The following is a 72,089-nucleotide window of genomic DNA, read 5'->3' as shown; positions in this document are numbered from 1 at the left end:
TGTGTGTGTGTGTGTGTGTGTGTGAAAAGTGGCAAGATGTTTCCATATTTTACAATGTAACCTTTAAACAGATCAGGCTCTCCTTATTACCTTTGAAAAATACATTTAAATGCCTATTCCAGTGTAAAGAGTAACACAGAATTGTTTATATAACTTATTGACAACAGATTACTTTATCCAGCAATAAAACATCAAATGACACGAATAAATACCAACCAAATTTGTTATTTCTATATAAATCTGAAGGAGACTATTGCTACATAGAATTTTAGTTTGTAGAACACCAACTTGGTAAAGTACTCTCCTCTATGCTTTACGTTTAACTCAGCTTAACTTTTAAAGTGCAATTTAGAATCCATATGTATGGTGACAATAATCAAAGGTCTGCATGGGTTAGTAGTACTAGCAAAAATCAAAGGAGAGCCTTAAATCTCTTACACATTTAGGAGACAGTGTTAATGATCAGAAATAGACTTAGTCAAAGCAAAAGATATAAGTCACATCTTCAAATGACAGTGTGGCCCTTCTATGTCAGATACAAAAATAAAAGGGAGAGCATTTATTGGTTACCTTGTCAGTAAACCTAAATAAACTTTCATAAACTTTTACTTAATACTTAGACAAGGCTTTTATTTAACACTTACACAAGGCTCAGATACATATAGTTCTCAGACGTATACATATATCTAGTCACATATATTTAGGGTGTCAAATATATTGTCATAACCTAAAATAATATTTGTTTACTTAATCAGTTACAAAGTAATCACTTAAGACTTTAAAATAGGTACAAACCCTAATTCCTTTAAGACTTAGTTTCCCCAAGTAATAAAACCTAACAAATACAAGAAAATTATCTTGATAGATAAGAGCATATCATGTTTCAGGCTTTGCTTCATGTCAGTGCATTAAAGTTCAAATAAATTTGAATGACTGATAATTACAGCCAATTTAATCAGAAACACACACTTTTTGAGATTTTCCTTTAGCAAATCTTCTGCAGCTTACTTAGACATTCACAATTTGTTTACATCCTTAATTTTGTCCTCTTTTATCTTGGACTTTAGCACGAGAATATTTCTTAATCAGACAAAACTCTCATCCAGAAACATTTCTTTCACCTTCTAATTTTCTGTACTAAAATATATTTCCATACCTATAATTTTCTTTTATCTTTTCTAGTTTGGTACCCTTTCTTAAATTCACATTCTGAAACAATATTTATGAATGTTATCTGTGCATTTAATTTACCCAACAAATTTCATCTCAGAAGACAGACAATCCAGCCTACACAAAAACTGTGCTTTAATCTTTTTTCTCCCAGGTTGCATTTAAGGGGTTGGAGCACAGGATATTTTTGAGCCTGAACTGTCTCCCTTATTATTATCACAATGCCATCAACTTTAAGTGACTACCCCACTGTCAATTGTACACAGAGGCTCCTTTTGGGCCTTTTTCTTATGCTAGACATATTGATATGCAGTGGAGGAGGCCCTTTCCATCCTTTTCTTTAGGTTTCCTTGAAGATCCCTTTGCAGAGGCTGCCAACACACACACAAGTTGGCCTTAGTTGCTGTCTTTTTCTTTTCTAGGTGCAGTTATTTACCCTGCCAGTCTCCCCTTGCATTCAGTTTGATGGGATACTCTTTGAGCAAGAATTGTTTTTCCTCAGTGATAAATATCCTTTGGCCAAATGGGGTGTCCTATCAGATGTTAAAAGGGGAGACTATTCCTGTCCCCAGGTGATAAACTGATAGTGATGGAACCTACTGCCACATCCATTGTGGTCAGCAGCTTACATCCAGTGGGGGCAAAAGGAGCTGGAAGGCAGGGAGGCAGGGTAGTGGCCAGGTTCTCCTTGGCCAATTTTTTCTACAGCCCAGGCTCTTTTTAGGGCTGGTGTCATTGACCCACAGTGAGATGATCTTTAGCTGCCTGGGGTCAGGCTGATACAGTGCGGGCAGTGCCAGCAGTGGGTTTAAAAATTTAAATCTTTTCTAGCCCTCTTTTCTGGCATCCTGTTATCCTTGCACACAAGAGGCTGTGCCTTTTGGCAACTTCAAATTAGTTCCTGACTGTTCAGGCCCCATATCATGCAACTGCATAAATGCCTGTACATACAGAATCTTTTTCATATACTTTACCCCTGATAGACAAACTTCAACTTCAGAATTGCATAATAATCCAGAATAACCATTCAAAGACCAGATCGTGTTACAGTAAACCATCTTTCTTTTAGACAGGCTTATGCCTATCGGTGGCTCATTCAGCCAAGATCTATGTGCTCAAGAGACTACTGGTAAGATTAACCCAGCCTGGCACATATCTTAAAGAGCCAGTAACATACAAAAACAGACAAGAGAGCCTCACCCAAATCGGAGCTGAGAGATGGGAAAATTTAAAACAGGAAGACCTGCATATACAAATTTCTTCTACTTTCTTTACCTTTGAGAGATCAACTCCAACTGTAAGATTGTATAATAATCCAGAAAGCTACTCAAAAGCCATATCGTTACAATAAAACATTCTTAGACAGGTTTATACCTATACATGGCCCTTTCTTTAACTTACTTTACCTCTGACAGACAAACTCCACATGCAAGATTGTACAAACAACAATAACAACAACAACATCAGAGAGAGGCAACCAGAGAGGAGCTCAAAACCATGGCTGACAAATGGGAACCTTTAAATTGACCAGCCAAGATCTTTCCCAAATCAGAGTTCCACTTAACCATGACTCCTACACCAGTGGTGCCACAGATGTCCCCACAAAGAGGGACCAGATGTTCCCACAGAGAGGAACCAGATGTGTAGAATCAAGGGTCTTGGTGTGCACACCAGGGGACTTACCAGATGGCCAAAGGTGTCGTGACTTTACTGAGTTCAATTTCCTTTTTCTCAAAGGGGGCCTCAATGAGGAATCTCTACCATTCAGGAAGAGATGGCAGGAGTTCCCTGAAGCAAACGGAGCTTGGGCAGCTGCTGGTCCCTCAGTCCCTCCCTTTCCTCACAGGAATAGCTCCTCTGGTTTGATTGGGGGCAAACTCACCTGTCTCTCCTAACTCCTGTATTCAGCTCTCCACATGTTTTCCATCCTCATGAATCCCCAGAATGAAAACAGGGTTCCTTAGAGAGCCAGGCTTGCCCAAGAAAGCTGGAGTGAGGGCTGCTCTTGGGTCCCATCTGGGGTGCCAAATTTGTTACTGAAAGCTCGGTCCTTGTCCTCAATGCCAATTCAGTAACAAGAACATGGTTTTGAGAAAAAGGAAAAAGATCGTTTATTGCTTTGCTAGAAAAGGAGAAACACAGGGGCCTCCTGTCCCAGAGGCTGTGGTTCTTAATTCCAGATATATTTGACTTGTAATCTGGGATCTCATCATTAAACTGAAACCCTCTTATTAAATTGCAAACATTTGTTTCATCCATATAATGTCTTCATGCTCCGTTCCACGGTTAAGTAGAAAAGCATTAATGAGGTCTGATATAATTTGTTGTTAGTAGAGTTTCCCCTTATTCTCATCCTGTAACACACTTCTCTCAATGGTAAACCACCTTAGAAACTTCCAAAAATATGACCTAAAAATAAATTCAATCATTTTAAAATATTAAGTAGATTTAGTTTATATGTTTCTTTTCAGTTTTCCTCTGAGAAAGCTGATGAAACTTCTTTACTATGAAAAGATAAATACATAATTTGACTGCTTTTACCAGTAGCTTATTAGCAGGTCACAAAGTAGTAATTTAATCATACAGCACATCATTAAAGAGTTAGCTTACCCTTTCATACACTAATCTTTTAAATGTGGTCAATAGGATTCCAGAGTCTATAAGCTATCTTTTAGGGTTCTCAGAAAGCATTGTGTTAATAGAAATGTGTTGTTCAGTTTTATCTGGGCACAGGGTGGGGATCTAATTTATGAAAAAAAAAAAAGACATTAGAATTCACAAGCTCAAACCCTGAAAATTACTCAATTGAGGAATCAAAATTATAGCTTCCAGGCACAATATATCTACCATGACCTAAATTTCTTAAATAGGCTTTTATTTCACTGACTTGTAAAATCCATCTGACATACTATGGTTCTCAATTAGCTAAGGTAACTATATATTTGTAAGAATGATTTTCATTAGTTCTTTCTTTGGAGTTTACCAACTCACTCAATTCTACCCTTACCCTAAGAGTAAATTCTTTTAACCTTGTTCCTACTTCAAGATATAAATTCATCTTTTAACCTCCCTCCCTTCCTGCCATACTCCTTAGTAACATGGTCTGTGTTTATTGTCTTCACCTCGAAATCACTATCTGCCTCACTATAACTTAGGTCCTACCACCAGTGCTCTTCTGTTGTTGATCTGACAGAAGCATATGAACGCTCAAAATAAAGGCCATTTCTGTCCTGCATTCTGTTAGTGTTTTCCATGGTAATGGAATTGGAGGAATATGTCTTCGACAATGAACTCAGAAAGAAATGTGTTTGTATCATGGATCCTCTAGCATTCACTGGCCTAGGGAAAGACTTGTGATTCTTAAGAGTATCTGGTTTCTTATCTGTAAAATGAGAAAACTATTGTCAACACCGAAGGATAATAAACTTTGGCATGTGAGTGATTCTAAACCATGCAGGACACTTCCCATAAGACTTGGACTCCCTCCAGCAACACTTTCAACAACAGGATCTTCTTGAGGGTGAAATCTTTGCTCTCATTTCTTCTTCCACAGGCAAATTCTATGGCCAACCTCTATAAGTACCCCTTACATAGAATTCCATTTCTCCTTTGCTTCACTGTACTTGTGTGATACAGCTACAATCCCGAATAAATTCAAATCTTTGCTTTTCCTCTGCCTGCGCCTGCACAGCAGAACAAAACTGTAGCACATACCACAAGTATGCACTAAGCTCAGGTGGGCTCAGAGGGCAACCTAGACTTCACTGTGGGTGTCACTACCATATCTCTTTCACTCTGCTAGTATCAAATCCCTAACATTTCCCCTATTTTCAGTCTCATTGACTCCTAATCCTTGAGAAACTAGAAGATAAAAGAGAATTCCTACAAGTTCCCAGGACCATATGTCCTCACTCCCCAGTGTCAGTACTCAGGATCCTCTATTTGCTTGTCTGACACTGGCATGGAACTATGTAGTCCATGCTCATTGTTGAGGCTGCCACTGGAACACTACACTCTCTGACCCTGCAATTCTCTGTGTTCTCTCTCTCTCTCTCTCTCTCTCTCTCTCTCTCTCTCTCTCTCTCTCTCTCTCTCTTTCATTTGTGTGCATCAGCAGTTTTTAATTCTAGATCTTCCTCATTAACACACAAATATGCTGGGCTTTTATGTATCCTCTTATGCAAGAAAACAAACTGCTCTTTACCTAAATTCTCTCTTGCAGGGCTGCTCCTGTTCTCTCTTCTGTCACAGTAGAATGCCTTGAAAAGATTATTCATGCTTTCTGTATCTCATCTCTTTCTTGCATTCTCTCCAACCCATCGTATTCAAGTTTTTGCACCCATGACTCCATCAAAAATACTGTCATGATCACCAATGATCTCTACATTAATAAATCAATTGATAAACTCTCAGTCCTCATCTTTCTTGTCCCATAAGCAGATTTGACGTAGTCAGCTATTCCCTTCTTCTCGACACATTTCTTTTTTTTTTTTTTTAACTTGGCTTCCAAGAACACTATCTGTGGTTCCTTCTCAATAAACTTAGATGAATGTGCTTTATCTCCCAGGCCTCTTATTGGTAGTGAGCCCCGCTCTCTCTGCTTGCTCCTTAGGTTAACTAATTTGGTCCAAAGACCATTTTTATGCTAATAAGTCCTGAGTTTGTAAATTCATCCCCAATTCACATATTTGACTGCCAACTTGTCATTTCCATTTAAATATCACTAAGAATTCATGTGTCTGTCTGAAACTAAGCTGACATTCTCTACTATAAACTTGGTCCTGCCACAGTGTTCTCATTTGAGATTAGACATCTGAGATTAATTCCATCATTCTCACACAAACCCTTGTGGTCATCCATGATTCCACATTTTCTGTTGTACTCCACATCCCCATCTTCACATATCCAGTTCACTCTAAATTCAAAATATGTAAGCCATATAATTCTCAGTACCTTCACAGCCATACCCCCAATGAAAAGACTATCATATCTTGCTCAGATAATAAAAATGGTTACATAATCAGTCTCTTTTTCTAACTTTGCCTTTTTCACTCCATTATCCACAGACCAGACGTAACATAAACCTGGTAAGGGACAGTGTGATGGCTTAGTGACAGAGTGAATGCTTAGCATGCATGAGGACCTGAGATCAATTCTCAGCCTTGAAATAAATCAATCAATAAATCTATTAATATGTCTCTCCTCCGACTGAAACCCTTCAAGGTCTATGCTTGTTCCACAGAGACAATGCCAGATGCTGATCACTTAAGGTCTCAGCATCTGACACCTGTTATTACCTGTCTGGATTCACCTCCTACCTCTTTCTGCCTTAGCCACTGCTTTCATGCTACTGCAACACCACCTGTAAACCTGTGGTTTGTCCACTCCATGTGGAACGCTTGCCCCCATATACTATGTTGCTGGATCCATAATAAAATGAGTAAATTGTCTCTGGCCATTCTATCTAAAGTTTTAGTCCCTATACCTGATAATGCTATACCCATTTCTTTGCTTTACTTTAATTTTTGGCCTTTGTCACTATGAAACATACCATACAGCATTTATTTGATTTATTATCTCCCTTTCATTATGAGATCCACGACAGCAGCAGCAACTTTTACTTATTTCATCATTATATTTATGCGAGTGGAACATTCATGCTTTACATAAAAAGTAGGTGATACATGTTTGTTAAATAATCTTAGATTATTTAATACATTTTAAAACTCTTTTATACCTTATTTTCTATTACCTTTCGGAAACTTTTTTTCAGACTTTAATTCCATTTCATCTGTGTATCTTCTGCCCATTTGGTTCTCCTAGTATTTATTCTACAAACTCATAACCTCTCAGACTTAAGACTCTAAAAAGTTAATGATTCCCATCTCTTCACATTTATTTTTGCTCTTCTGAACTTCATGCTATTTCTAACAGTCTATTAACATTTTCTTTGTTTTATAATAAATCCCTCAAACTGTATAAAATAAATTATATCATCTTCTCTCTGTAAACCTACTATGTTCTCTATCTTGGTGAGCGATACTACCATCCAATTAATCACAAAAACTATAATTTTGGTATCTTTTTTCATTTTTTCCCTTGCAGTTGCCTCCCTGGTTAGGATGATACTATGATTTCTTGTTCTAACCTTCCCCACAACCAAGACAAACATGCATGTCTATATGTATGTATGTATGGCTTAGTATGAGGCATAGCCACACTAAAAGATAAGATGGACATATCCATGGATAGGACTTTAGCAACACAACACAACAATAACAACACACACACACACACACACACACACACACACACATACTCTCTATCTCTCTCTCTCTCTCTCTCTCTCACACACACACACACACACACACACACACACACACACAGAGTAAACAGCAGTAACAGAGGCTAAAGTTAGGGTTCTATCGACCTCTAAGTAAGAAAAGCGACAGCGAGATCTAGAAGTTGGCCAAGAGTTCCTCAGTGTTGCAGGAAATAAAGCCTGACTCATTCAAGAGACTGAATAGTAGAGGAGGGTTCTCCACCCACAGCAAGCAATGGAAAAAAGCAGTGACCACTGATCAAGGCTAGGGCAAATGCCAGTCTGTGCACCTGCAGTGCTTGAAGGAGAAAGGTTGGACTTGAACCAAGCTGGCTGCCAGTTCTGTGACTAAATGTGATAGGTGCCCAAATCATGACCATATTCCAATATAAAGCCTAGCTCTGGCGCAGCATTCCAATGGTAGCCCAAGATAGTCATTAAATCACTAAAACTCGAGAGGTAACTTAAAAGCAGAGGAAAGAAGAACAGTCTACCTGCAAACAAAAATTCCAAAGCACATAACCAAAACCAACAGTAAGAGAGACAATCAACAAGACTGACAAGTGGGAGACAGTGTCAATCTGGGAAAAATAAAAATAATGAAATTATCTTCATGTGATTTCAAAATTATTTTAAATTTCTTAGAGACACACAAAAAAATCACACCTCAAAAGTTTGTGGAACACAAGCTGGAAGATACAATTCAAGAAGAAATGGCTAAAAACCGAAACACCCAGAGTTCTTACATATATAAAAATATAGCCCTTGAATTTAAAAGCAAAGACCTTCTAGAATGTTGTTAAAGAAAGAGGATTCACCTACTCCTGGCATTCACTTAGAAAGAACACAGGAGAATAAATGAAAAATGTGAAAGCTTATTTGAAGAGCCAAAACACATCTTAAAATGGTATGTGAATTCAAAAGCAAATAGACAGGCATGTAATTTTCTAAAAAAAAAAAAAAAACAAGCTGAGAATTTTGTAGGATCAAAGACATGGATTTTCAGATTAGATGTCCATCCTGAGTGTCATATGTAAAATAAAAATAAACCCATACCTTGATGTCAGAGTGAAGCTAGAAAGCATCATAGATAATGTGGACACTCTTATTAAAAAATTACCAGATAGAAAAGATGGACCACAGCAAAGAATGACAACTAGGGAGCAGATTTCAACCAAAGATTCTGGAAGACAGTGAAGAAATGCCTTTGAAATGCTAAGAAAAACTACCTAAACTTAATACTTTTTATCATGCTAAACCATAACTCAAGAGTGAGGATAAGATGATGGTAACTCTAAATCCACAAAAGCCATGCGAATGTAGTTTCCAATAGTTTAAAAGAAATACTGAGAAATATAGTCCATCAAGAAGAAAAATAAACCCAAAGTAATGAAACCGAATATTAAAACAAAAGTGATTGATGAATGGTAAAATATGTTGGTCAATCTAATAAACAATGTAGAAAAAAAATTAGAGACATCAGTGAAGATGGCAAGAGGTGGGAATTCGACATACAGAAAAAAATGTGTTAAGTATTATTTTGTTTTGGAGGACAGAAGAGCATTACTTTTTATTAGAAAAAGATAAGGGAGGGAGAGTGGGGCTGGGAGGAAGGAAGAGAGAGAGAGAAAGTGTGTTAAAATTTTATTGGCAACTTCCCAAATAATAAAAATACAACCTATAGGCTCCAAATTAGCAAAGAAAAAGAAAAGTGACCATAGAAAATTCTAACAGTATAACAGAAGTCAGGAAAGGGGGAAAATGAAGAAAGCAAAGGATGTGAGAAATGGGACAGATTGGCAGAAATAATTCCAATGTTAGTGATCCTCACAGGATAGTAGCATAAATTTACTGTGACAGCTAATTTTATGCATCAATTGGACTAGGTCAAGGGATACCCGATAGCTGACACATTATTTCTCACCATACTTGTAAGGCTGCTTCAGAAGAGATGAAGATTTGAATCAGCGGTCTGAGTAAAGAACACCCACCGTCATCAATGTGGGCAGGCATCATCCAATTCATTGTGGGTCCAGATAAAAGAAAATGGTGGAGGAAGTGAATTCTGTCTCTTGTGGAGCTGGGATATACATCTCTTCCTCCTCTTGGACATCAGAGCTGCGGGTTCCAAAGCCTTCAGCTTTGGACTCTTATGCCACCATGTCTTGTTTGTCAGGTCTTACACGTCAGACTGTAGACTGTATCTTGCCACCATCTTCCTTGGTTCTCCAGCTTACAGGTAGTATATTATGGGACTTTCTAACTTCCATAATCATGTTAGCCTATATCCAATAAATCCCTCCCCACCTACATCTCTATTGGTTTTATTTCTCTGGAGTCTGACAAAACTGAAAACTTCCATGTTAGGAAAAAGTTTAGGTATATTCTGATTATAACAGACACTTTTTTATTGTGGTAAAAATTAACAAAAAAAATTACCATCTTAATTTTTTTCCCTAGTTAATTACTGTTAAGTATATGCACCCTGTTGTAGAACACAACCCCTGAATTTTTGTATTTTGTAACTTTGACACTCTATACCCATTAAGCAACAACTGTTTTTCTCACCCCCAGTACCAGTAAACACTATTCTAATTTCTATTCCTATGAATTTGACTATTTTAGATACCTCATAAAAATGGAATCATATTCCAAAATTGGTAAAGATTGAAAGTGATTAGATCAGAAATAACATACTGACCAAATAAAAAACTTGGTAAAGGATTGACATCAGACTCCAAGAAAATTAAATTCTGAGCAACATTGCTTTTGAAGTGGTTCATGGAAGAATTATCAATAAAAGAGACCAAGAAACAATGATCAGTGGAACTTAAGTAGGATTAGAAGAATGTGGAGATTCATAATGGAGTATGCACAACATATTAGTCTAGTAAATAAAGATTATAAACATGTTTACTGAGTTTGGAAGTCAGGAGTTTAGTGATTTTGACAAAGAAGTTTCAATTAATTCAAGCAATTTCTTATCTCTCTAGGTGAAAAAGGAGCCATGCTTTTAAGAAGTACAAATGAAGCTGGGCACAGTGGCATATGCCTGTAATCCCAGTGGTTTGGGAGGCCAAGGCAGGAGGATGATGAGTTCAAAGCCAGCCTCAGCAAAATCGAGGTGCTAAGCAACTCAGTGAGACCCTGTATCTAAATAAAGTACAAAATAGGGCTGGGGATGTGGCTCAGTGGTCAAGTGCCCCTGAGTTCAATCTTCAGTACCAATACAAAACAAAACAACAACAACAAAAAAACCAAGTACAAATGGGAGAATGGATAATTCAGAGGTGAGGTTAAGGAATGAGATATATTGCTTTATAGGACTCTGATAACTATAGTTATGGATTGAGGACATTAGAAATCAAAGAGAGGGGCATCAACCTCTCTCTCCAATGACATCTCACGTTCCCACAGAGTCTATACTTTTTCATGTGGAATCACTTGCTTTTCCTACAGAAAAAAAGATGTCTTGACACACCTGACTACCATTTTACCTTTAGAACACTGCACATGAATTTGTTTTTCTGCTAAGTATTAAACCACATCATATACTGATTTTGTTTCAAAAAAACCACAGAACCCTTGACTTCTGTATTAGTCTGTTTTCAATTTCTGTCATGAAATAACTGAAGCTGGGTACTTATAAAGTTTATTTTACTCAGTGTTGGAGATTCAAGGGCCTTGAGCCAGCTCTGTTGAGGACCACATAGTGACAGGATCACAATCACAGGAATATTTGTGGGAGATATCACACCAGAGAACATGGAGGGGCCAGGCTTGCTCTTCTATAACAACTCTCTCTGGAGGAACTAACCAGTGTCCTGCAAGGATTACTTACCCTTTCCTGAGGATGATGACCCCAATGACCCAATCACCTTGTCCTGGGCCCCATCTCTTATAGGTACTACCACTTAATATCACCACACTGGGAACCAAGCTTCCAACACATGAAATCTTGGGAACAAACTCCTTCCAAACCATTGCGCTCTCTTACTTCCTTCTAGAAAATTTCCTATTGACATACAGATTAACTGTTTCTATTATTTGCCATACGACATCATAGCTGGCTTTGTAACCAACCACTTCCCTTATTTTCGAATGATACTTCTATAGTGTCCTATGGGCAGGGGGGCGGCGGGGGGGGGGAGTTTGCTGTGCTTGGGGTTAAAGTAAATGCAGGGGCAATGATTTTGTCATCTAGGAGTTTCCTAAGGGAAGAATATTTATTTTAATAGTTATCACATCCATAGCATATGACAGCCCCAAGTACAGTAGTCATTCAATAAATGTTTACTGAACCAAAGATGAGATATTTAGCTTGTGCAAGGACATTGTGCATAGGGCTGATAAGGAGGACTGGATGGCTGAGACATTGGGAGTGGTGTGGGGGTAGATGAGGGCAGCAGGGCTTCAAGAGTGGGCTGGGTGGGATCAGAGTGTGAAAGGTCTTCTGTGCCTTAACTAGAACTTGAAATTAGCCACTGCACATTTTAAACAGGGAGGTGACCTGTTTGGGGATCTCTTTAAAAAAATATCTCTGTTAACAGTGAAGACAATGAGTGGAATAAGACAAGGGGTGAGAAGAGGCCTAATGACTCGGCTGTAAGAGGCAGATAAGGGTGTGAACTTCAGCTGCCACAATGGGATAAGAGGAAGCCACCAACAGCCTGGAGAAAATTCAGGTGCAACATCAACAGGAATGGTGATTACTGATAATTAAACAAGGAAGTACCAGAACTGGAATTGTTTGGGATGCAGGTGGAGAAAACAGATAATCAGCTTAGTGTCAGACATGCTGGGTGAGGTGAAGTAAGGCTTCTAGGTAACTCAGTTAGGAAGCAAACATTTTAAATACGAAATCAGTGCCAGTTCCAGTGGTCTACTAAGCTATGACATTATCAGTTATTTAATTATGAAGCTGCATCCTGTGCCACTGATAATTAGGACAAGGATCATTTTACTAATTTTTACATCACCCAGGCAAAAAACATGACCAAGCCTGTAAGAAACTGTTTGATAATTGTTACCAAATTTTAACCCTGAATTGTAGATATGTCAAAAAAGCCACATGCAAAAGTTTGAAAATAACCACTGGGGATATTGGGGCTGGAGATGTTACTCAGCAGTAAGGTACTTGCCTAGTATGCTTAAGGCCCTCAGTCTGACCTCCACCAAAACCATGACAACAATCTTGTGAAGGTATTAGGTGTTGTATTCAAAACTGATTTTAAAAATACTTGTTAAAGTCAAACTTAACCATAAAACCCAAGAAAAAATATATGAAAAGGAGAGAAAATACAGAAATCCAAAAATTTAAATTTTAATAATTATGAATTACTTTATTCTTTAAAAAGTATTCTTACAAATTCTTTAATTTAAAAAAAATGTGATTCATTAAAAAAACAAAAAGCTGCACAAGAGCATTAGTTAAATTTTTTGTATGCTCATGGGTATCTAACCTATAGAAGGATAAGGAATCCGGCTTTGGAATTCAGATACTAAATATAATTGGTATGGATAATGAACTAGAAATCTTGCAGTAAGAACAGACTAGCCAGGCACATGCCTATAATCTCAGCCACTAGGGAGGTTGAGGCCAGAGGATTACAAAGTCTGGGAAAAAATGAAATAAGGGCTAAGGATGTAGCTCAGTGGTGCAGCACTTGATAGCCTGTGCAAGGCCATGGGATCAATCTCTAGTCTCTCTCTCTCTCTCTCTCTCTCTCTCACACACACACACACACACACACACACACACACACTAAACTGTGTTAAATCAAACATTTTATCAAAAGATATCTCACCCAGAACCAGGTGTGGTGGCACATGCCTGTAACCCCAGCAGTTCCGGAGGCTGAGGCAGGAGGATCACAAGTTCAAAGCCAGCCTCAGCAAAAGTAAGGTGCTAAGCAACTCAGTGAGACCCTGTCTCTAAATAAAATACAAAATAGGACTGGGGATGTGGCTCAGTGATTTAGTGAACCTGAGATTAATCCCCAGTCCCACCCCCCTCAAAAAAAGGATATCTCACCCAGAATCAATTTCTTTAAACAAAAAAGAGGGATACCTAAAATATTGAAATTGTTCCATGGATATACATGGACAAACCCTCTATACACCATTAAAATAAAATACCAACTAAAATGCCTCTGTGTCATTTTAGGTCAAATCTGAATTTCTCCAGACTGTAGAATACTCTCTTATTATACATAAAAAAAATACTGCCTCATGGAAAAGATAAGTTTTGGTAACTAGATATTCTAGAGTATTGAAATGATTCAATTCAAAAGAAATTGTACTCTTCTTTGAAGACTAATAGTTTTTTTTGGCAAGACATTGTATAATCCAATGTGTCAATAGAATGCTGTCTTAAAAAACAGCAAGTTCTAAATTATCCTCTTACACAAGGTCAATCGCTGCCGTTTCCCAGAGTGGGAAGGACGGAGCAGGCATTTTGCAATGACTTTGGTTCTTATTCTCTTTGAAATATATTAAAGTAGCCCATCTATTGTAATATTGGTTATGAATTACTTCTATCACATCATCATCAGGACTAAAACCCCTCAAGGATGTACAAATACCAAATCACTTTCCTGTTTTATATCAATATTTTAAAAGTAGTGATTGGCTCTATTCTGAGAAATAATTTTGGCTTCCTTCTATGGAATGGCTATGAAAATTAATTCTACATGTTCCAAAGATATTAACTTTTTTTTTCTAAAATGTTGCCACTATTAAGTAAGGTTTCTTCTCTAGTATTTTAAGTGGGTGGGATTATACGTAACTACCTTATTAGGGACAATGATAGAATTCAGAAAAAAAATCACAAATGGTGTGAATATCTATTAAGATATGCTCTATGTTGAATGGTCTTCTATTAAGAAACATAGGAAAATTAAACTGAAAATTTAAAGCATCTTTTCTAACAAATAAACCAAGTGATTACAAAGTTGGGGACGTAGCTCAGTGGCAGAGTGCTTGCTTTGTATGTGCAAGAGCCTGGGTTTGATTCCCAGCATCACAAAAATAAAATAAATACATAAACTACTGATCTAACATTTATCTATATTTGGTTGTTTCTCTTAAGTTCATACTATTTTAGGATGTCTTAATACCTACTAGTTCATTTTGTTAATTCAACATGGAGTCTCATATTAAAGACTCACATATTATTTTCCTATAAACATCAAAGAAAAATCAAGCTCCTTTTCTTTCCAATTAAGATTATATTTAATTCTAAGTTTCAATACATAGGCAGAGTAAAAGGGTAAAACCATTTTGATGAATTTTTGAATTTCAGGCATTGATTGAACTTTTGTGCTTATGTCTGGAAAAACGAAATCCTTTAAAAGCAGCTCATAATCATTGTAAAACCCCAATCGATGTTTGCCTCACATCTGGCAATAATGAAAACAAATTAACAATAAGATTTTGAAAATCTGGCAGTATGATAAAGCCAAGCATACAAAATTATTTCTCTGTTCTTAGTCACTGGTGGTCCAAGAAAGGATCAACTTCCTGTCTTGGACTCTGGCTTCTAAATTAAAGGAGGAAAATCTTACGGCATTTGGGTTCAGACTTCTGGCTCACAAACAACTAAGGCCTAAACTCACTGAGCAGGAAACCTTTACCTCCAATGTATCCTCAGAGAAAAATCTGCTTTTCCAATAGCTGCTTTCAGTTTAGTTCAAAGAACTGCAAATGGCATAGATTCACCCCTTCAAGTTTAGGAGATTTTAAAGCTTAATATGCTATATTAAGTTCTTTCATGCCAATTTAATTTATCCTGGGAAAGAGGGCTTTCTTCAAACTACACATATGAACAAGGATTTACTTAAAGAAAAAAGTCCAGTTTTGTCACCCAAATTACTGAACTTAATAAGTTTATCTCATTTAATTACTTTAAACTAGGTCACCTAGTTTTGAAAATATGACTATGCTCATTTTTCTGTGTGTATAGATAGGTCTGTCATACTGTAAAACAAATTTCTGTGTGTTTAAGTAACAAATTTGACGCCTAGCTTTTAACCAATGGAGTAGCAATGACCAAATTAGGAAAATATTTTTAATTCTTAAAGAATGTTGCAGAGTAGCTTGGAAGTGCCATTTATATACAAACTGCTCATATAGCAGAAAAATTAATAAGAACAGGAAAGAATTCTATCAGTATCCTATTATGACCTAGAATAGAGGATGGAATTTCATCTCTATTATAGCCCTTCAAGCGACTGAGAGGTGCCATAAACTACTCTTGTTACAATCCAAGGATAGTGGATATGAACTATTTGGATAGCAGAAGGCATCAGAACACAGAAGGCATTATTGTAATTAAGGAGACATGGGTTGAAAAGTGATTTAAGTAATGGTGGTTGTTCTGTTTTACACCAGACGACAACAGCAGTTCTTTATTTGTTTGTAGAGCTAAAAATAAATGGATTTTTCTCAAAGCTTTGTAGGTCTGTGTTGTTTACAGTGTGCTTTCAGGGGTACCGATGTGATTTGAACCTGTATTACAACAATCCTGAGAAGCAGGCAGAATGGTCATTTTTGTCTTGTCTTTAATGGGCTGGATATAATTTTCATCAATTTGTGATGCAATAATATGGACTAATTAAGTTTTAAGTGTGTTGAAAACCAGAAAAATTACTATGGTATAAATGGGGCGTGGCATCAAAATGACATGTTTTATTAAATGTAATGTGCAAAATAAAATGAAGTGACCTCTATTTAAAAAAAGGTACAAGACAGGAATTATTTAAAAGGCTTTAGTACTCATTTTCAATAAAAAGAATTCTGGCATTATAAAAATACATAAAATAGTTGTGGATTTATACCATTAATTTACATAAGGTTTTTTTGCATAAAACAAAGTTATAAAATACTTTAAAAGGTATTTTTATATGAAAGTTACTCCCAGTATAAAATTTTTATAACTTTTTGTAATTTTGGTTCATCTGTATAAATAAGGCATTCTGTCCTTTTAAAATTCATAACTCCATTTAAAAACATAGGATTCTTTCTCTTTTAAATAAAAGTCCACTTGAGGTAGTATGTTAAAGCTTTTCTTTGGTCCCATTCAGTCTATGTGTCCAAGTCATAAGACTGAAAATTTGGAGTCCTGTAGTTTTCTAAGGTCTGTTTATAAGTACAAGTGTGATTTTCTTCCTGAAAATCTGTCCTTTCTTTCTCTTCCTCTGACTCACAATCCAAGTCAGGGGAAGAAGGAGCTTTCAAGCAAAAGGTTCTGGGCTGAAAATCCGATGGCTGTCCAAAGCTTGAAAAGGCATCTAGGTGAGGTCTCCTCAAAGGCTTTCCAAATGTACCTGAAAGAAAAACATCCCTTGAGCTCGCAGGTACTTTACTAGCATGTAAATCAACATGATACACAGCAAATAAAGAAGCATCTTGCTGCATCAACACGAATAAGCTCTGTATACATTCCACATTTTGCTACTTAGGAGTTTGTACATCTGTGTTATGGACAGATATAAGAATACATTAACATATAATGCAGAAGATGACATCAAAATTCCTTCTTATTTATATCCACTGAACAAGTGCATCTACTCTTTACCATTTTTCATGGCCTGTAGTAATATTAATTATTGCACAACAAAGTGCCCGAAGTATGCCAACACGCATTCCCCCAGATCCTCCCTTCAGTACTGAAGAGCCCGCAATCTCTACACAAGTCACACGGATAGTAACGCACAAGCTAACTGTGCCTGAATATAGAAAGTTTCTTTTAAAATAACCCTGTGCCTTACCCTTTCTTCATTTTCATTTTTCCAAGAGGGAGAATAAACAATCACACCATGACAAAACACATAAATTTCTTAAAAGCTGTGTAAAATAAAATTCTACGTTTTTCAACAACAAAACAAAAAACACCAAGGCGAGTTGTGGCTCATTTTCCCACAGTGCTCCTTTCAGTGAAAAGAGGATCTCAGTTCTTTCGTACCATTGTTCCCATGCACTGGACCAAAAAATCCACAAGCTTCTCTTGGTGCCAGCCAATGTCTACCACCACCAGCTTGGGCATTCAGGCTGGATGGCCTCCTTTGCCAAAGGTAGTTCAGCTTGTCTGACTAAGCAGCTGTTGCTAGGTAGGATGCTGTTTTCCACCCCTCTTCCGTGGGTTCAGTTAGGAGCCACCAGACATACCAAACCGCAATCATGCAGAGCACACAGCTCCACCCCAAAAGCTGCCAGAGCCCAAAACCACTTTTTCCACATGGCTGACAAGCTCAGCTCCTAAGTCATTCCCTAAACTCTTGTCTTCTAGATGCCACACACAGAGTTACCCAGAAAGCTCCCAAGTCTTAGTTATAGATTAAATACAGAATCAAGTACCATCCCCACCTCTGACTCTACATTTAGAAACATTTATACTAGCTCTTTGGATATCATGGTAACATCATTAAGGAAAAAAAAAAAAACCACGCTGACATCCAAGCTCTTGCTACATGCAACTTGGAGCCTGGGTTGGAAACTAGGCATCTAATAATTTAATAAACTTACCCATGAAAGAATTACTTGAAGTCACTGACGCTGGCTCTGGATTTGTACTAAAATCTAAAGAGGACTTGTTCAGACACACGTTTTTCATCGCAGGCCCTTCATTCTGAGAGTAGCCGGAGTGAATGACCTTCCTCATGTGAGAAGGCCACCCTAGGTTACTGAAGCTCCGCTCACAGGGTTCTTCTGAGGAATGCGAACACGGGTAGCACTCCTTTTTCTTTATGTAACCAGGCTCATAGTGGTCCATTAAAGCTGTTCTTGGGTCTGGACTGCAACCTTTTTAATTGGGCACGCATATCAGAAGGAGATATAGTTAGTGCTTCTAGAAATCTTTCTAGGAAACAGAAGAAATAAGGATGAATGCCACACACCTGCATGATAGGCTTCAAAGGGATCTGGGCCATACACGTTCCCCTTCAAATATACAGGGCCTGAAGATCCCAAAAAGGGACAGAGGAACGGATCTGTGGCAGCTTCCACGTCAGCTTCACTGCTGTTGTCAATGTGGCAGGTCCCTTTAAAACACAAATCCAAGTCACTGAGTCAATTTTACTCCACAGTGTCATTCAAGGTTTTCTCCAATTTTAGTATTTTACATACTTTAAGATAGAAATTTGGAGAGAACATGATATAAAAGAAAACCTGCATAAATGTATAGATCCCCCCTCATTTTCCCCAATTTATTGAAGCCTATGGATTATACTCAAGTAATTTTGGGGCAGCTCACTGAAAGAGGGTCCAATTGGCACTGAATAGGGCATCTGGTTTCTAAGGGGAACTGATCTGTGTTTGGATCCTGCAGCCAAAGCACTAAAGGTTTAAACCACATCCTACAAAATATCACAGATGACCAGAACCAGGGATTGGCATTTGATTCATGACCTCTTAGCGCCCAGCTCAAAGATGAGGCCTGGCAAAAAAAAAAAAAAAAAAAAAAAAAAAAAATCACTTATAGGCAGTTGAACTAACAGCACAAAAAATGATATGTCAGTTAGTTAAAGATACAGAAGTCCAAGGATAAACAACAATGTCAAGGCTTAGGTTGTCATGATAGGTCACATGCCTGGGAGGCAGAAAGTGAGGGCTTAGAAGGTGGGTGAGGGTCTGAGAGAGAAGCAGACACGCAGAGTGACCCAGCAATGTTGGGCTTCTAGACCGCCCTTGGAACAGACCCATCTCCTGGCTGCATCTGGGCAGCTTGACATTGTGCTCCAATTCTGTCCTTCAGGTTTTCATACATGTCTCTTTAATTAACCTCATTATATTTGATGAGTTTGGGGCTCTGCTTTTTGCTACCAAATGGGTCTAGCCAGAATATTCATGCCCAGATATTCTTTTATCTCTACAGCGCTAGTACCAACTTGCCAAGCGCCCTGTTATGCTTTATGTAATTGTTTGTCTCACCACTGACTAAACTGAAAAATTGAAAACAAATACTCTTCCCTCCTGACTAGGAAGTCTGGCATAGAGCAAATACTCAATAAATGCTTGTGGTTAAAAAAAATGGTAAAATGTTTGAAATAACATCAATGATTCCACTTGCTGAGTCCTTGGTCTGTGCCAAGCACTGTGTAGTTTTCCATTTTCACAACCACCTCGCCAGTGAGGACTGTCACTGCCCAACCTACATATGGAACAGGTATGTGCCAAGACTGCTCCTGTACCATCCTGCCTCCACCACTACCCTCAAAAACACGGAGCACCTAAAACAAGGGTCAGAATAGATATCTCTAACAGAAGGAATTTAAATCATTTGACTTTGGAGACTATGTATGAAACTATTTAAGAAAAAGAACATTCAGGGCCAAATATAAAGAAATATTATACTGCATGGAGGAATTAAATTTTGCTTAACCTGCCTGTCTCCTTATATTGCCAGAAACAATAATTATTTTCTAGTATTTAAGAGAAGAATATAAAACCATATAATTTCAGTTTTGCTAGTGATCTTAGACCACGTCCTAAATATCAGTGTTTCAATTTCTTATAAAAGTTAACATTACAGATGAGCCTCCTACCATATGATTTCAAACAACTACAGTCATGGTTATTTTACACACTCACCAGAACTGTCATGTTGTGGTAGGAAAAACCCACCTCCTGACGAAGTGACAAACTGGTGGTGGCTTCCACTTTCTGAAGAGATGTACCCGTCCTGTCTGTCGGCTAACGTTCCCTGAGATGACAAATAACTAGGGATATCTGCTGGCAAGTTGGTCTCATCTGTAAAAAAAAAAAACAAAAAACAGCATTCTGTCAACCAAAAATGAATGTCATTGTCCCCCAGGCTTTCCAGATGAACAGGAGATACTACTGCTTTAGTCACTCCACAAATGAAGTAAGGGAAGATCAACTCTGGTAAAACTATCCAGATGTGTGGTATTCAGGAGACGCAAAGGAGGGCTTTTGGGCTCTGGGAAACATAAGCTGATGTTCTAGTTTATCACCTACTGGACGCAACTCCAAATTTCAAAACAAATATATAAAAAGATAAAAGGCTCAAGAATTTTCATAGGACAGTAACTAAATCTTTGAATGATACTTGATTTGATATCTCAGTTTGCACAAATTAGTCAAGATGGCCCCTTCCTGACTCACAATTACAATCCCAGTGAATTCCCTTTACAGTCCCCTTGACAAAAATGCTGTAAAGGGGAATCCTGGGAAGTCTAGGGTCACTCGTGGCTCTCCACCACCGTCCTGTGAGACTATTTCACTCTGATTTAGATTTTATCTCACAGCCACCAGGATAGTCTAATGAGGTTTTAATAAAAAGTATTAATCTTTAAATGTTAGCTTTATTCCAGGCTGAGTGTTATTTTTAATTAACAATATTTCTGCAGCTTGAAACGAATGAGTCACCCTTCTGAAATGGGCTCAGACTATAAGACACACAATCTAGAAAAAAATGACTGCAGAACCACAAACACGTGACCACGGCATCCCGCGCCACACTTCTGCTGACGCACCTGTGTTGGTAATGCTGCAGTCCTCGTTCCTCCGCCGGGTGTGGTATATGATGACCACCCACACCAGCGACGTGCCCACCACACAGCAAACCACAGCTATGATCACCACGCCCACGGTGGCCCAGCCGTCCTCATCCAAAGACGGGGCGGTCATCTGAGGAGAGTCGCAGGTGGGAGTGGGGATCACACTCAGGCGCACGTTGCCCCTCTCAGTGCCAAGGGTATTGGACATTTCACACGTGTATTTTCCAGCATCGCTGACATCAGAGTCCACGATAATCAGCAGCTGATTGCCTGCTGCAAAAAAGTGTCTTTCGGTCACCACCAAAGGGCTGTCATCTTTGGTCCAGTTCAGTCTGGGCGGAGGGCTACCGCCAGCGATGCACTGCAGCACGGCCGTCTCGCCCTTGGTTACCGTTCGGTCTAACAGAGGCCGCAAGAAGGATGGCGTTTCTGAAAGGGCAAGTTACGGTTTTAATTTCCTAAATGAAATCTGGTTCCCATATCACGACAACTAGCATTTTTATTCAAATTGCAGCCTAAAATCTTGAGCTCCCCAAAGAGGCTGGACATATCTCTTAAAGAGCCTAAAAACAATGCAACCTTTGGATATTTGTTACTCTGTTTTCATTTACTCCTAACACCAGGTAAGGAAGATAATTACTACTTTCAGCTCAACCTCCTTCCTTCTTGCCAAGGTTAGAAAACGGGTAGTGGCGGGGAGTTGATAAAATAGTTTTTAAAAATAGAAAAAAATATATGAAAATAATTTGAAGAACTAGAGTGTGTTGGCAGATTTATAAAAAACAAAAAACAAAACAACTCCAGAATGCTTATATTCTTAAGGTGAAACTTTGTATTGTCAAATGCGCTTAGGTCTAAATTAAAATTCTAAAAATGATTTACTTTTATTATTTGATATCTTAATAGGTTACTTTAACTTTTTCAAAGATATGTTATTACTATAAATGTAATCACAATTGTAAGAAGCATTTGTTTAGGTAAAAGATTAAACAAGAACCTTGGTTTCTAGAGTGGTATGGGAGGATGAGAAGGGAGAACAGGTCCTTCCCAATATGTTCATACATTTATCTTTTGTTCTTTATAGTGTTAAAAGACTGTGGAGAATATGCAACATGCCCAGTAGAAGGCAGCAATCCTGACAAAAATGAAATATGTCAAAGCTTTTACTTGTTCCCTCTCCTAGAGATAGAAAAATTCACCTCCTGGGCCATTGATGTAGAGGTGCAAAGCTCTGCTGGTTTCACAGCTTCGGGGAAGCCCTTTTTTCTTTCTAGCAACAGACAGTGCCCTATGATTTTCTTCCCACCAAGGCTCTGGTGTGAGCCCATAATATTTGCAGGACTGACACAAACTGCAGAGTGGCCAGGAATCCTCTTACCCAGCACAGTCAGAGTTGCATTTGCAGAAATGCTTCCTGCACTGTTCTGAGCTGTGCAGCTGTACACCCCAATGTCCTCTATCTTCACGTCTACGATGAAGAACACGTCGTCCTCGGGCATCACGTGCATGCGTCTCTCCCTGGCGGCAGGAAAGTCAGTACCTCCGTCCTTCTGCCAGGCTATCTGAGGAGTGGGGTGTCCCACGGCTGCGCACTCCAAGCGTGCCATGGCCCCGGCTCGGATGGTGAGGTCCATGGGGGTTTTGGTGAATGAGGGAAGCACTGAAATCAAAAGGCAGCGCAGGCATGAGTGTCAGGGCCTTGGGAAGGTCTGCCTGCATCCACCCCGATTCCTTCGTATTCCAAATGCCCCTGACAAAGGTAGGAAAGGCTTAGTGCTGACTTCAGGACAGGGAAACTGAGACAGATGCAGTAACCTGCTCAGGATGACACAGGGATAGAAGTGAGGGAGTCAGGATGAAAGACAGGTCATGTGATCCTCAAAGTGAAGGGCTCCCTGCTGTAATTCTGGCCACTTTTAGTTTAATCAATAACTAAGATCTTCAGCAAGTCAACTGATCTCTTTCTACTATGACTATTCATTTCATCTAGTTTTTAAAATTTTTTCTTAAGTCCATCTTAGAGGCCCTAACATTTTAAGACTTTAGATATGTTCTATACTATGATTTTAATTCAAAATATTCTATGTGCCAGGCCTCAATAATTATTTGTTGAATGAACGTGTTAATGAATCACACAAAAAGCTTCTGTCATGCAGATACTAAAAGTTAAATGATAAAGTGGTAAGGGTCCTCTTATAAAACTATGCCTGGGGTTGGGGTTGTGGCTCAGCGGTAGAGAACTTGCCTAGCATATGTGAGGCACTGGGTTTGATCCTCAGCACCACATAAAAATAAAATAAAAGTTAGTGTGTCCACCTACAACTAAAAAAAAAAATATATATATATATATATATATATATATATATATACACACACACACACACACACACACACACATATATATAAACACACACACCCATATATATGTATATGTGTACATATATATATCTGTATGCCTAAAACACATAGGAAATAGTGATATAACTTTATTAATAATAGCTGACATTAACTGTATTTATAGGTACTAACTAGATTCTAATGCATTCTGCTAAGTACTTTATACACAATATTTTATTTAGTGATCATAATATCTATGAGGTGGGCACTATTATCCTTAATTAGAAGACTGGAAACAGAGGTACAGAGAGGTTGAGTAATTTGCTGAAAGCAACACAGCTTTAGCCTGGAGTGTCAGGATTCACATTCAGATCTCTGAGTTAAAGGCAGTGTGTTTTGATGATACACTTGGTGGCCTCTCCAATCAGGGTGGTAGATTGTGAACTGCCACACACCAAAACATGTCTGCTACATTTCTGAGTCTGATTCATCCTATCATATTGAGTGAGGTGTCAACAGTGTAATAACTGCTGGCTTAGATAGAAATAATTGAGAATCTTAATTTTGTGGAGTAAGAGGTAGGGAAAGGAAGAGTTAGGTGGGAAACTATGAGACAGGAAAGACAGGGTTAGGAATGAGAGAGGGAGAAAGAAAACCATGTGTTTTCTGTTTCTACAAGTTGTCTTCCAATGCAAAAAGGAAAAGTAGGATTACATACTATTCACTGTAAGCTTGGCTTTGACAGAGTAGGAGGAACCAAAGTGATTGGAGATGACACACTGGTATTTCCCTTCGCTAGCAAATTCCACATTGCGCAGCCGAAGAATGGTGGTGTATTCCATCACCTCACCACCCTGGGCCCGGAGGTGTGCATAATTTTCCATCTCAGCATCGTGCAGTAGTTCATTGTCTTTTTTCCAGGCGAAAGTCATTGGGGAATCACTGCTGCTGGCAGCTGAACAGATAAAACTCAGATTGGAGCCTTTTATTGCTGACTGCGTTTCTGGCTGAACCGTGATCTGGGGTTTGGGAAAATCATCTGTTTGAAATGGAGAGGAGGAAACAACAATGTGAAGGCTCCAGAGTCTGAACACTGTTCAAACCTGAGCACCAAGGAGTGCAAAACCAACAGCATCTTAGGCTCAACCTTTGTGTGTGTTTTACAGACAGCCCAGCAGATGCGGCTGAAGCAATAGCCTGGGACAATGTTTGTAAAGCAATCTACTCATGTCACCTGAAGACAGACTGATCTGCCCACTGTGGTTACCTGGGAAAAGACTGCTGTCTTGAAAATACCAGAAAACCCAGTTTTTTCCAGATGCCTTGTGCTTTGTATAAATGTAAGAAGAAAGCAGTTAAGAAGTCACAAGGGAAATGAGACAATATTTAAAACTAAGCAATGTGGTAGGATCACAATGGTTGACAGCAATTAAGTGATTCTTTCTAAAGAGCCAGCAGAGAGGATTTTCAATGTTCCCACCACCAAGAACTGGTGCCTGTCTGAGGTGACAGATACACGTCACCCTGATCATGAACTATAATTTGTCCTGTATTCTCCACAAATAAGGAACAGCAAAATTAGGAAAGCAAATGTCAATCGTAATAATCAGTATCACCAAAGAGAGTAATTAACACCCCATCTACCAAAAACAGAGCCAATATTAAAAACAAATGATTTAGGTAGAGCCAAAAAAAAAAAAACAAACAGAAAAAGAAAAGAAAATCCTGTAGTAAATGAGAAGCATCTCCAAGTCTAACAGTGAGACACTAGTTCTGGCCTGGAGTTCAGAGCAGCCAATCAATCACGCTGCTGTGCTACCCTGTCAAAGCTACATTATAATTAGAGCTGAGCAAGTCTTTCATTCTAAGCCGTTATTTTTAGTTCTCTGTTACTTTTTGGAAAAGTCACCTTTTTTGAACTTCAGTTTCTCAGAGATGGAATAAACCCAGAAGGAAACTGATCTCCCAATATGTATTATTTGGGTGATCTGAAATAAATAACCTTTTATGTGTGTGAATGAAGCATGGAGGATACCCTGATAAAGCCAGTGCTGCCAATTTTCAATGCTATTCTGCATGTTGTTTTCCTAGAATTCTCATCTGATAAAACAGGGTTCAGACTCATAATAATGTATAGGTTAATGTATAGGTATTTGTTTCAAACTAATAAGGAGCTTATTCTTAAGATTAAAGAGCTGAGAAATAAGGAACATGGGAAAGGAGTAACTCAGGCCTTTACAGATGAATGCCAAAAGCTTATTTGGATCCAAGAGCTATATCAGAGATTTTATTTCCAGAAACTACTGATACTATTTAATGCTGCAACCAAATACATATATATATATATATATTGTAGGCAAAGCAGTGTTGAGTAGATATGTAAATGCTAGTGTAAAATATGGTTCTGAAGTATCTTCACACACATGCTTAAATTTAAGCAAATTTGGACTGCATGTTTTATACACACATTTATTTTTATAAAGATTTCCCTAGTAGCTAACAGTGAACAGCAGTATAGTGTTATATAGTAGATAGAATACTACATCAGAGATGGAAACCTTAGTTTTTAATTGCAATCTGCTACTGACTAGCAATGTGAACTTTGGATAAGCAGACTTGTAATGCAGCTATTCTCAAGTGCTAGAACAATGGACCTTAAAATCATTTACCATGAATTCAAATTTGCTATTACTTGTAATGCTTTACTCACCAACAGTTAATTTTAAAGCACCCTATAAATCCTTAGCTACAAATTTTTCTCTTTTCTACAAGTTTTACAATAAACCCTAGAGTTGAGAAGAGCAGAAAGCAGTTAAGAAACTTCTAGGCTCCTGGTCTATCTTTGAATGCTACTATCAGGAACTGAAATTTCTCCCATGTTCTCCATAATGAGGAACAGCAAAATTAAGAATGCAAACACCAATCATAATAATCAGTGTCACCAAAGACAGTAACAGCCATCTACCAAAAACAGAGCCAATATGAAAAAGCAGTAACAGAGCCTTCACTTCATAGACGCAGAGACTAAAAAGGGCTGGGACTATCATTCAGTGCTCTAAGATCCAATTTCATTCCCTTTCTACCAAACTACCCTGATGCCAAAACAAAGATGAAGAAATTTTAGAAAACTCTCTTTCCCATCTGTAAAATCAGAATAATCAGCCAACTAAAGATCCATTTTCGTTAACCTCAGCAGAAATAAAAAGCTTTATTAAGAGAATGCAAATCTATTCAGAACCATTATTTGAACAAATGGGAAGGAAAAAAAAGAATGAATAAAAATCAAGGGCAATATTTATACTCACCACACACAAAGCCATCTGGGCTAACAGCAAAAATACTTCTTCCTTTTAGCAGCTGAGGATGGGCGCAACTGGCATTTACAAAGCTCTGAAAGTTGTTCTCTGCCACCCACTGTGGGAGCCATTTTAGTTGGCAATCACACAAAAGACTTGATGTATTTAGATGCCTGAGGAGAGTAATTACATTCAATTTGTTTTGTATGAAATGCAGATTTCTACAAGTAAATTACATTCAAGTAAATATTAACAAAGCAATGAATTTGGAAACCAAATACATATATCCCATTTATAAATATCCCATAGTCTATCTTAAAATGCAAGTTTACCTATCCTGTTTTTTCTTTTTTCCTGTCCCTATTCTTATTGTCTGACTGAAGCAGAAGTGCTGATGTATCGAAATTCCTTACTACTAAAACACTGCTGCTATATTTAAGCACCATACTCCATTTGGTACCACAAATTTAAGTTGCAAATTCAAAACAGAAAGAAAAAGAAATTCCTCATTGCAACAAAGAAAGCAAAAAATCAATTCCTTTTCCAGCATAAAAATGAAGTCACGTTAGGAAAGTGCTAGTCACTTTATAGACACATCAGCTGGGATGACACATCACAGGACAGCTGTCCTTGCTATGATTTACTTGAGGCTCTTGGAAGGAAAAGAAAAGCTTACAGTTGTTGAAGTTTCTTCATTTGTGAAAATGCATTTCCTTGTAATGACATAATCGCGTTGTCACTCAGGTCTCTGAAAGAACCAAATCAAACACATCATGGTCATTTTGGGTCATCAGGCAAAACACCGCCCATCCCATTCACCAAGCAAATCCTCTATACTGAAATGCAAGAAGGGGGTGATCCTAGAAGAATCTATTACAAAGCATGGGACTGAGGAAGAGGATGTGTGTGTTATAAGCCTCTGTGATGGTAAGAGGTACTTTCTGTCACCACCAGGTTATTTGGCTCCTAAGGGCCTGAGATGTTCTGCTATATTATTTTATTGTACTTTTCATTATTCTAATTAGTAACCAGAATTTTTTAAATACACAAAACTCCTAATAATTATGTGTTCTAAAACCATCATTTAGAGAACATTTTCTATGACCTGTACTTTGTTTAGTGATGCACGCATATTATTGTTTTCAATTCCAGAATAACTCAGAAGAGGGAGGCATTGCCCCCACCAGCCCAATTCTGCCAAACACAGCTCACTCACATAAGAGCAGTAAGCTATTCAGACAAGATGTACTTGTTAAAACAAACACTCCAGGTAGGACATTCAAAACATAAAGAGAATCTTCTGGGCTGATTTTATTTTTAACTAGCACTTATAAATAGTTTGAATTAACATATCGGCCACAATGATTGCTACTGTTTTTCTTTACGGAGGTCAGAGTATACAGAAGGCATTTTGAATGAGACCAGTGGCAAAAGAAGACAAAGAAACAAGGTGCCAGACATGGCTAGGGAAAGAGGCTGGGAGAGTCAAAGAAGGTTAAAGAAAATTGAAGCAGAGGTTAATACTTCACTGATCCACTAATTCCACTTTCCCAGAAATGGAATGGGCCAAATGACAAACCCTTTTGGCTAGTTTTCCTTTGAAAATAATCTGTTTCAATAAGTTCAGCAATACTAGCCCAACCTTCCAGAACTCCGCTTTGCAGAATCATTCTTCTACAGTTTTCTCTGCTGCACTGGCAGCAGGGCTAGCAATCCAAATCTCTCTCAAATTAACTGGTAGAGTCAAAAAATGACTACAAGGTGGCGTAGAGATAACACTGAAATCTCTGCTTTTTACATATGGTCCTAATGGGTATATAAGCCAAATGCATATTTTAAACAACTTATTTTGTTCAAGTTCATAGATATTAAAAATTTTGGTTATAAGCATTTCTTAATAGACACATTATATATTATGTTACCATTTTACTGTACAATTGTAAAACGTATATACCCCTGGGTATGAGCAGTTGGTGGGTTCAGTTAGTAATAACACAGTGTACAGGCAGGTTTGGATTCCTCTCAACACCAGCCAGCTTTTCTTTCCTCATGGCTGAAAATTCTGAACCCCTAAATCTTATTTCAAAAATGTGTGCTGGGAGGTTCCTGAAGAGAGGTAGAGATTAGGCAGGCAAAGGAAGAGGGAGGCCAGGACTCCATGAAGGAGGAGAGAGCCCTGCCTTGAGTCCTACCCTTGCCAGTTGCTAAGTTATAGGTCAATAATGAAGGAGAATGAGGAATGGGGAGATGGCTACACATTTTATACTAAACAAAACCAACAAAAATATTCTGAACATGTGTTAAGATCTCCGACGCTATTCTTGGGGATTAAGGAGAACTGGGTTTTTGCTCTTCAAAATGCAGTTCATAGTCTTAATTGTCCAGTGGAATTAATGAACTTCTAGGACTTCTGTTGAACTTAAAGATAATAGGAGCTACTGAATAATATTCTCATAAGGGTTGAATGAGACCATATACAAATACATCTCACCATGTCCAGCATGCATTAAGCACATAATAGGTAGTTTTTTTTTTTTTTAAATTAAATGTATCATTACTTAAGAAAAGTGAAGAAAATCCAAGAATGAAGTAGAGCAATGTCCTTAAATGTATAGGAAAACACAGACATGCACACCAGCAGACAGATCAATAGGCAAGCAAATAGGCAGGTAGAAAGATAGATATATAAACACATTTGTGGTCCTGGGAGAATGACAACAAAATTGCACTCTAGTTTGTTTTATCTTTCAAGAAACACCTCAGACTACCTTTAAGGTAACTTAATTCCATCTACTCACAGATGTTCTAAAGCATCCAGGCCAGTGAAGGCTTTTTTGGTAATAGACCGGATCCGGTTCCCCTGGAGTATTCTGGGAGGGTGGGTAGGCAGGAATAATCGAGAACAGAACAGTTAATTACAAAAAGCCACTCTGTTGGTGGAACTCTCATAAAAACAATTGGCTCTTTCAATCATTTGTGAGCAAGTATATTTTCATCAATTCAAGGATATATCTTAAAAACTATATCCATTGTATAATATGATTGTCAAAGCATTCAACACTAAAGCTAAAAATAAGAAGTTACTCTGATGGTGACATTAAAGCACTGCTCTTTGGTCTTTTTAGGAATAGGAAGGAACTTTATTTTAAGGAAATTCTTTCAGATAAAGCACACAATAGTGGAAGTTTTCTTCTTCCCCTCCTCATAGTTGGCTTAAAACAAATTTTGGCCATCTGTAAGAACGTTTTATGGCTAAATGTGTTTTCATTCTGTATTTTGGGGACCTTCTGCAGTATTAATCACTGGATCACTTTGTTTGAAAATTCATGTGAGTAGAATGTAACACATAGGGTTTAAATGTTCACGTTAGTGTTATGGTTTGGCCATGAGATATCCTCTGAATTGCTCAGGTGGCAGTGCAGTGATGTTCACAGGTGAAATGAGTGGATCTTTATCAGTGGATCAATCTGCTTGACGGATTAATAATTTGAATACTGGGTAAAAACTGTAGGCAGGTCACCAAGAGAGTGCGCTTGGGGATTAAACCCTATCCCTGGCTCCTTCGCTCCTGCATGCCCTCTGTTTCCTGATTGCTATGAGCTGGGCAGCACTCCTCCACCACTCTATTCCTCCATGATGCTCTGCATCTTCTCAGGCCCAGAGCAATGGATTTGGCCACCCATAGACTCAATCTCTGAAACCATGCACCCCAAATAATCTTTCCCTACTCTGAATTGCTCGTCAGGTTATTTTGCTCACAGCAATAAAAAGCTGACAACAGTAAGTATGCCTACTTTTACCCAATGATAATTCCCAAAGTCTAAGCAGTGAAAATAATTAAAAATGTAGTTATATATTAGTAGACATTGAGATCAATTGTACACCTTAAATGTTAAATTTTTTTCCCCTTTTATCCAAGGAACAAAAGCTAATTATTATATACACATCTTGTAGAACACTCATTTGGGGGAAATGATACAGGGTAGCAACAGGATTATACATCAACTTATAATCTCTTTACAGTGTTAATTTGTGGAACTGACTTCAATTAAGACAAAAAATTTAAGTCAAAGACTGAGCCAAATTATGAGGCAAATAATACTCACAGGCGTCTCAGTTTGTCAAGCCCAGAGAAAGCACCATTCATGTCTTCAATAGTCCATGAAATCTCATTGTTCTTCAGGTCCCTAATTAAAAAGAGCATTATCTTTAGAGAGATGCTTCAGAAACCCAAGATCACCACCCAGGTGGCATGCCATTTGTAACAAACTCCTCATAATTCCCCCTATCATCTCCACCCCTTTCAAAATCATAAACTCTTCGCTTCCCAAGGCACCTCTCATAGTCTATACTCTTCCCTCAAACTACATCTTAAGTTTCTGCCCCAAATCCAGATAGCTGACTCTGGCCTTGTTAATTCCTGTATCAAGATGACTAAATTCTGAAGACTTGAAGAGTCTGAAAACTGCATTAAACTTTAAAACCACAGTTCCAACCACACAAGCAGGAGTTCGCCAAAGCATACAGCGTCTTTCAATTATGTAATGCTTCAAACAGGGAACAGAGCACAAATTTCTGACAGCGCAAAAATCAAAAGACCATTGCACAATGTTAAATTAATATCTGAGAGATTTTTCAAAGGTCAATTAATTCAACTCTCTTTTCTTTCACTTAGGACAGCGATCAGGTTGTAGATGTAACTGGCAAGAGAAGCAGGCATCATCCTCCACTGCCCTTTGTCTCTCTTTTTGCTCTGGGTAATTTTTAATCTGCATTTAATAAAGAAAAGTTAGTGGATTTAAAACTGTGTCCCTCTTTGGCAGTTATCAACTTCCTGGAGATCCTGAGACGGCTAACCATAATCACCCAAAAAAATCTGATCACTGTCCTTTGAATCCCTTTATGAAACACATGTGGATAAAATGGATCCATTTTAATCAAACTGTTCTGGGAAAGATTAAGATGCTACTTTTGAGGCTGTACACACTTCCTTGACAACAAAGGAAATCTGCTGGGAGAAAAGTGGGCGAATTTAGGAACCAATTAGGTCCATGTACCGAAAGCAGAAAGTGTAACTTACAAAGTCTTTAAACTGGAAAGCCCCCGGAAGGCACAGTCAGCGATGTAGCTGACTTTGTTGTTCCCAATGTGCAATGTGTTTAGTAGGCTGAGGCCAAGGAAGCTTGAATCATCTAACCTCGATAAGTGGTTGAAAGTTAGGTCCCTATAAAGAAAAAAGGAATTTTAGAAAACGGCTTTGACTTTTCCATTCAACATGACGATTTGCTTCCTGACGGACAGGTAATAAATGTAACTATGATAATCCTTATTTTAAAATCTGACCTCAACAATACTCAGGGTAAACATTATTTTTATTCCCAATAATTAAAAAAAACAACAAAATAACCATGATTGCTTTTGCCCATGCACCAGGAAACAGCAGAGTTGGCTTCAACTTATCACAACAATAAATATAAGGACGAGGTTGCATGTGAAAAAAAAAAAAAATCTGTCACCTTGGAAACTTTGTTATGAAAATTTCACAGATCAGTGGTAAGAAGCTCATGCTCTGGCATGATCCCTGCTCTCAAACCTGAGAATAAAAGGCAACTCACAGCTCACTGAGTTTCTGGCAGAACTCCCAGGCATCAGGGCTGATCCTGTTGATGGCATTCTGGCTGAGATGAAGTTCCTGCAGCATCAGCAAGCCATAAAGCCAGCCTTTGGTAATCTCTGTTAGGTTGTTGTGGTCCAGCTGCCTACATTTATAAGAAGAATCAAAGGCAGAATCCAAAGCTCATTATTGAGTCTCTTCTAAGGGGACAAATGATTCCATCCGAGGACACATTCCTATTATTTAATAGATATTTAGCTCTTGCTATCAGAAGATATTGGCAGAAAATACTCTAAAATCTTTCTTATAAGTTTTATGTGCTTAGGAATTTTCAACCAGATTACCTGAAACAAAACTCAATAGTAAATTATAAATAAGATTGTGCACTATGAGATTTTAACACAGTATTTCAAGTGGGAACTACTGGGTGTTCTACCTTCTTGCTCGCTGAGTGGGAACTGTGGGAACCCACACTTACAAGATTTCCATGTTGCTGAGGCCCCAAAAAGCTCCATCCATAAGTTTTGTTACTCCGTTCCTTTGCATTTTCAGAGACCTCAGAGCACTAAGCCCTTGGAATGAGAGTCCATCTACATTTTTGATCTTGTTTCGGTTCAGTTCACTGCATTGGATATGACAAATTAAACAGTTAGCTTATATGACAATTAAATTCTGGAGGGAGTAATAAAATGTGTCATTACTACAATATATTTAACCCAGTCAGTGTTAAATTACATAGAACGTTTTAAACTTCTAAACATTTTTATTGAGAAGAATTTCAGTTTATTAGCAGTGAGTGAATTTCTGTCTGAAATATGTGATGTATTTTTGGAATAATAAAATATTGAAACCAGACTGCACTTGAGTTTCTAAACCACAGTCCACTCAGCATAGAAGCATATCAATTAATATTTGTTTTTAAATGATCCAGAATGAGGACATTAAACATTCCACTAAAACGTGAGGTCTTTTCAGGATCAGAGCCTTCAAGAGTATCCTGCTCCGTCTGCTTACAAAACTGGTTACTCTCTTCCCTGACTTTTTAGGTTTAATTATTTCTTTTAAGGCTGTATGGAGTTCTCAATCTTGGCTGCACACTGGAACCACCTGGGGAGTTTTAAAAGTTACTGAAGCCTGGCTCTTACTCCCAGAGGTTTTAATGTAATTGGTCTAGGGCGTGGCCTGGGTGCTGGGATTTTTAAAAGCTCCCCAAGTCTCTGTAATGTGCAGCCAAGGCTGAAAACCACTACTGCAGGAGCCTGTTCACAGATCATTCTCCCATTATTAACAAGACAGTTCTTTACAGCCTCTTAAGCTATCGGGGCCTCCTGGAGTTGTCGGCATTATTCTCATAAACTGCAGCTGTTGGGAGCCCCATGATTTCTTTGGTGCCACAATGGCACCTTTGTAAGGAGGCCATTCAATGATAACACTGTTCCCTCCTTCAGTATCAATCTACAGTGTCTTGTCAGGCAGCAGCTGGTAGTGGGTGATGACTAAGGATCCTCCCAATTCAAAGATTCAACAACCCCAGCTCTCAGAGGAAAGGTGGCCATGTGCTTGCTTCAAAATGCCTTTTACCAGAGTGTGAAGTTTGGAATACAGACATCAGGATTTGGAGGAGGTGAGGGAAACAGTATCCAAGAGGACACTGGACTTACAGGTGTTGCAGCTGGGGCAGTTTAAACATCTTGGGTGGGATAGTTGAGATTCGGTTCCTGTTGAGCTTCAACACCAAGAGTGTGTTGGCCAAATTGTCAAAATACCCAGGTTCCATGGATGTGACTCGGTTGCTGTTGATGTACCTGTTGAACGTTTGAGGATGAGCTGCTCTTTCTGGTTTCTCTGGGAGTTTAAGTGCATGCAACCACCGTGCATTATAAAGAATCTCCAGAGAGCCTAACATTCAATGGATATTTACAATAATTACCCTTAGGTCCTTGTGGACAAATGTTGAGGTGAAGATTCATACACATGGGCTGGGGGGTATAGCTCAGGGGGTAAATGCATGCATGGCATTTGTGAAGTCTTGGGTTCAATCCCAACACTCAAATCCATAAGCAAATAACAAGAATATCACATGTATTGCTGGGAAAAGAGTGGGAGGCTTGAATGTTACAAAAATCTGTTAAGATAAGCCTCTACTTTTGTGACATTCATTTATTAATTAAAACACAGCAAGCCAGGCACAGTGGCACAAGCCTATAATCCCAGCAGCTTGGGAGGCTGAGGCAGGAGGATCGCAAGTTCAAAGCCAACCTCAGCAACTTGTGAAACCCTGTCTCAAAATAAAATATAAAAAGGACTGGGGATGTGGCTTAGTGTTTAAGTGGCCCTGGATTTAATCCCCAGTACCAAAATAAATAAACAAACAAACAAACCCCCTAAAAAAAACAATAACAAAAACACAAAACAAAATGGAAAAAAAAACCAGCAAAGTTTAACTTTGATTTTTTTTAGAGAAATATTTTAACACAATTTTTTATATAGTCAAAGATAATCCCAAAGTGTCAGAATAAAATGGAGATTGAGGTTACCACAAATCTCAAATCAATAAGAAAGTTATATTTTTTGATCCATCAGTAGTTAGGCAGTGTTTGTTGTATCTTTTTTTTTTTCATTATAACATGATATTTTCATTGGAGATAAAAACTTTTGGTAGAAAAAACTTCACTTACAGATATTTGAGTTGAAGGGGTGGAAATGCAGTTTTAAGTTCCGAAATATTGTTGCTGCTTAGATCCAAAGTTTCAAGGGACTGAAATTGTTTCAGATGTTCAGGTAATATCTCTGCAATCCTATTTCCAGCTCTGGAATTAAAAGACAGCACAGATAACTGGTTTAATGGTACAAAAAAATGAAAGGAGAAAAATATTTCCTATTCCTGCTGAACAAAGAAGAATCTTCTCTGTTCCTAACTTGTTCTTAAAAAATATGCAACGGTGATTAAAACAGTACTTTTGAAAGTTAAGCAGTAATTCCACAACCACTTTAATTTATTCACTGAATCTTATATCATATTAGAACATATGAAATACATTCCTATAAGTCTGATACTATTTGGCAGTAGCTGTCTAAGCACTATCCACTTAAGACAACATGCTATTTTTCAAAATAGTTCTTCCTCATCTTCTTACATGGTAAGGGAAAGTCCTAGTATCAAGAGGGATATAAGCACTGATGAAATTATTTCTCATTTCTTCTTCCTGATTTATAATCTAATTCTTCTCTTGCCAAGTACCCACACTACAGGTGCCAATGAACTTCAAATACTCACGAGAATGGGGCTTTTTTAAAAACCATTCTGGAAAGATTTTTTTTTTCCTTTTAGCAACAGCAAGTTTCAATGCATTGCCAAAGTTTCAATGCCAGTAGAGATGCTCCAGGGCTTTCAATACTTTCAATAAAAATATTATGTAAGATCATACTAGTCTAATCCCTGGGCAGTTAGGTTAAGACAGGTTTGACATTAACAGTCTAAACCAAGATGCACAACCCAGGAGCCACTAGTCACATATGGCTCTTTAAATTTTAGTCAATTAAATGTTAGAATTTAGTTCCTTGGTTACAGTAGGCAGTAGCTACCAAATGGGACAAAACACACAGTTCTGTCCCACCATCGTGGACAGTTCTGATAATGTTACTAGACTTTACATGGCGGGAAAAACAGGAAAACAAACCAATAAAATAAAAAGAGGCCAAGTCAAACTTCTTAAAAGGACATCAATACTACCGGTCCCAAAGGGAAATTCAGCTAAGTGGCAATTTTGTTAGAAAACAGGAATCGAACAGACATGCAAGTCATCTCCACTGCCATGTTAGATCAGGTAGCTTGGTCTTTTTAGACCATCATCTGGGGGGGGGGGGGATTAACATATCAAAGCAGAAAAGTTGGGAAGATAAGAGCCCTCCTACAAATCATGAGAAGGTCTTCTCTTTACAACCCAAGGAATGGTGAAACTATCTGTATGTTGTAGGCAGAGCTGTTACAAAGATCACACCTTGTATTTCTTTGGTCTGCAGTTAATCTTTACTTAACAAGAAAACTTAGAAGATATATCTCATATCTGTATCTCCTTTATCAATAGCTGGATTCTATAACACTCTGAGTTTATTAAGTTCTTCTGTATTAGTAGATATCTCAGGCATCTCCCAACCTCAGAAGTTTCCTGAGTTAGGTATAGCACTTATTTATATTCACCAAATCCTATACTGCATTCTGACATAGTATGTCCATAACTGGTCTTCTTTGCCATATTGCAAGTTTATTAGAAGCAGACATATATCTTTATCTCTACCCTGGAATGTGTATGAAATCTAGCTTGTTGAGCAAAGAATAGGGGTAAAGCCCTATGCCAAACACTTCTCATATACTATGCTATTTAATCATAAAATAATTTCTCTGATAGAGATATAATAGATGGTTTTAAAATTAAAAAATCAGGGCTTTTCATGTAACAAGCTGAGTATTTCTAAGCCATCTCAGAGCATAAGTCTAAATTGGTCCCAAAGCAATTCCTGAAGGCTTGTCTCAAAGAATTCAGAGTATCAAAGATATTTTGGCAATTAAATTCTTACTGGAGATGTACCTTCAGAAAGATCTAAAATGCTTCACCTTGCAAAACTGCTCAACAGAAGTTGAAGCCAGAAGGCTTGAAGTGAACATAGGACTCCACCTGGTTCACCAAGCCTTCACCGTGCCAACACTCACAAATGCCCTAGAACAGGACCGCTCCCGTTTACACTTGACCCTCTGGAGTTAGAAGGTTGTATTCCTGATTATGTGCAAATGTCAGGCGCTGTTTTCTCCACAATAAAGAACAATAAGGAGGAGAAAACAGGCCCTAAGTTATGTATTTAAAAAAAAAACTAACACAACTTCTCAAAATATTGCTAAACCCCACAGCAAATGACTTTTATGTCATTTTTGATCTTTAAAAATCCAAGCCAACAGAGAATTTAACTCCATTTTTTAAAAAGTAATCCTATACAAGCCTAGAAAATACATATTTTAAGAGCTGAACTTGGCAATTAACAACAAAGTTAAAAACAAAAAGTATTAGCAGTTCTGTGTACAAATCACAAATTAGCAAACCCCTCAGATTCCCATAAAGTCTTCCAGAATTTGTTTAGAATCAAGTCAGCCATGACCTCTGATTTTGACCATTTCCCACATCTGGATTCGCCAGTGCGTAAACTCCTTGATCTAGTTGTGAGGTAAAGGGTAATGCAAGAAAGACAATTAGTCAATTTCTAGGTCCCGGAGATGGAATCAATCCAAGGGACAAGCCACAGGCCTTCAGGGTCAGGGTGTGTGGGTTAAACAAAACCACACTTTTGGGGCACACAAATTTTTTCTAAAATACATAAACCAATGTTTGCATTATCAGGATGTCCTCCCACCAAGAGTGCAGTAACCCTGAAATGTCCAAGTGCCCCTTCTCTTCAGACCTTGCTCTGTCCCTAGCTACATCTCCTTTCATAAATCTGCATCTGGTTTTGGCCCCCAGGCTGTCTGGGTCTAGTATAGCTACACTTACACAGTATTTAAAAACAACAGAAAGAAAACACTTAGCCAGAGATTTTTGCAATAAATGGAGCAAATTAGGGTTTCAGGGGAGGGAGAGCGAGACTCACAGGTGTCTATCACCCTGGTCAAACAAGGCTACAAGATAACAGACCATACAATCTTTGGTTTATATATTCGTTTGTTTATAAGGCAATTATGAACAAGGTATTAAAACTGCCAATTACTTGAGTGACGAATAAAATTTTCCTTGCAGTAAAAGTATACCCCAGCCAAAGCCAGCAATTTCCTGAACTGCACACCTCCTAAATTGCAGTGTGAAAGTGCTCAGTTATAGATGGAGCATGCACAGTACAGTCTTTGTCAGCTCTGCGCCCCAGCACAAAAATCCCTTACAACTGCCAGGATAATAGCCCCTGTATCACAAAAATTTAAATCTGTCCTAATGGAACTGAATTAAATCCAAATGCCAGTTTCTTATTAGCACTTAAAGTAACTGGCAAATAACCACCTGATATGTACCAGTTTAAAACACAAAACAAACCCCCTCCTAAAAAAAACTTGCTTTATATCATGAAAGAAAGGTAAAAAAGCAAGGTTACAGTTTAAAAAAATTAGATTAAAAAAAAAATCTCTATCATCTGAAACTTCCAAAATAAGTTTATATCACAGAGTGGGTCAAAAAGCCACTTCTAGGAGACAAAGATTCAATTCAGCTCCAGCTTTCATTTTTCTTCAAATATGGATAAATGCCAAAGTTGATCCACATAGTAAAAAGCATTGCAGTTAATTAATATTTTTGGCAGGATGTGTGCAACACCTGAACAAAAATAAAACTGTGTCAATACTTTTTCTGTTATTTAAGCCACGTAGAAATGCCATCTTTCCATTGTTCAAAAAATCAGAACATGGTACTATAAGCACTGAAAGGTGCTTTAGGTTCATGCAAACCCACCTAAGAGACTAGAAATATGTTGGTCTTCTCTGTTTAGAGTACAGGGAGTTCCACAGTCAAATCATTACTGAGATGAAGTATAATTAATCCCTGTGGACAAACAGAACTGGGGGCATGGTTGTGGGGGGAGGCAGAAGGTTCCTTCAGGCTTCTAAGACCACGGGAAAAAGAGGAGTCCCAGATATTTCAGCCTTGGCTTCTTAGGTTCAATAATAATGGCTTCATTCTGTTGCCAATTCCATTTTTTGACCAGCTTTGCCAAATACCTTTTTAAAATGCGGAGGCAGATGTGGGTACCCCACTGCTGTCTGATGATGTAGGGCTACAGGGAGACCTATCCATTAACCAGGATGGAGATGCCTTGACCTCACCAAGCCTGAAGTCTAGGGGAGAGAACAGGCAAACAGGAGAGGTCAATAGTGGGGTAAGCGCTGTGAAAGGAAGAGGGAGCAGAACAAGTAGAGAGGGCAGACTCCTCAAGAGCAGTGGGAAGAGTGAGGGTGGGCATGGGTCACAAAACTTGCCAGGGGAACTATGCTAAGACCTGAAGGATGAGGGGTTAGCTTGGCGGCAGTGAAAGTGAAGCGAGGCGTCTTCTCTTTGAGGAAATGAAAAAATAAAAGTCTCGATGGCTGGAGTTTGGAGTTTGGAGATACTGGAGAAATATGAAGCTCAAGAATGAGTTGGCAGAGAAGAGAAGAAAGAGTAGATCAAGCAGGGCCCTGGAAACCATGTCAGGCATTTAGCCTCTATCTCAAGATCAGCTGTGAGGAGAAGCCAAAGCATTTCTAATAGTGGGGTCACATGTGCTACACAGTGGCTGCTCTGGCAGTCATGGGTATGAAGACTGGATGAAGGGCAGACAAGAACAGGCGCAGGGGCACCATGTAGGAGGCTCCTAATTTTTGTGTGTTTTTTGGGTCAGGGGATTGAACCCAGAGGTGCTTTAACCACTGGGCCACATCCCTAGCCCTTAATATTTATTTTTTATTTTGAGATAAGGCCTCGCTAAGTTGCTTACAGCCTCACTAAATTGTTAAGGCTGGCTTTGAACTTGTGATCCTCCTGAGGAGGCTCCTAACTTGATGTGGTGGACACAGAGACTATGCTAGCACCAGAGTGGTGGCCTAACTAGACACAGGCTCTGGGGTGGGGACCACTCTTCCACTTTCCTGAGCTCTTATCCCCTGCACATAGGCCTAGTTTTTTTTTTGTTTTTGTTTTTGTTTTTTGTTTTTTTAAGATCTGTAGCTCTGTTCTTGAGACTAAGGTCCAGAGTTGCCATTAACTCTATTCTTTACCATTGTGTTCTACATTTTTAGTTGTTTCTGTTGTTTTGGTTTGAGGCCTTCTAAGGCATGTGGGGCAGACTAGCATCTCCCTCTTGCTCAGGTATGAGATGCTACTGATCAGACCAGCCCAATTCCAGCATTAGGAAAATGAATTGTGTTATTCTCACATATTACAAATGCGCTCATTTCACTAGCTCTGAATGCAAACCTGGACTAAACTAATAAAGGTAAAATATAACTGAAGAAGTTAGTAACAGGACCACTTTTTGACTCACTGTAATCATCAGGAAGCAGAAGTGTCTCAAAAGCACTTGTACAGACTTAAGTGAATATAAATAAATAGTGCTATTTTATTTCTGAAGTTTAAAAGGAGACCCCCCAGGGGGAGATAGTTTTTGTTGGTGAGGAAGCAGAATATCAGATTTTTTCACACTGGATTTTCTGAATCAATCAAGCTCTAGCTTCTTGATGACAGTTTCAACAGTCTCCCACCTATTGCACAGACAGCTCAAGGTCTTGCAGTTGTGAGGTGTATAGACATACAATCTTGTATGAAGAAGATATGAGACAGCGTGGTGGTGCACGCCCGTAATCCCAGCAGCTCAGGAGGTTAAGGAAGGAGAATCAAGAATTCAAAGACAGCCTCAACAATTTAGCGGGGCGTGAAGCAACTCAGATTCTGTCTCTAAAAATACAAACAGGGGCTGGAGATATGGCTCAGTGGTTAAATGCCCCTGAGTTCAATTCCCAGTACCCACCCCCCCAAAAAAAAGAAAAGAAAGAAGGTATATACATATGTACACTATGGCATCTTCCACTTGGAGAGGATGTGTGCATGGAGTTAATTTGAAATCAATTTTCATACATTTGCAATGTTCTCACATCTTATAATGTACCAATCTAACGCTACCCCTTAATTCCAATTTAGTTATTGCAACTAAGAATTGCTTAACCTCATCCATTCCATACAAATAACTATCATGTAAGCATATTAAATGTATTGACTGGTATGGTCTGGCTGAGTCAAGGAAATCCTGATTTCTAGGTATAATTTGCAAGCAACCGGCTTAGCACCATTTATAAAGAAGTTATAAGTTGTTAAAGAAAATACCACATTTTGCAAATACATTAAGGTCTAACACTACAGCATGCCCCCCCCACACACACACTCCCATTAAAAAAAATGGTATCCTTAAGGCTCCCTGAACACTACTTTGGCTGGAATAACTAACATCCCATAATACCAGGCTTCTTTTAACAGAAAAATTTGGCAAGCAAAGAACCTTTCCCATACAGATAAAAATAAACTGTCTCTGCTCATCTCTTTTCTAAAAAGATAATTAAGAAGTTTCATTAAAAGAACACATGTTTGGACTGGTTCACCAGTAGTGTGGCATCAAAGAATAAAGCCAACTGAGGAAACTTCTGCAAGGAGACAGATTCTTGATTAAGGACTAATGATGGTAACCAGCAACTGAGCCATGGTGTAAGGAGCAAAGACTCAGTTCTTTCAGCTCAAAGCCAGGTCAACATGAAATGTAATTATCTCTTGGATCACAAACAGGATAAAGATGGCTACAACACAGTATTTTAATACTCAGGTCCTACAAAATCAGGACCCTATTCATGTGCCAGTTAGAACACATGTTAAAAATGAAAAAAAAAATCATACCACATACAAAATAACCCTTCTTTGATCAACAAGTGTAAATTCAACTTAGCTCTCTGTGTAAATAGAAATTTACAAGCAAATCCTAGAAGACAACAGGATGATAAAGAAGATAATTACCAAAGACATTTTAATCTGAAATAATTTATGTGCAATAAGAAGCTCTCCTTTGATTAAAAAAATATTTTAAGTTCTCCCTATTTTGGGGCAGAGGCCTTCCCCGGCCATTTTCACATGACAGACCACTGGTATGGTTCACCTGTTTGAGTGTCTCCACTATTTCTGATTTACTTGTGAGTGGAGAGAACCTCTAATTCGTTTTTAGAGCCCCAAAACTCAGGATAAAATGAATGGGTTCAAGACCCTGAAGGAGACAATCCTGACTAGTCCAAAAACTTCAGATTGGCTTTAGATTGGCCTGTAAGCATTGATGCATACATCCATGTGTTCAAGATGCTTATGCTCATCAGGAAATATTATGTCTACTATAGCTGCCAGTCAAAAAAGTAAACACAAAAACAGTGGTTCCCTACATGAATCTAACTATTAAAAGTAAGATCTCCAGTACAGTTACCTAGAGAGGGCATTTTGATTCGATTCTCAGTTTCATGTCTTGATCTACTATATTCTCTGAATCTTGATTTTCTCCTCTGTTAAAAGGAAGGAAATGGAATGATCTCTTCCACACCGAATGACCTGAGATTCTAAATAAGCACTGGATATCACCAGATCTACTAGACACAACTGCATGATGTAAAAACTGTAGCCTCTTCTAGAACCTACCCTCCCTTTGGGAGGATTTATCTCACCTCTCCCCTACACTGGTGTCCCATCACTTGAAGATTAGTTCTCATCTTTATTGGTTTAATCCCTCATTTTCCTGGGTCACATCTTCCAGTAGTTTCCTCAGAAACCAAGTACACAAGCTTTTTGGTACCCCCACCACACACACACACACAATTCTATATAGGCTGACAGTTCAGGTGTGCACTGAGATTAAATCAGCAACCCTTTTCTTTTAGTACAGAGAAGGCATCATCTTGTTCTATCACAGCGCTCCCGGATGCAGTTTGATGAGCCAGGGGCCTCAGATGGCAGTACACATCAGAACTGGAGGGGCTTCTTGAAGCCCAGGTTGTTGAGCAGCCAACACTTCTGGGGTTTCTGTTTCACTGAGTGTGGGGAGGGGCTCAAGAGTCTGCATTTCTTTTAAGTTCCCAGGGGATGCAGATGCGGCCAGGAGAACACTTACAGAACCACTGTCAATCCTAGAGATCTGCATATATGCTTCCCACACCCCATCCCAGAACCTGTTTTACCCCAAGTATTCTGAAAACATAGTTTACTATAGGTTTTTTCCTTCTTTTCACAGTGCTGACGCTTAGCAGACCCTTTCAATCTAGACTCATGACCCCTCCAGTATGGGAAACTTTCTTCTCTCTTGGAAAATTTCTTCCCTTCTATTTCTATCAATGACTTTGATCTAGGGAGGTGTGAAGACTTCCTTTGTCTTCTAATCCTCCCACTTGCTCACTTTTTCTTCTCCTGTTTTCCATCCCTTGGTCCTTGGGTTCTTCTTTCTGACAATTTTTTTTTTCAACTTTTTCCTGACACTTCTATTACCTTGCTACATTGTTTTTTTATTGCATTCTTAAATTCTATTTTCAGCTAACTTGCTGAATATTCCTTTTTTTAATGTTTTTTTTTTTTTGCCATGCTTCTGGTTTTGTGGATTTAGCATCTTCTCTTCTTGCTCCAAAGATATCACATTTGTTCTCAAGTACCCTTTTCCCACTGCCTCTGACTCCATTTTGCTGTTTCAGACTCTGACTTTGTTGTTAGAAACCTCTTCAGATGTCTGCTGATCAATGGCCATTCACTCAGATTTGATAAAAAGGAGCACTAAGCAGCTTAGTGAGGGCTGCATGTGACATGGGCTTGCTAAGCAGTGAGTCTCTGCACTGGTGACTGTGGTATGTTCACATGTCACTTTCTGTGGGTCTTCCCTCTTGAATCCTCAGTCTTCAGTCGGGCGGGGGAGCACATCTCTTGTCGTCTGGGAAGGCTATCTGGGAACTAAGTTGAGAGCAGGGGTGTTACCTTCAGTATTCGGGAGTGACTTAACGTTGCTGATTTCCAAAGAGGGTGTCCACAACCCCTACCTGAATTCCAGAGACTTCCTTTCTATTCCAGTTCTCATGAAAGTAAACTTCCAGTCTTTTGTGCTAGGGAAAGGGCTCTGCGTTCTGGAGTAGGAATGTGAAGGGAAGTCTGAATACTTCTTGTAAAAGACTATTAACTAATTCTCTATTTTCAATTCTGTTCTGCACCTCACCTTTATAGGTTCTGAATTCCAGAACCATTCTGAGGATCTGCAGTATACTAAAATAAATAAATAAATAAATAAATAAATAAATAAATAAATAAATAATAAAATAAAATGCCTGCCTTTTGGGGAAATCAGCTGCTTTCTCCTTCTTCTAAGTCAGTTGTAATTTATCCATCTGCTTGCAAAATTTTTATGGCATTTTTTATTTCGACTGTGTCCTCTCTTTGTTCTCTATTTTCTCTTTGTTCCTGTTGGTATAACCCTTCTTTTTCAATTCTTTTACTTTCATTTTAATGGGGTGCAGGAAGGAGCAGAGTAACATGAATGCACTCAGCCCACCATGCTTAACAGGAAGTCTCTACCAGCATGCAATTCAATCCATCAATAACACCAGTTTCACTTTAAATCCCCAAATAAGCAAACTCTTCCCTCAAAAATTTACTGTAATTTGTTTCTCACTGAAAAGTCATTTGACTCAGACTTTTACAAGGTAATTTAACAAAAAAATTTAGTCTATATAAAGAACATTCACTTGAGATGATAGTACAAATGAGAAAATACTGCATCACTATTCTGAACCTCAAATTAATAAACAGGCATACAGAGCATTAACTCAGTATGAACACATCAGGCTAAATTCATTTCATTTTATTTTCCAATATGGCTCACAGAACAATGAACCAGAAACATCACTAGCATAGATTATCTTGATTTCACCCAAGTATTTAACTTGTCCTTGTAAATAGGACAGAAAGTGTGGTGGTATGATCATACAGGCTGGTGAGCTCACAGTGATCCCTTGTCTTTATCTTCAGAGAGGGGCATGAAGCTCTAGGGATTTCCTCCACCACAGAAAGTGCTAATAGACAGGGCCAGTTGAGACCCCATACTACGCAAGAAATGGCCTGAGAATCTGAGCCAGGAGAAAGGGCTTTGAGAAAACCTTGTATTTTAAGATATGTAAGTACTATGATGCCAAAAATAGAAGGAAATTGTTTTCCCCACCACACAGAGCTTATTAGAGCAGTCAGAATCTGCACTAGAGCAGAGCTCAGCTTAATGTACAAAAGTCCTGGCAATCAGAGCTACAGAATCAGCCAATGGGAAAGGTGCCTCACCAGGAATGAGCTTTGTCCCCTCAGGGGAGAGAGGTCCTATAACCTCTCTTCCAGGGATTTCTCCACAGTGATAAATATCTCTTCTAATTCCAAGTTACAAGACTGCCCATAGACACTTTGAACCAATGAAAATGGGGTTGTTGTAACAGTTCTATCATTTAGCAAACTCTAATTCCTTCCACCTTTTCTTTGATACTTACATGTACATAGTCAAAGACAAAGACAGATTTACACAATTAGTTGACAATTACCTTGAGTCCATCAGCAACCTTTCATCTTTGAAGAGTACAAGGCCATTGCCCTTTGGGGGATCAGACAGTGATCAGTGATCAAATTCAAAAGCATCATATTTAAAAAAAAAAAAAAGTGCCCATTTTTGATGCTATTCCATAATGTATTTATTTGCTATTAAAATGGTCAAACTTGTTCATGCACAATAAAACTGACAGTCCACAAATGTGTACCAGACTTATCCTATGTTTTACAGTACTTGCAGCAGGAATTCTACCCTACTATGTCAACTTATCTTCCACCTTATTCTAGAGGCTGCTCTATCTGCCTGAGAAAGCTACACAAAGAGGGAGGGAGACAGCAGACAAGGGCTGGTAAGTGCTAGAAAGGAGGTGTTTATATTTATAATTGCCTTTCCTTTCATGTTTTGAATTTAGTACTTAAGGAACTTTCAACCAAAGAAAGAAGAGATGGTATTGGTTAGAAGTCTGATTGTTTTGGTCTCTACCCAACCAGAGCTCCAAACCTCTGGCCTGTGGAAGCCAGCAGAGAAACTATAATAAGGAAGAGAAGAAGGAAAAGTAACTAGACCAGAATGGAGACACATGTTGAATCTTGCCACCCCAATCATGAAAAGCTACTGCCTCTCACTTTATTGTTGTGTCTGTCTTGGCAGAACAAGCCTCATTCGGCAAAGAGGGAAGTCTCTTAGAAGAAGCTGTACCTGATACTTCAAAGCAGCAATGTAAATGGCTGGTACGAAGGTGGGGGAGAGACTGAGAAAATGATTCAGATTCAGGATAAACACTGATAATATAGAAGTTTCTGAGGCAAGATATACTGGAAGGTTAAGTTCAAGGAGTAGGAGTCAATTTTATGGCCTTCAAGAAGCAACACTGGAAAAAAAAAAAAAAAGCTGATCAGTGAGTCATTCCATCGATCTAGAATTGATGTTACTTTGGAAAAACCAAGTTTTATGAATGAAAAAAAATTTTTGGTACATGGAAAAGTTGGAATAGAAAAGCTTACTATGTATATGAATTTGGACTAGGTCATCCATTCATTCATCCATCTAACCAAAAAACATATACTGAGTATCTATGTGTGCCAGGCACTGTGCTACATGCCAGGGTAGTAATGGGGACAAAAACAGATGGGATATCAACTTTTGTGAAGTTCCATTTTGGTGAGGGAAAGACATTTAAGACTCCACAAATACATAACTGAAAATATGATTATTTATACAATAACAAGGTACACTGTTATAACAGAGAAGATATAAAAATGCAAAAGTGACACAAGTCTTATCTATGAAGGGTGGAGGGAGGGTGGGTACTCTAGACAGGGGAAAAGCATACCACAGGAACCTGGGGCAGCTCAACCTGGCCTGCCTGGGACACAGCAATGACTCTAGAGAAGGTTCAAAGGGAAAAGAGGATGCATAGTATTCTATATCTTGAGAAGGACTGTGCTCTTGACTTAAGAGCAGTAGGGGACCACTGAAGGATCTAGAGAGCCATGTAAGGATCACGAATTTATGTTTCAAATACAGCTGTTTTCAAAAACCTAGTAAGTTTGTATTCTGGGGACCAGTTTGAGATTAAATGTGAAGATAAACTGAAGAGTGTTTGTCACAAATACAACTCGGTGAACAGTAAACTCTCTTTTAAGTGCAAGTTATACATAAACACTTTAAAATTCAATGAAAGAATACTACTTATCGTATTAAGATCCTTATGTGTTTATTTTGTAAGACCTGCATTCTGTGAGCTTATTTCCATTAAGCACAACAGTACGTGGCTTCTCTGAGCTAGTGAAGGCTGTAGCCCTAAGAGGCAGAGTCTGACAAGTAAAGAAGACTCCGCCCATTCATCCACAACAGGGCAGCATATACTTGGGGATGAAATCCGGGTTCCTCTTACCCAAATGTGGGCAAGGACAGGATATGGTTTGTGTCCACTTACTCAAAACAAAGTACTTTGACTCCCTCAGAACCTTAAGTTCTAATTCTAGCAAATCTGCTCCCCAACTTCCTGAATTAACACAACAAACTGGTGAACTCTTTGCAAATATTGACTTGAAAAGTACTGGATAAGACAACTATTTGGGCTGTACTGCCTAGTCACAAAATTACTCAAATATATATCTTTACTTGAAAGTGTTATATTGCTTGCAGCCTTCCCTATATACAACTTTATCTCTGAGCTATGAACCTATTAAAATAATCAATATTGTTTGAAAAGTTATAGAGATAAAGAGAGTTTGGTGAATAATTTAAATAAACTCAGTGCCACAAACCAAGCAACCATTTCTTATATCAGTGTCCCCCAAACCGATTTCTTTAATAGTCTGATTTTTGGAGTGTAATGAGAAATGCTTACTTTTAGATGAAATTCTCACTTAATATGGTGCTGGGCTGAGTAGGTAACTAACTATGGAGATGCTCCTCCACCTAAGATGCAGTTACATCCCAACAAACATGTAAGCTGACAATATCGTAAGTCAAAAATGTATATAGTACACCTAACCTACTGAACACAATGGCTCATCCTGGCCTGCCTTACATGTGCTCAGAACATGCACACGAGCCTACAGAGAGGCAAAACCATCTCGCACAAAGGTGTTTATAATAATGTGTTGATTACCTCATAATTTATTACACTGTACTGAAAGAGAAAAACAGAATCGTCGGATGGGTATACTTTTACACCATCACAAAGTTGAAATATCAAAAGTTCCTAAGTTGAACCATCCTAAGTCGGGGCGGTCTGTATTGCAGTCTGATTTCTATCACTTGTTCAACTTGTACCCTCCCCCCTCACTCAGAAGTCAATACTCATATGACTCCCACCCCATGGCCAATTTCCCTTTGTGGGGGAAAAATAGGTATGTGGCCCAGCACACTACAGGGCTCAAGGTACAGAACAACTCTAGGGATTTACAGGTAACAAGTATTTGGCAAGTCATAATTGTTAATTCTCAAAGGCACATTATGGCACTTGATTTTGTAAATGAACACTCCTCAATGCTAGCTCCATAAAAGAAGAAAATCAGATTCTGTGATAAACTGTGTAAATTCATTGCCCTGCTTAAAAAAATAAAATAAAATAAAAAATAAAAATTCAATGATTCCTCTAAATTGCAAATCACCTAAGCATGGCAGAAGCCTCATGAGCTGATCCTACTAACTTCCTAGGTCTCCTTCTTCCTCCAGACCTTCCCTGCCCTCCCATCCATACATTCTAAAACCTTATGCACTGGCACACCCCTGGGAATCCTTCCTCATCCTACACCTCACCTCACTTGGACAAGAATGTCTTTATCATCTGTCTCCTCACTATTCAGAGCCCCACAAGAGCAGAGATCAAGACCTATTTTTCTTTGTTCTCTAGTGCATAGTTAATGTTATTGTTGGGCACTTAAGCAACTCAAAATATACCTTACAGATACAAGACTTAAGCTACAAATATTGCTATTATTAATTATAATTTTGTGCTCCCCCTTTTTTGTTTTTTAACCAGTTAAAGAAAGCAAAAGTTTTCCTGTTAATTCATCTACTGCTGCCAGGATGATTTCTAAATCCTGTCTTCCTCCTGTGACCTTTCCACTCAAGAATCCACTTTGGCCCCCTGCCCCAATCCTTTGCTCCTCTGCCAAGCCCACCACACTGCAACTGGAGCAGCTGCGGCTGCTCACACCCTTCAGAGCCCTTTCATGTACACGTGCCATTTGATCCTCTGCCGGAACCATGGGAGATACATGGGCAGACATCTCAGACAGTACAGATAAACAAAGAAGAGTTAATTAAGTCTGCCTAAGGTCAGACAGGTCATTAGTGTGAGACAAGACCAAAACCTGTGGGCCCAATTCCCAGCTCAGGTCCCTCTCCTGTTGCACAAGGGCCCACAATTGCTCTTGTCCACTCTTCTGAATAAACCTCACTCTCATTTCTTAATGGGTACCTTTTTTTTTTTGTGCCTGGGACTCTACTGGGTTGCTGACAGGACAGAGAGCTCAGTCAGATGTGAGTCCTACACTGGAACAAGCTGTAACAAATGCCATTAGAAACGACACGCACTATACCTGTAGACCTTTCAAAACTGAAAGAAAAATCCCCATGATTCTACAAACAAGTTCACCCCACACAGAATACCATTCCCCACCACCACCACCACCCAGTGTTGTTCTCAGTAGTGTACAAACTGCCTGAGATCTGAGGGAAGAGCATCACTTTTATACTTTCCTGCCTCCCCAAAGCATCTCCATTCGAGAAGACACATGATGTGACAGAATCACATCTCACATGCATTAGGTTCCAAGGTCAGCAGACAGGGGGAAACATCTATCATCAGCGTGCCCTTGAAGTCCTCAGGACACAGCCAAGCACTTTTCGACACTCTCCCTCCCACGCTCCATGAATCCAACGTGGCCAGCTGCCTTCAGAGTGGGAGCAGATCAATTTTGTAGGGAAAGACTATGTGTTTTATCATTGTTTATTATATTCTGAATTTTTAAGTTCAGGACCTGATGAAGAAGTCCACAAGCGTGAAGGGCACATGTGCTATGAAAGCCGTATTTCTAAATACCAAAGTCAACCTTAGTGAGCTGAGACATTCAAACTTACAAAGACAAATGAGAAAAGGGGTTCTGATTTCCCACCTCCCACATACTCCAGAGCAGGTTTCTCTCTTGCTCGAGTGGTGAGGTGAATCCTTGAGTTACTGAAATTACTTCTCTTGTTCTCATTTTTTTTTTCTTTCAACCAGTATTATTGTAATAATTTATAATTATTATTATTTTACCAAGTATGCATAGTTGAACCGTCTCCAATAGTAAATCTTTAGTCACAGGTTTAGACTAAATGTACATGGATCTCTCTGGATTATGCTAAATGCATATGAATATTTATAAATATTCCTTAATTCATGCATTAAGCATTAACTAACTATGACACACACCTGCATTAAGGAAAGGAACTTCGACCACAGAGGCCTCACAATGCAGCAGAGGAGAAAAGCAGCAGCAATATCATTTTATGCCTATATATGAGTTGGTCTGCAAGGCAAAGTGGGCCTCAATGGAGCAGGGCGGTCAACTGGGAGCCCTCTGTGACCACACACACTCCTCACACTTCCTGGTTTGATATCACACCAGGTGTTTTCTGCCTTCCTCCTTCCAACAGGTCAGCTCTCTGGGGGCAGAGAGCTGTTCTGTTCACTACTCCTCTGATCCTAGAACTATGCCCAGCACAAGGTGGAACTTGGTCAGCATTCAGTATTCACCTTCACTGACCACATCAAAGGACATCTGCCACAGCATTCTAATCCCTTTTCACGGCCTTTGTCATGGACTGAAGTCATCTTTCCTTTTAAAGTCTGTTTGCCTATCTGTTTTTCTCTCTCTCCTCAACAGAAGGGAAATTTCACAGTTTTTCATCACTGCTCATCACTTAAAACAGAGCCTGGCACACAACAGGGAGTCAACACATTTTAGTTGAAATGAATCGTCTCCATCACCACCGTCATGGCTCAGTCGCTGAGCACTCAGTGAGTACCAAATGGCTTTACTGTATCCTCTCTCTGAATCTTCACAATAATCCTGTGAAATAGGCATTATTACTATTCTCCTTTTAAAGCTGAGAAAAAACAGAAAGAAAGTAACTTGCCCAGGGTCACAAAACTAACAAAGGGTGGAGCCAGCAATTAATACCAGGCTGTCTGACTTGAGCTTTGCTTTAATTACTCTTCTATGTGACCAAAGCAGCACTGTAGAAGGGGGCCAACCCCACTCTTGTTGCATAGGTTCAATCCTCTGCCCCCTTCTCCCCGCTCCTGCCACCTCCAGGCCATTCTCCATACCAAGGCCAGAGTGACACTGTCAAATACCAGATCTGTTGGTCTCACAGCTTAAAGTCTCTACAATGGCTTCCCACTGAATGAGCACGTTTTGGAGGGCTACCAGCAAAGGTAATCAGCATTTATAATGACCCCCCCCACACACTAAAAGGGTAACAATGTCATCTCTGGACAAATGACAGGCTATAAAGAAAACGACAGACTTGGAGGAAATGTTCTACCTGGTAAGATAAGAGATAAGGATAAAACGGTTATTTGTGATACTGACCTTATCAGTAATTTCAGAAATACTTATGGAATAGCAAATACTTTAAAATGAATAAACCTAGGCCCTACCCAAACCCACTGATTTAGAAACTCTAGGAGGGAATCTACTAATCTACATTTTTCCCCCTTCTTCTGTGTGTGTGTGTGTGTGTGTGTGTGTGTGTGTGTGTTTGGTTGTAATAGGGATTGAACCCAGGAGTGCTCTACCTACATCCCCAGCTCCTCCCCACTTTTTTTTTTTTCTTTTGAGACAGGTATCACTAAGTTGCCCAGGTTGGTCTTAAACTCTTGATCCTACTGTTTGAGTCTCCCAAGTCACTGGGACTCACCAGTGTAGGCCACAGTGCCCAGCTCCATTTTTAACAAGCACTCCAGGTAAAACTTTGACAGCTACTGACCTAAACACTTTTCAAAACCAGACAAGTGTCTGCAAGTTGGGCAGTACTATATAAACCATCAGCATCACAACTAAGACCCAACTCACCTATTTAATAACCAACAAGGCCTCTTTCATTCAACAATCATGTTGCACAAGTCACAAATTCAAACTTCCCTAACCCAGGTCCACATGTTTCAAAACTGCCCAATGCTTGAGCAGGTCATGTCACAATGGCTTTCCACTGAATGAGCACATTTGGAGGGCCACCAGAGCCAAAACTAGCACATCAGTAAAATTGGCTCACTTATGCCAGGTCAACTGTTTTACTGTATGTTCATTCCCAAGATTGTTCCATTTCTTTACCTAAAAAATACCATCCCTCCACAGCCATGAAATTGTGAGAGAAAAACAAGGACACATACAAGTCATGCCTTGTCCCTAGCACAGGGGCTGACTTCTGAGGCAACTCTGTGGGATTCAAAGGAAAGCAGGTCTATTCAGGTCTTTTATATTCTCAAAGATCCCTGAAAAGGTTAGAGATGGGTTTTGTACATGAGCATGTTCAACCAGCATCCCAGGTGCCTGGCATTTTACTAGGCTTCCCTGATGTTACCAGAACCAGTCCCTAACTGAATGTCTTTGGACATTAGTATATCATTTGACAACATATGAGCTCCTGGCTCCTACGACTAAGAGGAAGATCTTACCAGGTACAGTCTTCTCTGTATCCAGGCCCTCCAGCTGAGAGAGCACAAGGCAGCAATGAAATGAAGCCTGGATATTAAATCTTATGCTGAAAATTCAGCTAATTTTTCCTTTTAACACAAGTTTTCAAATTATTTAACCTGTATAAAAAACCCAGAAAAAAGTTTTCCTCTAGACAACAGAAAGTAAAAAAAAAATTAAAAACTTGATAACACAGGGGTCCAACAGTCTTAGAAACTCCTTTGAAAAATATGGGCTTTAATTGTGACGCTACACCAAGTATCCAATCTGAGTCATGTCATGTGGTTTAGTAGATTTTTTTCCCCTAAAATTTCAGAGATGTATTTAAATACTGATATCCAGCTCTGATTACTTTCAAGTTCTTCTTTAAAAAAGAAAATGTTTCAGCCTAAGCAATAGAACATGGAATCGGTTAGTGTTTTAGAAACAGTGGTTGTGCTCTGCAATATCCAAGAGACTGCAGGAGAAAACAAAACATTGGTGGAAGGAAACAACCAGAAGTAAAATTCCTCAAGATATTTCATAGGTATGAAAATAAATTTTCACTCTCCACATTGCCTGAGTAAGCCCATCCTACAAATTACTCTTGGAGAGTCTACATAATCTAATTAGTAATTGGTTCTATCATTACATGAGAACAACGCAATCACTGGTCAGATGTACTGCAGCAGATTAAGGGGAAAAAGAGTGAGATTATTCAGGCTGATTTGACATAGCTCTTGCTAAAGCCAAACACAAAGAAAAACAATATGGAGAAAAATCCAAATTTTGACGATTTCTAACTTTTTAGATACTCTTCTGGCTTTCTATTTCCAAATTACAGCCTTAAAGGGTACAACCGCTGTTATTTATTTCCAATAGAATTTTCTAATTTCCTCCCAAGCTCTAGGCTTCCGACTCTATGCCAGGCCAAAGTACACACTATTTTCCTCACCCCATCCAGGCTACAAACTGGCCCCACAGACCCCTCGGCAATGAAGTGTACCATGACCCTCAAGGCCCTCTTGAGCATGCTGACAGAACCTGCCAAAACACAAGACCAGGAAAGCAAGGCAAAGTGGGGTTTAAAAAGCTCCTTTGGCCAAAGGAGAATACCTAGTGAGATAACAAAACCAAGATTCCATTTTAGACTCCAATATTTTAAGCAATGGTAAAAGACAAAGAAAATGGATATTAATGCTAGCATAAAAATATTTTTTAGACTCAGTGTTTATTTGTCAAATACCAACTGCTTTTTCTTTCATTCCTTTCTGTTTCTGATCTTCGCTAAAACCACATCGGTATCAAATGTCACTTAGTTCTTATTCAAACAGAAGAAAGCAGACAGAGCGGCTGTACCGTGACTTGGCTGACCTGGGCCCTCAGTAAAAACAAACCTCTATAAATCACCAGATGTAAGCAATTGGGTAGTGATCACTTTAATTAATTGAACAGCTTTCCTGAAATTTACTGTATAATTTCAACCCTCCCAACACCTTCACCAGAAGCAACTAACAATGGTGATTTTTCTCTTCAGTTGTTTAAAGAAGGAACATGTTTTTAGCTTCAATGGCACAAATATATTTTTTTAATTATTCAAGATTAAGATGGTAAATTACTTAATTTAAGAAAATAAATCAGGAGCATTCTAAATGCTACTTTTAAATGCTCAAAAATAAAAAATTATTCTACAATCTACCTCAATGTACGAATATAAATATGTTTATGCTCTACAAAAATGCAAAAACCACAATTTTAATTGTATTTGAAAACTCTTATTTGCAAAATAACATGTGATGATGTTTCTAACTTCAATTACATATTTAATTCTCACTGCCTCAGTTGTTATGTCGAGTTGAGGTTTCTAAACCCTGACCTTCCACTGCAGCTGCCTCACTTTAAAAAGGGAACCTCAATGCCTTACCACCAACTCTCAAGTATCCTCACAAAACAATTCTAATCATTCTCTACTAGGAGATATGTAATCCACGGATTCCATGCCAACCACTGAGCCACACCAGAATTAAAATCCTAATATAGAGAATGTCATCAAACACACATCTCTATGGGGCTCCTTTGTATGTTGAAGACCAACTAGTTTAACAATGACAGCAAAACATAAAGCATGTTGTTAGAAGGTACATGGACACTTGAGATTCAGAAGTGGCACTACAGGTTGAAAAATAAGTTAATCAAGTTAAAGAATCCTTCTTTATTATATCCTAGTGGAAATATTCATACTTTGCTCTTAAGAGCTTTAAGCTAGCCCACATGAACCATGGAACATCTAATACCCGTGGCTCTTACAAACATACACATGAAATTTTGTTGATATTCACTTACAAGGAAAGAAGTGTGATATTTGCTGAAACTGGTCCCAGATTTGGAATGGTCTCCAATTCATTGTTGTTCAGTTTCCTATAAATGTGAGAAAAGGTGGTGGGAGGCTAATTAGATCATCTGTAATTCAGATATGAAAACTTTATAAATTATTTAAAAATTCCTTCCGAGTTCAAAGTTTTAAATAATTTATTATAATCCAAATGTTTATACAGTGAAAAGGTAATATAGCTTATGCAAATCTCAAACAAAAAGTAACTAGGACTCACACTTCTCGAAGGCTTTGAAGGTGGTTCATGGAACTTGCCTTGATGGATGATAATCTGTTGTGACTTAGGTCCCTTTAAGAAAATGAAAATTATTAGTTTCTAAAAACCAAAACTGTGATCAACAACATGCAAGACAGAGTGGGCTTATGAACTAGTGGCACTATCAACCCGAGTGACAACTGAAGAAATAATTGTCCACTCTGGCCACAAACTAGATGGCACCCAAAACACCAAACTCAAAAATATAAACTCTAGAGGACAAAATTAGTTTAAGAACTGGCAGATTCAAATACTTTAAACCCACAAATGTTTTAAGAGATGTTTTTGGCACATGGTGAACAGATCTTTTGTGAACTGGTAGTTTTGCTTTACCCTCCCAAGTCCCCACTCCCAACTCGATATAGTGACATCATGGCTCATGAAAAATGGCTAATTAGGCAGGTTGCTGAAACTACAGCTTCTATGCAAACCTTTTTATTATCACAAAATTAAGTATCAATGTTTTTATTGCAGTCAGACAAAACAGAAATTGCTTTTCACCCCAAACTGTTTGTTTTGGTTAAGGCACTAAATTGTATTAAAATTTTGGGGTGTGTGTGTGTGTGTGTGTGTGTGTGTGTGTGTGTGTGCACGCACGCCTGTGTGTTAAAAGGGTACAAAACCACCTGAACCCTCTGCTTTCTGGAGTTCCCCAAATCTAAATATCTGGTAATTTAACATATGATTTAAACCACATTGACCATCTTTTAACAAAGTTAAGCAGACTGTACAAGCACCTGTGGATAGATTCAATCACTAAAATGAATGTGTTTCTCACTCAAACTTAGTGTTTCCCAGTCTAACTTAGTAACAATTTCACAGAATATCAATCCTAATATAAAAACAACAAATTCCTACATACATGATGGTCCAAGGAATTCATCTTGTCACTTAGATTCAAAATTCGAAACGAAATCTGGCAAATTGCTTGACTGCAGTCCCTGTATGTTCCAACAATACACTGACTATGTGCCTTCAAAATGGTGTAATGAAAATAAAATGGCTGAGCTGATACCGCAAATGGGGCTGATACTGCAGTATGGCTTACAAGGGGCCCACTCTAAGAGGTAAATTGGCTCTTCCTAAATTAATTCTTTGTGTTTAAAATTTAAGATTTTTTAAATAAGGAAAGTTTTCCAACAACTAAAGTCCACTGAACAAAAAGCATGAACTATGTTACATGCATAAGTATGTTCTCCCAAAATAAATAACTAAAAACAGAGAGAAGAAAAGTGTTACTCGGTGCCTAGTTAACAATTAGAAATCAGAGATCCTTTCACAGTCTCCAAGTTTTTATTTTGAGAAACCCTGGATTTCTCTATTTCACCTTTAAAAGAAAAAAAAAAACTGCAAAGGTTTTATTCCAAGTATGTTTGCCTAAAGACCTACCAGACAGTAACAGACATGAGTAGATTTGTTCTGGTAGAGTTATAACATGAAAAAAAAAAAAAAAGAATCTGGCACAGTCTTTAAACTATAAAAATCCTGCAATTACAACCACTGCTGTGCATGCTCACCACCGGCTGGAGCCAGACACTTTCCCTCACAGTCCGGCCCAAGTCCATCTGGAGTTCATCAAGGAAACCGTGAGCCTAACAACTCACGTTAGGATTCAAACAAAACCTGTGTGCTTTTAGCACCCCAGACAGTCCCAGATTTCCCACATGGCTTAAAAAACAACCAAGGAAAGGAGTCCTTCACCTGGGAGGCAGCCAGAATCCTCAGAGAGTCTCATTTGAACTGACATAACTCAGGAACATTGAACCTGCATTCCCCCTTTGTTTCCCAGTTTTAAAAGCAAAGGGGGAACCAATCTGGCATTTACATTTAATACAGGTGATTTTTCCTTTTAATTAAAAAAACTGAAACCACACTCTCCACTTCATTGTTAGGATTATTCCACAGGGCAATCCTGTGAGAAATGAGATTGAGTGCTTAACTTTTTTCTACCAGTAATGGGATGAGATCCTCAAACAAAAGACCTTTAAAATGAGAAACTACCTTCAGAGACCAGGGCACATGCAGGGAACCACTCATTTCTGATCCAGAAGCAGGAGCTGGCAAACTTAAATATTTCAGTTATTGCAACACACTTGCATGCTTGAGTTTTGTGTGCTATTAAAACCACATTATATGTGGGAGAAGAAAAAAATCGCCCTGTAAGTGACTTTTACTGCTAAATACTTAAAGCCATGAAACTTTTAATGTACCTAAATTTAGATTTAATATAGTTTACATTTCAGCAATGATTACTTTCCAGTTAAAGGATGTCACATTTTCCTAAATCTTCCTTACATTGTTTTTATGGCTACATCACTCAGGAGAGATTCACAATTGTACAATTATTGTGTTTTGTTAAACTCAGAACATAAAGCATTCAAAGAGGAGGGTAGATTCGTCGTTTTTAGAATTCCACTAATGACCATCTTCCCCAATTTAAAAAAAAAAAAAATGTTGTAGTGAAGTTAACAAATGGGAAAGGTGGTATGGGAGAGAAGTGTTAACTATTTTCCCAGAACCAAATCCTCAAAACTCAAACTCTTTCTACAAGACAGAAGATTCTCTTCCTGCATATTAGCAAGCAAATAAATATATATGAAAATAATTAATTTACAACATGTGGTTCCAGCTCTCATTTTCTTCCTTTTAGCATTTAGGAATCTGACTTCTAAGTCAAATTTTAAAATGCAAATACAGCAGAGCTTCTTAATCAATCCCACTGGGCCTGCAGAGCTGCTAATTCAGCAGAAATCTGGAAAGCTGAAAAACAAAAAGCCAGGCTGTAGCTGTTTTAAGACACTGATCCAAAGTGACTCATAAATCAGCCGGCTATGTTCGAGTTTTAGTCTGGAAAATATAGAAAAACAGCTGTGAAAACCATAAGGACTATTACCTCTACCCCACCCCCAATTCTGGTATGGACCAGAAGATTTATAACAGGCCAACACTCAAGGAGCCACTCCAGCAGAATCTACCTTTCTGGCTTTTGCCTGATCCCTGGTGCTAACCCAAACTTTTCTACGAGATAAAATAAATAATTCTGACATTTCAGTGGGAAAGTAGTAATACTTGGAAGCTCTCATCAGCAATTTTTCCCTCTTTTGGTTAAATAACATTCAAACAAGAAGCTTTCTTTAGGTTCAGAATTCTGTTAAGCACAAACTCCTGAGCAAGGCTCCAAAGAGTTACTGTTTTAACAGCCACTTTCATTAAAGTATTTATTAGGGGTTACTTTTTGAAAGTAGAACTAAGTGCAGTACTATTATTGTGTAACTCAAACTATTCAACTGAATAGTTGGAATTTCAACTGATTCAAGTGGGGAAAATACATACTCACATATACATGAAACAAAAAATAGACACTGTGCTTTTTCTGAACAATGCTTTCATAAGCTAGTCCCAAGGCAAACTTTTACTATTTCAATTGCCTAAGGGAAGGTAAAACATGTTGAATATCTTTTTTCTACTTATTTCCATAATCTATTTAAGAGCTTTTTCAATCATGTGAAAATTAAGTAGCATCTTCTTACACCTCCTATTCCAATATGCCAAATAACAGAGAAGGTAAAACTAATTTCCACATTTGTTTGTTTTTTTCTTCTTTCAAAGGTGAAGAAGACAGCTGCAGAGCTTTAGGCACAAACAAAAGAAACATTTACAATAAAGAACTTCAACCACATGGTTTGGTGACACCTACAAAGATGGTTAGAAGTCACAAAAGTACAAGAATGACAGGGCTGTTCAATGAGTGATCACAGCAGGGCGTCTGACAACAGACCAAGTGCTTATTTATACAAGTGGAACTTATTTTCACATACATTTAAGGAATGTGGACTTGTATTGAGACAATTTACTGCTGGCGGAAATGTAATTAAAGACTGTGCTAACCAAATAAACTGTAATTTGTTTTTAGTGTGCCACCAAATTATCTGCAAAACAAAATCCTAATTAGGTCAGCTACTTTTAAGACAATGTTTAAATAGGTATCGAACTCCTTTTGGTTCAACTCAACTTCTAATCAAAGGCAAGGAGACACTTTATTTCTTTAGTGACATCTAAATTCACAAAAAGTATGCTGCACATTGGCATGATCCAAGAGCCCACTTGTCCTTGAAAAACTACTGAATACAGTTAGATCTGATGCTGAATCCAAGCATTTCTAAACATTCTAGGAAGCACTATCTTCATTTTCTTTCTAGTCCCTCTATTATTCATAGGTGTTCACCTCTCCAGTCATTCAAATGTTCAGTTCCATATGTTGTCAATAGAGCCATTCACATTTCATGAATGCAGCAGCATGACCTCCACAAGAGGCAATTGAATGGAATTAGCCACAACTAATTGAAAGTCTTTCCTGCTTTGGGTTAAGGCCCTTATCTCCTTCTTCACTTGTAATAAAAACTACTAAGTAAGACATCCCATGATAAGCGATTAAATACCAACTCAACACTCCTTAAATTTCGTATTAAATTAAGGTTTATTCAACAATTCTAAAATTCTAAATACAAATAAAGGAATTTAGATTAGCACAATGATGTAAAAACACAATTTCTTAAACCACCTAACTAAACCTTCAACCAATTATTACAATGACAGGACAGTCTGCTACAATTGTTTAAGAACCGAAATTTCCATGGCAATTTTGCTAGGCCCAAATCTAAGATTATAAAGAGTCTAAGATATTCTTTCTTTTAAACAAGATAACGATTTTTAAAAATAAATAAATAAGTTTTTTTGGGGGAGGGGGGTTGATACATTTTACAGAACTCTTAATTTTAACAAAACTGGGGACTGGGAGAAACAAAGGGTTAACGTTTACAAAGGACCAGTATTTCCAACTAAATTTCATTTTCTTCCTTCTTCTTCCGTGCAGTTGGCAGTGATTTCCGATTTTCAGACTTCACAGCGAAAATACAAAAACTTGCATAAGAGCACACTGCATTTCTCCCCTAAATCGGCTGTGAGAGACCACAGAAATCACGTCCTTGGTTCTGAAAAATCTAGTGTCTTCCTTTCCACATCTCCTGATCAATCTTACCACCCAACTTCTTAGCGAAAGGAGAACGGGTCACTGTGTGGCCCAGAAGGTAAACTCACAGCTAGCTAATGCGAAATTACACATGGGGTAAGTCTGCCATAGCTTGAGCAGTGACTTGAGGGGGCTTCCCAAGTCAAAGAAGTAAGTGAAATTACTAGTTGGAAATAGAAACAGGGACAGAACCAGTCAGAAGGTAAAGCTGGGCCACTCTCCCACACAAACTCGGAGGAAAAACTGCAAAACTCCGGTCATCCATGTAGATTGTCACCTCTCCCTCCTGGGCCTGGACAGGAGCTCCTAGAAGTCCAGCTCGGGCAATTGCCCGAGTCCCCTCCCCACCTCCGCCAGCCGCCGGGTGGGGCGCCCCAAGCGCCCACCTGCGCAGCACTCAGGAAGGAGACTGAGGCCCCACAGCTCCTTTTCCACCCCCACCAAGCGCCGCTAGTGGCCTGGGCCAGTAAGAGCAGCCCTGGAAGAGGGCGCAACCAGGCCCTGACTGTCTCCCGCTTTTCCGCAATCGAGCGGTCCGATCCCCTCCGTCCGCGGGAAGAATACTTACAGCCGAGTGACCCAGGACGGGAGTGGCTCGGGAAGACTAGCCAGCCGCTGGCGACTGCAGTCCAGCAGCTCCCCGAGGCAGCGGCAGGGAGCTGGACACGGGTGCTCGGCGGCAACCTCCGAGGGCTGCCCGAGTGCACCGCGGCCGCCAAGAAGACTGCCTTCGCCCGGGCTCCCGCGGCCCAGCGCCGCGCACAACAGCAGTCCCAGCGCCGCCGCGGGCGCACGAAGCTTCGGCGCGCACATCGTGGTCCCGAGGCCTCTAGCTCGGCCCGGCGCTCCGCAGCCGGCGCGAACTCGGGCTCGGTTACAAACTTCCAGCCACGAGTGAACGCCCTGATGCCAGCCGCGTGCTCCTCTCTCGAGCTCCCAGATAAACTTCTTTTACTCCTAGCACCAAAGCCCTCTCATGCCCCGGAGCAGCAGGACAGAAACAGAAAAGTACCGCCAAATTGTGGCAGAGTTGCAGCCCGAGCAGCGTCCGCAAGCTTGCCCGCAAAGAAACTTTTTCGCCTCCTCCCAGCGGCGAAGCACGAAGTCCCAGAACTGCGGAGCATCGAGGCGGGGCGGGGCGGGTAAGGCCCGCGTGCGCCCATTGGCCCGCCAGGCCGCGGGCGACCCCGAGGCCACGTGACAATAACAAGGCTCCAGCCGGGGGCCGGACTCAGGAGAAAGTGGAGCCGAGATTGTAGGAAATTTGGTGTTACATTTTCCAGCCTCTCCAGCCAGAAGTCTCCACTACGTCCTGGGAACCATATATCAAATGGAGTTGAAGGGCTTAAAGGGAGTGCGCAAACAAGTGAGCAAAAACTAGGCTAGTTCGCAGAGTTGGAGGTATTGAGGGAAAGTTCTGAGAGTAAACTTCATTTTGTTATCAAGAAACTCTTCAATTCCAAATTAAAGAAATGTATAAGTTATCCTACCATTCACAAATAAAACAATGATCTTGAAGAAAATTAAGTTCTTCTAATTTTAATACCGATTTTTTTTCACCCCTGCATTGGAACCAAATGTAAAAAGAATTTTAAAAAATGTGAAAGTTGTGGTTTTGGAAATGGTATATTGAATTACAAATAGCCACCCTCAGTGCTCTGGATGGAGCTGGGGGAAATGCTCTTCTAATAAACCTGTGATGACAATCATAGATTTCAGGCAATAGCCAGGAATAATAAAATAATCACAGTAATACTTACTAGGACCTTGGAGGAAAGACTTAATATATGCATCTTAGTCTACCTGGTCTTTGAGTGGTGACAAATCTTGATTGAGAATGCTACCAGGCTAAAAGTACTTGCCTGCCTTTGACGGGTAGAGCTGAATAGGATGAATTCAGGCATTCAAACTACCTAGTGAATTCAGCCCTGACTTAATCTTTCAGGTGACTAGAACCACAGGGTGTTGAAACTGATGGAGACCTTGGAGATCATCTGCTAACCCTTCCTTCTCTGGGCAACATAATAGAACCAGAGGAGGTTACTAATTTGTTTGTGGCAAAAGAAAAAAATTGGAAGCTTATTTTAAGCTTCTGACCAAGGATGTCTGTCCTTGGGACTGTTTAAAGGCTGCTGTTGAGAGATTGCTTATGGAGTTGAGACTTTAACCCCCACTCTAGTATCCACTGATTTCCATTGTAACAAATCACTGTATAAGTAATTCCATTCAGGAAAAGGAAAAGACTTGCTTTGAAGTTGACACACCTTATTTTAGATAAGATAGCTGGTCCTTTTCTTTACAACTACCACTAGTATCAAACCCACCACCTTTTTTGATAATGTACAAATATGATACACTTATGACAGTATATCAGTTTTTATTTATAATTTTGCATGCTTTGAAGTGGACAGGATGAATGGTAGTCACACTACGCACTTTTCAGCTCAGTATTACTCACTTATTTCACATAAGGGAAGTCAGCCATAGTGCGTTGGAGGCTTTTTAAAAAAGATGTCATTATACACATGTCATTATGCCATCATGTGTAAGCATTAGTATGATGAGTTACTCCTGAGACATCACTCACATGACATAGGTAATCAGAAATTTTCCACCATTTGGCTCATTTTCTTCTCCTATTCTACATTCTTATATATAATTTCATCCTCTTCCATCAATCAAACTCACATTTATACATTGCTATTTACAACATCCATATTTCCCATCCAGATCTTTTCTCCTAAAGAAAATTCTTTTTGTATATGTATTCAACTACCCACAGGTCATCTCAAACTGGATGCTCAAATATGGCATGTGTAGAATTATATTCTACCACCATGAAACTTACTCCTTTTTCTCCTGTCTCGAAGAATGATACCTCACTTTATCCAGATGACTGTCCCCCAAACCTAAGAGTCACCCTTGTCTCTTTATCACCACCTCCATATCCAATCAATTAGCAAGTCCTATTGAAACTAGCTCCTAAATGTATCCTGTCTCTATCTCCACAGACATTATGCAAATTAAGGCCTCCATCAGCCCTTGCTTCTACTACTGCCACAGCCTCCTTCCTATCTGGCATTCCAGCCCTTTCTCCACAATGCAGTCAAGTGATATTCGTAAAGTTCAAATCTGAGCCTGTGACTCAACTGCCTAATTCCTTTCACCCATTCCCATTGTCCTGGGAGTAAAGTTCAAATTCTTCAGAGTAATGTAGGCAGCTTTTTGTTGTATTTGGCCTCTACTTACCTCTTTAAACTCATTGTATTTAAATCATTTAGAAACTATTCTAGAAACTACTCTAGAAACTACTTGCTGCTCTCTGCCCAGTGGTGTCCTTTGTTCAGATCACTGTCTCTCTTCTGCTTGATTCAACACTTCTACTTGAGCATCCTTTCTTTGGAAAGATGTCCCTAAGTCTTGCTTCACCATCCCTCCAGTGCACTGGGAGTGCATCTAGAATTCACTGGATTTTGTTTCTCAATCAGTATATTGAGAATACAATAAAAACTATTTTATTTGACTTCCAATTTTCATTTCACTGGATTAGCTGTCACCCTCTGTTCCCACTGTAAGGCCTGCTGACTGATGGCTATGACTTGCTGAAATCTAGAGGCAATCAGCCCCTCCCTGGTCCACCCTTACGTGTATGCACCTACCAGTCAAGTGCTGAGCTACAGTAGTTCCAGACTGGTTTATATCTATAATTACACAATTAAACTAAATATTGTGTAAACCAAATATGAGCTCAACAAGAAAATAACTTCATTTGTATGATAATGAATTTGAAGATTGAGTAATAACCTTTAAAGGTAATCACTAAAACAACACTATCAAATTAAATGAGGGCAAAACAATGGTAACAATAAAAGTGAGGTCTCAGTCCACTTTGTGCTGATATAATAGAACACCTGCAGCTAGAGAACTTATAATGAACAGAGATTTAGTTCTTACAGTTCTGAAGGCTGGGAAGTCCAAGGTCAAGGGACCCACATCTGCTGCATCATACCATGGCAGAAGGCATCACCTGGGTGGAGAGAGAAAGGGGGTGGAACTTAATTCTTTTATCAGGACCAGATTCCTACAATAACTAACCCATTCCTGCAATAATGACATTAATCACCCCTTAAAGATCCTGCCTCTCAATGTGGTTGCACTGAGGATTAAACATGCAATACATGAAGTTGGAGAGAGAATATATATATATATATATATATATATATATATATATATATATATATATATAAAGAATTCTTCACACAGACTGCTTTACAAGAATCTTAGATTGTTCTACTTGAAAGTAACTGGGGTTCATCAACAAACAATGCTTTGTGACTGTGGCTTATGCTTACCCAGAAGTTCATGTTGTTATTGAGAAAGTAAAAGGGAATGACGTGGCAGGATAAAACACTAAATGTGACTATTCTCCTTCTCGATACGTTCTTAACCTTGTAGTCAATAGAAAGAGGAGCTATCCTATGTGGAAATGGTAAATCACGATAATATTTTCACAGACTTTCTAAATCCTTCATGAACCAAAGCACAGAGAGCAGTTCTACTGGGTATGTATATATTTGGGTAGATGAGGACTGAATAGCTTAATTTTGAGGCCCCTTAAAGCCTTATGCTGATTCCTTTAGAGTGTATAAAACACAGAAATGAAGGTGGTGTTCCAGGAAAGATAGTCTGAGACAGAGGAAAAAAGCTCTATGATTTTTTTAAAAATATGTTTCCCCAAATTCACATGTTGGACCCTTTACCCCAATGCAACAGTGTTGAGAGGTGAGACCTTTAAGAGGTGATGAAATCATGGAGGATCTGCTTTCCTAAATGGATTAATGCCAATATGACAGGAGTGGGTTTGTTATAAAAGTTTGGTCCCATTCCTCTTTTCTCTTTCACTTTTACTTTTCCTGCTTCTATTAAGGATGATGCAGTAAGAAGACCTTCACCAGATATAGGCCCCTTGACTTGGACTTCCCAGAAGTCCAGACAGAGCACATCTCTGTTATTTATAAATTACCTAGTCTCAGATATTCTGTGAAAACAGCATAAAATGAATTAAAACAGAAAATGAGCATAAAATTATGATTCTTTCCCAAACTTTATCAGTAAATAACAGGCTTAGTGTAGTATTGTTGATCCTCTGATGATATATATATTTTTTGTGCACACACACATATACGTACACACACACAACTGGTACAGCGTTCGATTCTCAGTTTTTGTGGCTAATGTCTCATGAATAAAGATTTATTGTGAGGTAGGATAATTCATTTTGACTGATGGTCATTTAACATTTCAATTAAAATGAGATAAAGTGTTGGATTTCCCCACTCCTTCAAAGGTTTACAGTGGTTAACCTGGTAGGCGAAAATGGACTTTCACCATTGTAAAGTGCCTAAATGATAACAGTTTCTCACTTATAACTTTGTTCTGGTGAATGAAAAGTACCATTCAATTTCAAAACAGCCTCCTACCATCCATTCTGTGGTTAATATAGCCCAACCCCTGTGCTCTTTTTAGTTTTCCTGTTTTTTGTTTTTTTTTTTTTTTTCCCCCTGCCCCTGGCAAGTGTGAGACTTTCTTATCTTGAGTGCTGGCAAGGCCAATGACTCACAGATAAAAAGTAATAGAGGTGCTAAGCTGTCAGTTTTAACATCCAAGGACAAGAATGAAAGCTAAACACTCAGTACTTGCTTTATCATTACAATGAATGACACAGTTTGTGTACCCACGAACTGTGAAAAGGGGAAAGAGATAAGGCGAAGGAGGAAGAAAAGCACAAAAATCCCCAGATAATGATGCCAAAAGCAACTGTGGCTGTACTCTGTAACCTAACCAGATCTTTTCCCATTCATTAAGGCATTTTAGAAGATTTAGATAACCCCCTTTCTCACACTCAGACACACACACAAAATGCAGACTTTCACACAGACAGCAGGAGAGCAGAATCTTACTTTACAAAATCCCTCCTATGAGCAGGTCTTTACTCCTTAGAAAATAGAAAAATGAAGATAACCACCTATCTGTTTCTCTCAAACTTACCAGCTGTGCAATATTACTTGAACTGAAAACAAACACTATTATCTGAACGTTCAGTTAACCATGTATCAAATATATGCTATTTCACATTTCACTCAATTGTCAAGTCACCCTTTAGGAACATGTGCTCCTATGTAAACTCATACTGTGAATAAAAATTGCAACCATGGTGTCACCTCAGCGTAGCCTGAACCTGTGAGGATGGGCAGGGGATAGCTGAAGGTAAAGGGGGTCTTTGAACTCCTTTATATTCTCCTCAATGAAGGATATCCTTCTCCAGCAATTGACCCTTTCAGTGGGCTCCAGTTTCTCTTTTTCTGTGAGGACCTCAGGATTCTTTCACTTCTTCCAACCCTTGCTTCGCTTATTTATTTGTTTGTTTTCTGTAGCTGACATCAATCCTAAACCTCCACAAAATCTCAACACATGTAAAATAGTCCACCCTATCAGGAATACCAATGCAAATTCTTGAGGAGAGTGGTCAGAAAGTGAAGGGCTGTGCCTTTGGCTCACTTGACAACACTATGCTTCATTTTCCTCATCTGGAAAATGGGGTGAAAAAATGATCCATTACTGCCCAGTCATATTTTGTACTTGCAAAATCTCAAATAGATTCTAGTTTCTACTTAATTTCCAAATTCCATTTTTTTTTTCATTACTCAGAGACCTGGTAACTTAGCAAGAGGAACATTTTGTTGTGGATAGAAACATTGTTATTTACCAATGAAGATGTTGAAATTCAGTAAACCTCAACTATTAAATAACATTTAATTTAAAATGGAAAACAGCAAAGTATTTTAAAATGTTCATTTAAGATTCTAAATCTGTTATGAGAGCATGCTGTGCATATTCTAAGATTTTTTAGTGGGCATTTTATTAAGCCATTTCAAGAAGTTTGGTGTAACTATTTGTTATGGTTTATGCCATGAAGTCAAAAAGAATCATTAGGCAAATTTATTAAGAATATTCATATATCCTTCCTGTTCCTCCTGGGAACTTTTCTGTAGAATGATTTTTTTTTTCTCACTTCTCAGATGAACACTTGACCTATGCACTATTCTAAGAATTGATTTGCATATCGAAACCATAAGAGTGCTCATAAATGAGTTCATTGTTTTTATTTACAATTTCTCTTACATGTTTTATATTTAACCAGGCCTATCAAATTACAAAGGTGACATTGTCCTGAATAGTCTCAGAATCAAGTTTCCTGCATTAAAAACTGCATTTCTATTCCTAAGTATACGGATTACTGCCAGACTACTGTGCTCAGAATATCATTCTATGTCTATCTTTTCAAATAGAGAAGTTATTTTGGTGGAATGCTGATGGTTTCAACATAAAGTTTTTGCTTCTGTACAAATACTTTCCTTCTAAAATCTTAAAATTTTAGCCCAAAGCTTTACGCACTTGTATGGCATTTATACATTTGGAGAAAAAGATTTCCACTGAAATACTGACATGGAGTACAAAGAAGCTCTAAAGGGCACCTTGCTCATCCATTTGCCCACAGGCACATCTGTGTCTGTGGCAGGCTGACTCCTCCAACCCTGTGGCAGTTCTTTCAGACTTGAACAACTTTATTCAGTCAGGGCATTCATCTTTACAGCCTGGTGTAAATGAATCCTTCCTGCTCTCTTGCTGCCATTTGAGCTGTTCTGTACCTCACCTCCCCTAGGGAAAATAGAAATTCATCAGCAATATCCCTGAACTTTCTCTTTGCAAATTAAATAATTGCAGTTCTTCTAAACACTTTCTCACAAACACCGCTTTCTCTCACATGCTCATTAGAATCAGAAATGTCTCTCTTCTGTTTGGGTGCCTTGTGGAGATGAGTATGTAGAAGTGGAGGTAAGAGATTCTTGAAACTCCTAAATGACAGTAGTCAGCATTTATCAAGTTCTTACTATTTATTCGTTAAATTTATTAGAAGTAAGCAAGAAAAGTTCCCACAGCACAGGAGGGGTCCCAAAGGGGGTACCATCTGTGGCACTTGGTCAAGAGGCTTTTATATTGTTTTGAAGAAGAATTTACCTTTCATTGGAGAGTTCCCCTTGATTGTTCCCTTTCTCTGACTCAATTGAAAGTGTACAATTTAAATTTCCTATTCCCATGGTTTAATGTGCTTGTTATCCTGTATTTGTCCTGTACTTGTTTCTTAAAACAAAAGAATTGCTTGGGTTCAAAACCACTCTTGGGATTAACTAATGTTAGGATAGTCAAGGAAACCTGGGGCAAAAACACAATGTGTGGGCATCCAAGCATGAATGGGCTCTTCCAGTCAGATAGCCAAAGACAAAAAGCATCCTCTAGCTTAGTGTTTTAATCTGAGGTGGTGAGATTCCCATTCACCAACGTCCGTCCAACGTCCGTATTTCCATCTCCCGCCTCATTACCAGATAAGAAAACTGAAATGGAGAAGCCAAGAATTTTGCCTGGGATTCAAATCCCTTACCCACCATGCCTCGAGGCTTTCCTCCAGAGTTAGAAGAAGCAAGATTTCCAATGTCTTTCTTAAGCTCAAGAGAAGTGGTTTATAGACAGCAGGTGGGAATCAATAAGGAAAGCATGGGACCTTGCCCAGTACTTCTTAAAGGTGGTAGATTGCAATACCTGTCTCTCCTTTCCTTTCCCCTTTCCCTCATTGATACAAGTTTAGGAAAAAATATTTGTCTTATGCAGACGGTTGAATCAATCCCTTTAGAGTTTGATTTGCAAAGGTTGATGTCCTTACCTGTGTATTAGCCTGGGACTTGTCAGGGCTCACACATCACTGTTTTCCTGAAGTTCTCCACCATTTCAATCCACTTCTGCTTCCAGGAGTGTTCCAAAAGGTATCACTGACACTTCAGAATCAATGTTCTAGAAAACTAAGTTTGACTTGCAGGAGAGCCTACGTGGTTGCTAATCACAAGAGGAAAAGGATGCAGAAAGGGAAATAGGCTTTAACTTTATTACAATTTGGTAGAGCTTTACCTCATTAGGGGATCACAACTGGGATGCACGTGACCCCAGAAGCCCAGAGAAATGAAATGTTAATGCTAGAGATCATATTTCAACTGTTAAGATACTTTACAGGTAATAACAGAATTTTCTTTCTTTTGGGTTACAGGACAATGCTAATTTTTATTCTTTTCCATCTTTTGTATACTATAAAAAGAAATTTAAAACAAAACAAAGCAAATGGTCTCGGATTGCCTAAGTTCTGTTTTCCCATTCAGCTTTTGTTTGAGGCTATCCTTCAAGTCCATTGCTTCAGGAACATGGAAGAGGCTTTTCTTAATGTGAAATTACTGTGAAACTAGACCTGATCACTCAGTGATGCTCCAGTTAGTCTTTCCTTAAATGCAAAGATCCAGGATAGGAGTGCAGTTCAGTGGTTGAACACTTGGCTAGCATGTGTGAGGCCCTGGGTTTGATCCCCAATACCACCCAAACAAACAAACAAAAACCCAATAAAACAATGATCCTATTCAAGTCATGAGATCAACTTTGTTTTAATCTGTATCTATTAAGCCATTCAGTGCAATGACAAATAATTTCTACTATGAATAATATACTAGATATTTTGAAAATAATACTGATAAAAACAGATCTATGTTTTCTAATATTATAAGAGAAAATGGTAGACACGTACACTCCCCCCGTGTTAAAAGTTTTCAGTTTACTTTTGAATTTTATTTTGTTTAAATGTTTATTATCATCTAATATTAAAATACTCATCTATGATTTGAATAAACAAAAGTGACTCATATAAAGGTATATGAATTTTTAAGATTTTTAAAAATGTTATTAAAAGTAATGATTATTTGAGCAGTTAGTCCCAGAAAATTAAGTTATTTAATGTAATGGAAATTTTTTGGTTTTGCTCTTATTTTTGTTTTGTAGTGCTGGGGATAGAACCCAGGGCTCCTTGAATGCTGTGTGTGTCATTTACAACTGAGCTTCATCTCCAGACATTAGTTAAGATATGGCAAACATATCTTAAATACAAGAATTTGAACAAAATCCTTATTTAGCCTAATGAAAGTATGCCATGGGAAATTAAGGGAGACAAGAATAATTAATTACATCAAATGTCAATGAGGCTGTCCCAAGAGGATTCAATAACATTAGTAGTTGCTGAACATTTGTGATTATACATTGAAATTGATATGCTTGAGAAGGAAACACTAAAATGTATTATATTTTTTTCCTGTAATTTTGGATCTTTTCCTACAGTGTTAATGAAAGTACATGATGAATGTCTCAAGGTGAGGATAGGATTCGCCATCTTGCTACTAATTATACTTGACTTCTTGTGATCCAAGACAAGAACAGTGGAAACAAAATTATGCATAATGTGAGCATACTGATTGCAGTTACAAAATCTCTTTTAAAAAGTTTTCGCTAGGTATTTTTTCAAAAATCTTGTTTTTAAAATAAAATCATTCAAATGTAGCATGCTTGCCTCCATTAAAAACAACTTAAATATCCTAAGGCAATCCATATTTGGTAACTATAGTTACATCTTTAAGATATATTTTATATTCGACTAGATCTGGATTAAGAGCTATCAGCTTCTTAAGACTCTAATATTTAGAATAATGAGAGGAAACTTAGGTTAGAGAATATTTATAATGTCTTTCATTTTTCATCATATTAAGTTGCAATACTTTATATTGACTGTGATTCCTCTGCAGTATAGAAGGCACAGGCACACATATAAAACTGAAGAATTCTAGATGATTGAGTATTTCCAATAGTGGTCAGTGTTACTCTAGCATCAGAGGTTTATATACATAAAAACTATTCAGCTCCATTCCAAGTTTGCGGAATCAGAAATTTCACAGATGGATTCTGGTGATGTGTATTTTAACATACCCTCCAAAGTTTGAAAATCTGCAAGATGCTACTCTGAAATTGTGAAGAACCATGTCTCCTATAACCATATACTCCTTCCTTTTGTTACTTTCCGTGGGTGATGGACCTCTTACCTGAGTTTTTGGAACCACTTTCTCTCCCACCCTGGTTCATGATAGAATATACACAAATCTTAAGGAATACAGATAAACATATTATAATTCTATCTTGAGTAATTATGGTACCCTGGCACCAATGAGAAAATTTGGAAAAGTAGAGGGCCAGTTTCCCATGTTTATATGAACAAGGAGAATACCTTCTCTGATTATGAAGCAACAGATACTCACATGATAAAAACACTATTTAAAAACTGCTGCTGTACAAACTAATTTGTAGAATCAGACAAGATATGAACTATCAGATAATAAATACACCAGGCCACATCATTCACTTATCTATGTGAATGGCAAAAAGAGAAGCACTTAGGTAAAAGTTATGAAAACTCTGGAGATCAGGAAATTCCTGTTTACATTTGTATTACAACACTTTGTGTGTGTGTGTGTGTGTGTGTGTGTGTGTGTGTGTGTTGATTTTTTTCCCAGTGATGTGAGCTCCTGGTGCCCTGAGGACAGGGACTGTCAGTATGTGAATACCCATGTCAAGAAGTAGCATTACCTTTCACACTTGTTTATCCAGTCTCCTAGTTTTCCTTGACTCCCTCCTTCCCTTGTAGTTTATAACCCTCCTCTCAAATGAGAAGTCCTATCAACTCCACTTTTAAAATATATGTTGATCCTGACTAATCCCAACACCTTGACTTCCACAACCCTATTCCAGCTACCATCTTTTTTCACCTTTTAATGAAAAGATTCTTGATCCATATCTAATGCCATTCTGGAATTCCCAGAGTTCTCCACAAAGCAGTCCACATGTTCTTTTTAC

The 72,089-nt window shown here is 38.6% G+C and overlaps 1 protein-coding gene across 1 annotated transcript; it reads right to left on the bottom strand.

Moving 5' to 3' along the window:
• Positions 1 to 16,323: 16,323 nt before the first annotated feature.
• Positions 16,324 to 61,344, bottom strand: Lrig3 (leucine rich repeats and immunoglobulin like domains 3). Its single transcript, XM_077798627.1, has 19 exons — positions 60,829 to 61,344; positions 55,193 to 55,264; positions 54,927 to 55,001; positions 34,935 to 35,066; positions 33,918 to 34,061; positions 32,735 to 32,878; positions 32,258 to 32,401; positions 31,723 to 31,866; positions 30,749 to 30,829; positions 29,441 to 29,512; positions 27,319 to 27,390; positions 26,652 to 26,815; positions 24,065 to 24,385; positions 22,388 to 22,669; positions 20,986 to 21,438; positions 20,081 to 20,239; positions 18,388 to 18,531; positions 18,017 to 18,292; positions 16,324 to 16,818 (listed from the first exon to the last, which is right to left on the bottom strand). The coding sequence occupies exons 1-19, from the start codon at positions 61,071 to 61,073 to the stop codon at positions 16,577 to 16,579; spliced, it is 3,366 nt and encodes a 1,121-aa protein (XP_077654753.1). The 5' UTR covers positions 61,074 to 61,344; the 3' UTR covers positions 16,324 to 16,576.
• Positions 61,345 to 72,089: the final 10,745 nt, after the last annotated feature.

The sequence above is a fragment of the Urocitellus parryii genome, chromosome 5, assembly GCF_045843805.1.
Source record: "Urocitellus parryii isolate mUroPar1 chromosome 5, mUroPar1.hap1, whole genome shotgun sequence".
Classification (NCBI taxonomy): Eukaryota; Metazoa; Chordata; class Mammalia; order Rodentia; family Sciuridae; genus Urocitellus; species Urocitellus parryii.
This window is presented reverse-complemented; position numbering and strand designations above follow the sequence as displayed.

Bases quoted from the DNA above. Each gene is read 5' to 3' on its own strand.
- Lrig3 (XM_077798627.1), bottom strand. From the start codon at position 61,073: ATGTGCGCGCCGAAGCTTCGTGCGCCCGCGGCGGCGCTGGGACTGCTG. The intron at 27,391-29,440 runs GTGAGTAGATGG...TGGTTCTTTCAG, and splicing joins CTGGATGCTTTAGAACATCT to AGACCTGAGTGACAACGCGA. The intron at 26,816-27,318 runs GTAAGCTTTTCT...TACTCTCCTCAG, and splicing joins ATGAAGAAACTTCAACAACT to GCATCTAAATACATCAAGTC.